The following is a 72,089-nucleotide window of genomic DNA, read 5'->3' as shown; positions in this document are numbered from 1 at the left end:
AAACTTTATGAAATAAATCAAAACTTTGAATCAAAACACCAAACCTTTTGTTCTTGGCAAGAACATATCAAGAACAATGAAGAACATCCATGAAAACCCATAAGAGCTCCATGAACATTCTTCACCCAAAAACATACCAAAACCACTCAAACTTAAGGGAAATAACATACAACCATACTAGGGTACATAGGGGTTCCAAAAGTCACTTTAAAACACTTTTAACAAGTCAAACAAGAACCCAAAAATCCACCCTTTGGATTTGGCCGAATTTCCCCAAAAACATGGCACCAAATTTTAGCTCCAAAATTCATGCTCATATGAACTACATCTACAACATTTGAGATGGCAAATTTTCTAACAAAATTTACATTCAAAGAAGCAAGAATAAAGCTTGTAACAATTACAACATTCAAATCACAAACTATGAACTACAAAACCTAAAAGGATTCACCAACTATTAGACTTAGGCTCTGATACCACTTGAAGGAAGATTTTTGAAAAACAAGTTCATTTGAGCAACATCAACAACATGCAATTAACAATTAAAAGGCGGAATCATGTTTATATGCACTCAAAAACAAAACTTAACCCATGAACTTCAAAGCCTAGTAGATAGGTGAACCAAGACTCAACTCAAAACAAAGTGAGTTGAGAAATCAATACCTTTGTAGATTCCTCTTTGCATAAGCAAAGGCTAATCACCCAAAGAGAGGGCCTTCATTCCTTGCATCTTAGATCCATGGATTTGGATGGATGAAAAGGTTTCTCCAAGTTCCCAAAATTGAGAACCTCTAAGTCTCCACACCAAGGTAAGATTGGAGAAGAAATGAGTGACCTTGAGGAAGTAAGATTGCTAGATATTTTCCTCAAGGGTGGCCGGCCATTTTTGGAGAGAAAGGAGAGTTTGTGTTTCTCCAATTTCCCCAAAAACAACCCTCAATGAATTATGGTTATAAAGTCACACTTATACCTTAATTCATTTGAGTGGCAAACTTGTAAATAAGTCCAAAACCCACTCTTTCTCTAAATGGCCGGCCTTAGGGTATTCATTGGGCTATTTGGGCCTTTGTGAATCATTATTCATTAAGTTGTCACACAACTTAAGTCAATGGACTTGACGTTCGAAGCCCATTGGGCCTTAAGGTCCAAAACTATCCCGAGGTCTTTTAACGAACTTATTCGTTTGATTAATAATCATATTAATTAATCCTTGCCATAAATAATTAAACCATTTAATTATTCTTACTCATCTCCGTTGAATCTTCAATCTCTACCTTACACGGTGTACGATCCATTAGGTTCCTTTTAGCGAGGCAGTGGGCGATTCAAACTCTTTCAAATCGATTGTGAATTGAAACTTACTTTCAATTCTCCCGTTAGTGATAATACACTTTTAGGGCTTCCACAAACCATGGTTGACGCCTAGCAGCATGTCATGGTTACCCAAGCTAATTAGAAGAGGTGGAGAACCTATTCAGTTTTAGGATTACAAATGCAATACGGTCTTTCTCTAATACAATACTCTTGACCACATTGTTTGGTTTGATAGTTTATTCATGTCTACTATCCAATGTGAGTCTTGTGCTTATATGATTACCTTGAATGTGATTTGGAACACATTTCTAAATCTCATTCATACTTTGGCCAAAGATTCTTAATCATATCATAGAGTATTCTCCCTCAAACAGTTTGAAGGTTAGAGATCCCTTGTTGCACATTCACTTGCCTCCATGGCTAAGTGGCTTAACCCCAACGATGTCGTGGACACCCTCCTGATGGAGTGACTTTGACATAATCAAAGATTAAGGACCTAACCACAAGACAACTGTGATGCCTCAGGTCAAAAGACTAATTTGCATTATCCCAACCATGAGTTCTCATGTGACATGAATATGAGAACTCTTCGTTGATCGTGTTCAGTGAACTCATTCTCTATTGAGCACCTACGTACTTGTCTTGATGTCTGATGCGAACTAAATAAGCACACAAATTAAAACCCTCTTGTGACAATTGTAGTACAAGTATAAGTAGGGATCGTTCTTAACCGGGGATTAGGAGGGATTGCAAAATCACTTGGAAACTGACTCAAAAACGTAAAACAAAGGTTAAAACACTAAACTAGACTCAAAGAATGCAAAACTAAACAATAAAAACACTAAAACAAATCAAAAGACTCAAAACAACACCAAAACATTCAAAACTGCCTTAAAAACACTTTCTGGGCAGTTTTGAGCACTTTGGTGAATTTGGACGAATTTGGGTAATAACTTGAATCAAAACACTTAAAAACACAAACTTAGACACTTTCTAACTAAATTGAACACTAAAGTAAAGGGGGATTGAGGTTTTGACGAAATTAAACTAAATGCACAGATTGTAATTTAAAGGCAGAATATAAATATGAATGTGATGAAAATATGGATGAATGCTAGCTAGAAGGTTCTTCTCCACACATGTCACACTTGCATACAATTTGATTTTCAGTTGGTCTTTCGATGAATTATGAACCTCGACACTCCAAGTTAATTAGGTCCGCTTAAATTAACCTTCAGATTTCCCTAGAATCATTGAATTGGATGAATATGCATCGCAACCAAATTATTCCTAACAAGTTCTCTATATGAACAGCATGATAAAGATACAAGTTAGAATCATTACGTTCTTTGGAAATCATAAGCATCGACAAGGCATTTGTAACTATGAAAAGCATGATACTCTTGCCAGGAATTCATTTAACGCGATTGTTTATAAGCAACCTCCACTACTTGTGAATATAAGTTCATAACTATTAGGTGAAACTCACTTATATTCTAGCGTCATATTCATGCATGAAAATTAAGCGTGCACTCTCAATAAACATACACAAATAAGTTATCAATCAAGCAGTTAAACAAATTGAATCCACAATACATGAAATTCCAACCAAAGGTAATCAAATCATATTACAAGCATAAACATAGTTTCGAATCACCCCCTAGCTAATTAGGGATTTAGCCTCTCATGTTCACAGAAAGAGAAATAAAATTGAGTTTAAACATAACAAACAAAAGATTGATTACACCTAGAATGCACAACGAATCCACTTGAATTTCTGCGCGTCTAAGTCCCTCGTTCTTCTTCTCCTTGTTGCGGCAGTGAGGTTAAATGATGCTTTTTGGATGGTATTTTGGGTTTAGGATGGATTTAGGGAAGAAAGGTGGTGCGGCAAGGTTGTAGGAAGGTGGGTAATGGTTGGAATGAATGGTTTCTGGGTGATAGTGGCTGCGGCACAAAAGGAGAGAATGGAATGATGCTGCGGTTGTTAAGAATTATGGGAGAATTTTGGGAGAATTTTGAGGGGAGTGACGGCTAGCTAGAGTTAGGGTGAATAATCAGGAGTTTATTATGGTGAATGGCTGAAATCTCTAGGATGAAAATTAGGTGCGGCTTAGATTCCTTTTTGGTTTATTAGGGTCCATTATTAATGGGAGGCCACGGCTAGAAAAGCAAAATAGCTTTTGTGGCTGAATGATGTGAGAAAAAAAATGGGATTTGCGGCTGCTAGGTTTTGTGAATGAATGCAATATATCATCCCCCTAGGGTGCAGCTAAGGTGGTAAGACTTAGGGTTTTCTGAAATTTAAAACCTAGTTTATTTTTATTAACTAAAATTCACCTAAAGGCTGCTAGAATTTAGGAAATAAAATCAGAAATTAAAGAGGGAACAATTAAAGGGTGCGGCTAGGGTTAGGTTAGGAGAGGGAAATAGGGTTTAATTGCACAACATTGGACAAAAGTGCCCCCCCTTGCACGGCAAGGGAAGGGAATTAGGGTTAAGGCACGGCAAGTTTGTGTAATTGGGCTAGGGCCTTGGTTTTGTGTCCTAAAGTGCCTACAAGGCCTTCAAAGTGGCTAGAAAATATGGACGTTTAAGTTTAGGAAAGGTTACCAAAACGGGAAACCTAGGGTTAACTTTCCTACTTCAAGTAGGAAACCTTGTTTGAGTAGGAATTCATCGTTGGAGTAGGAATTCATCGTTTCTTCAAGTCTTCAACTCATTCATTCCTCTTTCGCTCCAAAAGACTCCAATTTGCATCTTCTTGCACACTTTGGCCTTATAATCTGAAAATACACAAAAGTGGCCTTAAACACTAAAATAACTAAGTAAACACAACATAAATGCACGAGAACAAGCTAATTAAGTCGCATGAATATGCTCCTATCAAATTCCCCCACACTTAACTTTTGCTAGTCCTCGAGCAAAACAAAACAACTAAAATAAACAAAACGAAACAAAACATAACCTAAACCTTCCAACGTTTGCCTCAGGGATTTCTAATGAAACATGATATGTCAAAGATCATTACTCACATAGCTTTTAGTCTTCCTTCCCCTCGAGCACATACTTAATCATAGTCACCATTCACTAGTTCGCATTTAATCAATTAAAACACATTTTGAATGCAGTAGCATGCCTTAGAGAATTCCCTCAATTCCTCACTAGTTATGCACTCAATTTTCACTCAGATTTTCTGACTACATACCCTACACTAGTTATATGTGAGAAGATTGATGTAAACATGAAAGACTAGTACTCACATACGTTATAACAAAGAAAGCAATTTCTGGAGTAATTAACCGTGTTTAGATATGATCTCATGAATGGAATGCTACTACTTAAATGCGAGAACCAGTGACACCATATGCTCATACCAAATTCAAACTCCACAATTGAAATGCACAACACTCAAGATAGAAGTCAAAGGTTATAACAGGGCTTAGGTATTGGCTAACAAGGAAAGGTAGGGATAAACAAAAGTTCTTTAAGCAATAGTAAGTATAGTAATGAAATTAAGACCTAGAATTCCCTTCGGATGCAGAAATCAACTTTTAGACAAATAGGGAAGATTCAAACAACTCTTAGGGCCTAATTCATTGTTTTGGGCCCTTACGTCAACAAACCATACTTTGGAACTCTTTTTCATCTCTTTTCAACTCTTTTTTTTTTTTTCATTTTTTTTTTTTTTTTCTTTTCTTCTTGCCGTGCCTATGGCACATAACTCACATCAATAATCCTTCCCCCACACTTATTTTCTGCAACACATTAATCAAAAGGAATTCATTCATGCTTACTATGCTTCAAGAACAAGGGTACGGATGATCCTAATCTAGGCTAGGTGAGGATGATATGGGTTAACAAAGAACATGGCTAACACGGCTCAATGGGGTTAAACTTAAACACAAAATGAGTGAAGGGCACATGGCTGTTTGGCTTTGATGGTGGTCACTACACAACTTCATCTTGAATATGTGTTATGCAAATCAATGACATGCTTTGAATGAAATGGGCATGAGTTCTAGCATTTGGAACTAAGTGATGAAACGCCTTCTAAGTAGTAACCAAGCAAAGAATAATGAGATCATGCAACGACTTTAGAAAACAATGATGCCTAGATTATTACTCTCCAAATAAACGTTTAGGCTCAAGTCTCACCGGGATGTAGCGTTTGTTTAAGTTCCTTCCTTCAAGCATGTTACAAAAACTAATTTTTTTTCTTTGTGATTACATGTGAATTCGTAAACTATAACTACAAACAAGCATAAACCAAAGAGTATATCAAACGTCCATCCATGTTTGTAACTTTCTTTAACCATCATGCAATTAAAAACCAAATCCTCATCATTGCGTTGGAAGGTGACCTACGACACAAACAAACACACAAAACAACTCTTTTTGGGTTTTTCAAAAACAATTTTTTCAAATTTTTAGGGAATTTTCGGATTTTTAAGTCAACACACTCTAAAACACTCTAAAATAGCTTAAAAACACTTAAAACAGTGGGAAACAAGTTTAGACATGTTAGGTGGTAATACCCTACGAATTTCATGCAAAAATATCTCCAAACAGAATGTTAACCCCCCACACTTAAACTAAACATTGTCCTCAATGTTTTAGACACAATTGAACACAATACACATAACATAAAGTAAGCAACAAAGGAAAGGGTTTAGGGACGCAAATCTGAGTGTGGAGCGATTCCCAAGTTTTTCCTTTGTTGATTGCATGGGTTGCCTCCCAAGTAGCGCTTGCTTTAACGTCTTCCAACCGGACGAGTCCTTCTTTTCTCACTTAGGACCCACGGCATGCCATGGGATCTCCTCCACAACATGCTCCTTGAATTTCTCGTAGTATGGCTCGATGAATGGGAGGGGATAGTGATCCTCCCTGATTTTGGTGGTTGGGTTCCTAAAATCCATATAAATGCTCCCACCACCTTGAAATTGATTGGGTACCTGCACCAAAGAAGGTAACAACCTATTAGTTGAAATGGGAATTGGAATTGGGCTTGGTGACTTACAAACATATTGTATTGAAGGCTCAAAATCGGCAGCCCTATCAACAATGTCCCCATTTGAAGTTTCGGCCATATTGGGTGGTTGTAGTGTTGGAAATGTGCCCTAAAACCAATCATATGATGATACTTTACGGACATTTCACAAAGTTAAACTAATGTAGTTTAAATGTAAAGGGCAAAGATTATTGTTTGAGCCATCTCATATAAATGTTATATGCTTAAACGATAAGTCCAAGGAATATGTGATTGGAAGAATGCGATCTAAAGAAGTTAGATTCATGAGACCATTCTTTCGTTAACACATCCTAAACGTTCCTGATCATAGAATTGTCAATTGGGCATTGACAGTCCGTTAAGATCAGTACATGCTATGTCTTCTCTCAGGGAGAGTGACTAGTCTCGAGTCATTGGTGTGTGTGACATCAAGACAAGTACGTAGGTGCTCAATAGAGAATGAGTTCACTGAACACGATCAACGAAGAGTTCTCATATTCATGTCACATGAGAACTCATGGTTGGGATAATGCAAATTAGTCTTTTGACCTGAGGCATCACAGTTGTCTTGTGGTTAGGTCCTTAATCTTTGATTATGTCAAAGTCACTCCATCAGGAGGGTGTCCACGGCATCGTTGGGGTTAAGCCACTTAGCCATGGAGGCAAGTGAATGCGCAACAAGGGATCTCTAATCTTCAAACTGTTTGAGGGAGAATACTCTATGATATGATTAAGAATCTTTGGCCAAAGTATGAATGAGATTTAGGAATGTGTTCCAAATCACATTCAAGGTAATCATATAAAGCACAAGACTCACATTGGATAGTAGACATGAATAAACTATCAAACCAAACAATGTGGTCAAGAGTATTGTATTAGAGAAAGACCGTATTGCATTTGTAATCCTAAAACTGAATAGGTTCTCCACCTCTTCTGATTAGCTTGGGTAACCATGACATGCTGCTAGGCGTCTACCATGGTTTGTGGAAGCCCTAAAAGTGTATTATCACTAACGGGAGAATTGAAAGTAAGTTTCAATTCACAATCGATTAGAAAGAGTTTTAATCGCCCACTGCCTCGCTAAAAGGAACCTAATGGATCGTTCACCGAGTAAGGTAGAGTTTGAAGAAACAACGGAGATGAGTAAGAATAATTAAATGGTTTAATTATTTATCTAAGGCTAGGATTAATTAATATGTTAATTAATCAAACGAATAAGTTCGTTAAAGACCTCGGTTAGTTTTGGGCCGCAAGGCCCAATAGGATTTGAATGTCAAGCCCATTAACTCAAGTTGTATGACAACTTGAATAAACAAAGGGCTTGAAAGCCCAATAAACCCTATAGGCCGGCCATGTTAGAAGAATAGGGCTTTTGGTCCATTAGGTCATTTGAAGGGACTATATAAAGGACTTTATAGCCTAAAATTCATTAAGGGGTTGTTTTTGGGGAAAGGATGAGAACACAAGCTTTCCTTTCTCTCTAAAATTTCGGCCACCTTGGAGGGATCATCTAGCAATCAAACTCCTCCAAGGTCACTCATTTCTTCTTCATTATGCCTTGGTGATGAATCATTAGAGGTTCTCAATTTTGGGAACTTTGGAGAAACCTTTTTCATCCATCCAAATCCATAGATCTAAGATGCAAGGAATGAAGGCCCTCTCTTTGGGTGATTAGCCTTTGTTTAAATACAAAGAGGAATCTACAAAGGTATATATTTCAACTCACTTTGTTTTGAGTTGATTATTGGTTCACCATTTTACTAGGCTTTGAACATTCATGGGTAATGTTTTGTTTTTTAAGTGCATGCTAGCATGATTCCGCCTTTAATTTGTTAATTGCATGCTAATGATGTTGCTTAAATGAACATGTCATCTTCCAAAATAATCCTTCAAGTGGTATCAGAGCCTAGGCCTAGTTTATGGTGGATCCTTTTGGGTTTTGTGATTTTTCATATTTTGTGATTTAAGTGTTGTAAATGTTACAAGCTTTGTTCTTGCTTTGAATATAAATTTTGCTTGAAAATTTAGCATCTCAAATGTTGTAGATGTATTTCATTAAAGCATGAATATTGGAACTAAAAGTTGGTGCCAAGTGTTTTGGGATTTTCGGCCAAATCCAAAGGGTGATTTTTTGGGTTCTTGTTAGTCTTGTTAAAATGGTTTTAAAGTGCTTTTTGGAACCCCTAAGTACCCTAGGATATTAACCCTCTTTTGAGTTGTGAAAATTTGAGTTTTTGGTGAAAGAAAACATCCATGGAGCTATTATGAGTTTTCATCTATGTTCTTCATATTTCTTGAAGTTCTAGCCAAGAACAAAAAGGTTTTGAAGTTTTGATTCAAAACTTTTATGTTTTTCATAAAGTTTTGTTTTTCAAATGGTGGGTGATAGTTATTGGTGAGATGTGACTAAAAGAATTTTAAAGTTTTATAAAAACATTTTCTTACAAACCATCAAAGTCACCTTTGTCTCACCTACCAAAAACCACTTTCAAAACTTTAGATTTTTTCAAATTTTCAACAATATGGCCGGCCACCTTTGGAAAAGGTGTTGGAGGGACTTTTGTGCAATTATATAAAGTTTTGATACTTTTGTGTATTTGCATTTTGACCCCAAAAGTTTTTTTTTTTGTTTTAACAAAGTGACCCAAATTGTTGTGGTCATTGTTTTTGGCCCAAAACAAAATGAGAACAAAATGGTTTTGTCTCTTTAATGAGAATTTGATTTTCATTATATTTAGTTCCATTTAAATCAATTCTATGGATCCAAAAACCAAATGATAATTGTTGCATTCAATTTAATTAGTTAAAGTGTTAATTAATTAAAGGGTGATTATGAACCTTAGCCTACGATAATTGAGCTATGTGAATGGCCGTTTCAAATTTGTTTGAACCATGGGAATGAGTAGATTAGATTTTGGTTGTAATTTGATTTGATCAAATGTTGTAAAAGGGCATAAGCTCTTCTTTACTTTAAAGTAATTAGTTATATTCAATTGTTGTAAAGAGCATAAGCTCATATTTACTTTGAAGTACTTCTTTCTTGCTTTATTTGATATGCATGAAATGAAGTAGTTGGGTCCAACGCCCTAAGACAACACGCCTTAATGTGATTAAACGCGTAAATAAAATCAATCTCCATCCCTAGTCCGAGATTCAACACAAGGCTCGTGTTGGATCTAATCAAAGGTTCATAGTCATCCTAAGGCCCTAAGGCAACTATATAGTCCATCAATGAATGCAAACCTTATGTTAGTAGTATCATATACTCTTGCTTTAAAAACCGTTTTAAAAGCTTAGTGGGAGTATTATATACAACTAAATCAATCATATGGACCAAAAGTTGTAATAGGACCAAAATTGTTTTAATTATGATTAAAATGAATATATATATGTGATGAGACCTCAAACCCTCAACAAACCATTATTAAGTTGATAAGCGAGAGATGCTTTGAACGTTTCTTCGTAGGCCTTCCACCATGGTGGGCTCCAATCGTTTGTGACTTGTACACCGGCTTCACCCTATCATGGGGGAGTACAAAGTGCATGCTTACACTCAGGAGGAGTCCATAAACATATGATGAGGTAAGTGTAGGCAACGAGGATGGCCGATATCATATCATTGTGAGGCTATTCTTGAACCCCTTCATGAACTAAGCATGGTGGGAATAACTTAACTAAGTGCAATGGTGCCGATATCGTATCATCGTGAGGCCACATTCTCTAGAGGCCAAACTAGATGGGTAATTACAAGAGTTGTAAATGAGTAAAGTGTTATTCTCTCATCATTATTTTTGCTAACCGATATCGTATCATCGTGAGGTGGGCTTGGTAATGGTGAGTCTCCCATACCCCGCTAAGAGTTCAACAAAACTCTCGAATTCCGATGAGGGATATGGAATTTGCCAAAAAATAGTGGGTGGTGCTATTTGATTTAAAGAACCGAATCAAATGGCTTAAAATCAATCAATTTATATTCGTTATGTATTTGTTTACAAATATATTTGCAAACGCTATCCAAAACTTGACAAAGAAAAGCCGAATGCTTTAATTTCCGGACTTAGTTCTACAATCCCATAGATTGTCTTTAATGGCTTGTAGATGTAACTAAGTAGTCTCATCCTCACAATCTTCCTATTGATAATGTATCATTGGAAGAATATGTTAGATAAGTCTAACATGAGAAGGACAACACTTTTAATGTCATAATTCTTCAAATACAAATTGTTGTATGAAGAAATAAGAGTTGCTTTGAACAACCCTTAATCAACACAAACTTTAGTGCTTGTTTCTTTGTTACATAAACAAGGAACTTTTGAAGTAAGCACAAGGGCATGGACGCTTTATGTGCCATGATTCTTCACTTACAAATTGTTGTATGAAGAAATGAGAGTTGCCTTGAACAACTCTTGAAAGTTTGTAATTATGTTTAGAACATAATGGTTGGTTGACAAAAATAGTCCATCAACATGGACTTATGATGATTTTGAATCATTGAGTGTTGAAGTGTTAAACCACTTAACGAGACGGAAATTAGGCAAGGACTTCACCTTTGTGTCCCTATCCTAATGGTTCACTAAGTTTATTGTAAACTATATAGTGAACAATAACCACACACTCACCAAATTGTTTGATGTGTATAACACAATTGAAATAAGTTTCAAGAGAGATAGTGGGAGTTTAGGGACCATGACTATTGTAGTCAAAGGAGAAGTCAAATGAAGAAGGCAAAATAACTCCAAGGGAACAAACTTTCTTTATGAAAGGATGTGAAGGAAGATTTGTGAAAAACATGTTCATTTAAGCAACATCAATAGCATGCAATTAACAATTAAAGGCGGAATCATGCTTGTATGCACTTAAAACAAAACATTTACCCATGAAATTCAAAGCCTAGTAGATAGGTGAACCAAGACTCAACTCAAAACAAAGTGAGTTGAGAAATCAATACCTTTGTAGATTCCTCTTTGCATAAGCAAAGGCTAATCACCCAAAGAGAGGGCCTTCATTCCTTGCATCTTAGATCCATGGATTTGGATGGATGAAAAGGTTTCTCCAAGTTCCCAAAATTGAGAACCTCTAATGATTCATCACCAAGGCATAATGAAGAAGAAATGAGTGACCTTGGAGGAGTTTGATTGGTAGATGATCCCTCCAAGGTGGCCTAAATTTTAGAGAGAAAGGAGAGCTTGTGTTCTCATCCTTTCCCCAAAAATTACCATATGTAAATTTTAGGCTATAAAGTCCTTTATATAGTCCTTTCAAATAAGTGACCTAATGGACCAAAAGCCCTATTCTTCTAACATGGCAAGCCTATAGGGTTTATTGGGCTTTCAAGCCCTTTGTTTATTCAAGTTGTCATACAACTTGAGTTAATGGGCTTGACATTCAAATCCCATTGGGCCTTGCGGCCCAAAACTAACCCGAGGTCTTTAACGAACTTATTCGTTTGATTAATTAACATATTAATTAATCCTAGCCTTAGATAAATAATTAAACCATTTAATTATTCTTACTCATCTCCGTTGTTTCTTCAAACTCTACCTTACTCGGTGAACGATCCATTAGGTTCCTTTTAGCGAGGCAGTGGGCGATTAAAACTCTTTCTAATCGATTGTGAATTGAAACTTACTTTCAATTCTCCCGTTAGTGATAATACACTTTTAGGGCTTCCACAAACCATGGTTGACGCCTAGCAGCATGTCATGGTTACCCAAGCTAATCAGAAGAGGTGGAGAACCTATTCAGTTTTAGGATTACAAATGCAATACGGTCTTTCTCTAATACAATACTCTTGACCACATTGTTTGGTTTGATAGTTTATTCATGTCTACTATCCAATGTGAGTCTTGTGCTTATATGATTACCTTGAATGTGATTTAGAACACATTCCTAAATCTCATTCATACTTTGGCCAAAGATTCTTAATCATATCATAGAGTATTCTCCCTCAAACAGTTTGAAGGTTAGAGATCCCTTGTTGCGCATTCACTTGCCTCCATGGCTAAGTGGCTTAACCCCAACGATGCCATGGACACCCTCCTGATGGAGTGACTTTGACATAATCAAAGATTAAGGACCTAACCACAAGACAACTGTGATGCCTCAGGTCAAAAGACTAATTTGCATTATCCCAACCATGAGTTCTCATGTGACATGAATATGAGAACTCTTCGTTGATCGTGTTCAGTGAACTCATTCTCTATTGAGCACCTACGTACTTGTCTTGATGTCACACACACCAATGACTCGAGACTAGTCACTCTCCCTGAGAGAAGACATAGCACGTACTGATCTTAACGGACTGTCAACGCCCAATTGACAATCCTATGATCAGGAACGTTTAGGATGTGTCAACGAAAGAATGGTCTCATGAATCTAACTTCTTTAGATCGCATTCTTCCAATCACATATTCCTTGGACTTATCGTTTAAGCATATAACATTTATATGAGACGGCTCAAACAATAATCTTTGCCCTTTACATTTAAACTACATTAGTTTAACTTTCTGAAATGTCCGTAAAGTATCATCATATGATTGGTTTTAGGGCACATTTCCAACAATCTCCCACTTGCACTAGAGCCAATCAGCTTAGTCATCAGTGATGATACCTCTTCTGTAGTCATTTCATAAATGGCTGAGTAGTAGGCCTAGACAATGGATATCTATATGTTATCCATAGAAACAACCTTGAGAATAACGACGTCACCATTATACATGATTCTCAATCATGTGGTTCAGTCTCTCATTTGAGTTCGGACCTTGATGAGACCTTGATTCCCTGGCTTGAGCTATCGCCCCATTAGTGTCATACACTTTCTGGTTGGAACCGAATGGAGAGTTCATGAATGAACTTTCCCATCCAAACAACAATGTTGTAAGCTTCTATATGGCAATATATTTTGCATACATGATGGAACACATTAAAGTCATTTACTTTTAACGTTTCCACCCAAATATCTCTTTAGTCATAATAAATAGATATCTCATTATCACTTCATTCATAATGAAGAAATATTCTATGATGGATTAGATTCATAATCTAATACATTTACGCTTCCATAACGTTACTCTAATTCTTCCTCATTCTTGAGGAATCCATCCTTAGTATTTCTTAAATACCTAAGGATTCACTTGACAGTTGCCATGGTTCTGATCCTGGGCTTGCACTGATATCATCTTGTACCGTTCTAGGTACAACTTATATCAATGTTTTCATACAATATGAAATACATAAATCACCTTTCTGCGTATGCATAAAGGATTCTATTTACGCATTATTTCTTTGGGAGTCAAAGGGTACATTCCCTTTGAGAAGAACAACTTCCTAGTCTCACTAGAATTGTCATTCTAATTGAAGTTTATCATCATATGAGAAACTTCCTAGCATCTCTTGTCTATTTTAGGGATTGATATAATCCAATTATATCTTGAAATCTATCATTATAGATTTCCATCCCATGTATATAGACTATGTCTCCCATATACATTCTATCATTATAGAATGTTTAAAGTCATAACTTTAACGATGAAGAATTCCTTTTATTTTCAAAATTAATATATATCATGTATATATATTCAAATTTAGGAATATGATCAACTCCCACTAATCTTTTGTAAACCTAGTAAACAAAAGATTCATTTACATCTTTATGAGAAATCAAACAATTGATCTTTTCTCATAAGACGCTTATAGCTCCCACTAGCTTGCTAAGATCCATGATGGATGGATCTCTACAACTAACCTGTCTTGTGATTTATAGTTTTAGACATATATTATCAAGACTATCTTAATAATGGTTTCGGAAACCCATATTATGTCCAAACATTAAATCACCATTTAGTTGTAGCTAGCAATCTTCGAATTAATTGAAACCAAGACTACGTCAAAGATGGTTTCTTCAAAGTCAACCATTCTCTTTGAGTGTAGTCACCTTAAGCTACCAATTAGCTGTGAAGGTTTCATTATTTCGGGTCAAATGGTACTTTACCATTTCCTTGAGTATATATCGTATATACACTCAATGTAGTCATAAGGATTTTCATTCTTTATTTCTTTCGAATTAAGAGGTGCAACTCTATGACATAGTCATAAAGTTTAAACCATTCAACTGAGACGGTTTATAAATCCTTCTGGACTACCTTGGAGCTTGTGGTATAGGAACTAGGTTGTCTTAGAAGTATATATCATATATATATGGGTAATTGATAATGTCCAACGAACTAAATCTTATTCATGTTTGTTCTTCTCCTAATGGAGAAATACATTATCTTATGATGCTATTTTCCTTGATATCTTTCAAGGAAACTCATCTAAAGTGTTACTTTTCCTTGGATCAAATCTAAGGAGGTAAATTCTTTAGACGTCTTACTCATCAACTTACATTTCTTGAATTCTTTGAAACCTTTTGCAAAGTATTCGGACTTGTGTTTATTCAAAGTAAACTATAGTCCAACCGAGAGCGATCTTCGGTGAATGTCATACAACATGAGTAGTATTATGTTGTGGACAAGTGCCACTAACATCTAAGTGAATTAATCTCAACAACTTTGTGATTCTTTCTTCTTTCCAAAAGAATAAAGATTCGAACATTTCGCCTCTATACAATTTTAACAAGAAGGTATTGGATCCGGATCTAACGATCCATAGCATCCATCTATGACCAACTCGTAACTTATGTTTTAGAGGTATCACAACTCAGTTGGGATTAGTCACTACCTTGCAACCTTTTGGGTTTTATGCATCATCGTATTCTAAACAGTTAAACTACCACATCATCTCTACTATAGAGACAACCAATTAAATTACAATAATCTAATTATTGATTAATAAAGAACAATGTTTTGTCAAACAAAACATTCATCCATCTCTACTATAGTGACGGATTTAAGTTCCTTAAAATTGGAATGTAAAGACAATCTTTAGTATTTTCCAATTTCTTTGGTAGTTCACATGAGGAAGTAAGTACAATCCGCTTTCGCAGAGATCTATATTCGATTCACGTTTGGAATGTGAAGTACTTTCTCTTCTCTCATTTATCTTCTACTTCTTATTAGCCACACTTTTACAACGATTGTAAAACATAGTTGCTAATACAGAATCATGTATTCAAGTAGAAGAACCAACTGTTTTGAATTGTTCAAGAACATTTTACAACACCTTCGAAAGGTGTGTTCTTGACACTTGCAAGACATTTCTTGCAAATACCCCTTCCAATGTCCATCCTTTCATAAAGAAAGTTTGTTCCCTTGGAGTTATTTTGCCTTCTTCATTTGACTTCCCTTTTGATTACAATAGTCATGGTCCCTAAACTCCCACTATCTCTCTTGAAACTCATTTCAAATGTGTTATACACATCAAACGATTTGGAGAGCGTGCGGTTATTGTTCACTATATAGTTTACAATAAACTTAGTGAACCATTAGGATAGGGACACTAAGGTGAAGTCCTTGCCTAGTTTCCGTCTCGTTAAGCGGTTTAACACTTCAACACTCAATGATTCAAAATCATCATAAGTCCATATAAATGGACTATTTTTGTCAACCAACCATTATGTTCTAAACATAATAACAAACTTTCAAGAGTTGTTCAAGGCAACTCTCATTTCTTCATACAACAATTTGTAAGTGAAGAATCATGGCACATAAAGTGTCCATGCCCTTGTGCTTACTTCTCAAGTTCCTTGTTTGTGTAACAAAGAGACAAGCACTAAAGTTTGTGTTGATTAAGGGTTGTTCAAAGCAACTCTTATTTCTTCATACAACAATTTGTATTTGAAGAATTATGACATTAAAAGTGTTGTCCTTCTCATGTTAGACTTATATAACATATTCTTCCAATGATACATTATCAATAGGAAGATTGTGAGGATGAGACTACTTAGTTACATCTACAAGCCATTAAAGACAATCTTTTGGGATTGTAGAACTAAGTCCGGAAATTAAAGCATTCGGCTTTTCTTTGTCAAGTTTTGGATAGCGTTTGCAAATATATTGGTAAACAAATACATAACGAATATAAATTGATTGATTTTAAGCCATTTGATTCGGGTCTTTAAATCAAATAGCACCACCCACTATTTTTGGCAAATTCCATATCCCTCATCGGAATTCGAGAGTTTTGTTGAACTCTTAGCAGGGTATGGGAGACTCACCATTACCAAGCCCACCTCAGAATTATATCATGTTGGTTAGCAAAAATAATGATGAGAGAATAACACTTTAGTCATTTACAACTCTTGTAATTACCCATCTAGTTTGGCCTCTAGAGAATGAATGCCTCAGAATTATATCATGTTGGCACCATTGCACTTAGTTAAGTTATTCCCACCATGCTTAGTTTATGTAGAGGTTCAAGCACAACCTCAGAATTATATCATGTTGGTCATACTCGTTGTCTACACTCACCTCATCATATGTTTATGGACTCCTCCTGGATGTAAGCACATACTTTGTACTTCCCCATTATAGGGTGAAGCCGGTGCATGAGTCACAAACGATTGGAGCCCACCACGGTGGAAGGCCTACGAAGAGATATTCAAAACATCTCTCGCTTATCAACTTAATAATCATTTGGTTGAGGGTTTTTAGGTCTCATCACATATAAACATACATTTTAATCCAATTAAAACATTTTGGTCCTATTACAACTATTGGTCCATATGATTGATTTAGTAGTATATAATACTCCCACTATGCTTTTAAAACGGTTTTTAAAGCAAGACTATATGGTACTACTAACATAAGATTTGCATTCATTGATGGACTATATAGTTGCCTTAGGGCCTTAGGATGACTATGAACCTTTGATTCGATTCAACACGAGCCTAGTGTTGAATCTCGGTCTAGGGATGGTGATTGATTTTAGTTACGCGTTTAATCACATTAAGGCGTGTTGTCTTATTGGGCGTTGGACCCAACTACTCCAATTTCATGCATATCGAATAAAACAAGAAAGGAGTACTTCAAAGTAAATAAGAGCTTATGCTCTTTTACAATAATTGATCAAATCAAATTACTTTAAAGTAAAGAAGAGCTTATGCTCTTTTACAATAATTGATCATATCAAATTACAACCAAAATTTAATCTACACATTCCCATGGTTCAAACAAATTTGAAACGGCCTTTCACATAGCTCAATTATCGTAGGCTAGGGTTCATAATCACCCTTTCTTTAATTAATTAACGCTTTAACTAATTAAACTTGAATGCAACATTTTCATTTGGTTTTTGTATCCATAGAATTGATTTAGATGGAGCTAAATGAAATGAAAATCCAATTCTCATTTAAAGAGACAAAACAATTTTTGTTCTCTACCTAATTTGGGCCAAAATGCTATGAACTCAACTTGTTTGGGCCATAGTGCAATTAACCTCAACTTTTGGGCTATTTTGCAAAAACTTAAACTTTTGGGGTCACTTTGTAAAAAAACACAAAAGTCCACTACTTCATGTAATTACAACTAGAACCCAAAAATTTCCACAAAAAATAAAACTTCATTAAAGGAGCAAAACAATTTGTCCTTTTAGTGATTTTGGACCTTTACGTAAAAACGTAAACTTTTGGGTCAAAATGCAAATACACAAAAGTATCAAAACTTTATATAATTGCATAAAAGCCCCACAAGGACCCTAATTGAGTAGGGTGGCCACTTTGAAACAAAGTGTATAAAAATTTCAAAGTTTTTTGTAAGTGGGTGTGTGTAATGGAATAAATCATTACACACCAACCCACTAAAATTTCTTTAATTTTTCAAAATAAATATCTAATATATTTAAACATAAGAAATATTTCAAAACAAAAACTTTATGAAATAAATCAAAACTTTGAATCAAAACACCAAACCTTTTGTTCTTGGCAAGAACATATCAAGAACAATGAAGAACATCCATGAAAACCCATAAGAGCTCCATGAACATTCTTCACCCAAAAACATACCAAAACCACTCAAACTTAAGGGAAATAACATACAACCATACTAGGGTACATAGGGGTTCCAAAAGTCACTTTAAAACACTTTTAACAAGTCAAACAAGAACCCAAAAAATCCACCCTTTGGATTTGGCCGAATTTCCCCAAAAACATGGCACCAAATTTTAGCTCCAAAATTCATGCTCATATGAACTACATCTACAACATTTGAGATGGCAAATTTTCTAACAAAATTTACATTCAAAGAAGCAAGAATAAAGCTTGTAACAATTACAACATTCAAATCACAAACTATGAACTACAAAACCCAAAAGGATTCACCAACTACTAGACTTAGGCTCTGATACCACTTGAAGGAAGATTTGTGAAAAACATGTTCATTTAAGCAACATCAATAGCATGCAATTAACAATTAAAGGCGGAATCATGCTTGTATGCACTTAAAACAAAACATTTACCCATGAAATTCAAAGCCTAGTAGATAGGTGAACCAAGACTCAACTCAAAACAAAGTGAGTTGAGAAATCAATACCTTTGTAGATTCCTCTTTGCATAAGCAAAGGCTAATCACCCAAAGAGAGGGCCTTCATTCCTTGCATCTTAGATCCATGGATTTGGATGGATGAAAAGGTTTCTCCAAGTTCCCAAAATTGAGAACCTCTAATGATTCATCACCAAGGCATAATGAAGAAGAAATGAGTGACCTTGGAGGAGTTTGATTGCTAGATGATCCCTCCAAGGTGGCCTAAATTTTAGAGAGAAAGGAGAGCTTGTGTTCTCATCCTTTCCCCAAAAATTACCATATGTAAATTTTAGGCTATAAAGTCCTTTATATAGTCCTTTCAAATAAGTGACCTAATGGACCAAAAGCCCTATTCTTCTAGCATGGCAAGCCTATAGGGTTTATTGGGCTTTCAAGCCCTTTGTTTATTCAAGTTGTCATACAACTTGAGTTAATGGGCTTGACATTCAAATCCCATTGGGCCTTGCGGCCCAAAACTAACCCGAGGTCTTTAACGAACTTATTCGTTTGATTAATTAACATATTAATTAATCCTAGCCTTAGATAAATAATTAAACCATTTAATTATTCTTACTCATCTCCGTTGTTTCTTCAAACTCTACCTTACTCGGTGAACGATCCATTAGGTTCCTTTTAGCGAGGCAGTGGGCGATTAAAACTCTTTCTAATCGATTGTGAATTGAAACTTACTTTCAATTCTCCCGTTAGTGATAATACACTTTTAGGGCTTCCACAAACCATGGTTGACGCCTAGCAGCATGTCATGGTTACCCAAGCTAATCAGAAGAGGTGGAGAACCTATTCAGTTTTAGGATTACAAATGCAATACGGTCTTTCTCTAATACAATACTCTTGACCACATTGTTTGGTTTGATAGTTTATTCATGTCTACTATCCAATGTGAGTCTTGTGCTTATATGATTACCTTGAATGTGATTTGGAACACATTCCTAAATCTCATTCATACTTTGGCCAAAGATTCTTAATCATATCATAGAGTATTCTCCCTCAAACAGTTTGAAGGTTAGAGATCCCTTGTTGCGCATTCACTTGCCTCCATGGCTAAGTGGCTTAACCCCAACGATGCCATGGACACCCTCCTGATGGAGTGACTTTGACATAATCAAAGATTAAGGACCTAACCACAAGACAACTGTGATGCCTCAGGTCAAAAGACTAATTTGCATTATCCCAACCATGAGTTCTCATGTGACATGAATATGAGAACTCTTCGTTGATCGTGTTCAGTGAACTCATTCTCTATTGAGCACCTACGTACTTGTCTTGATGTCACACACACCAATGACTCGAGACTAGTCACTCTCCCTGAGAGAAGACATAGCACGTACTGATCTTAACGGACTGTCAACGCCCAATTGACAATCCTATGATCAGGAACGTTTAGGATGTGTCAACGAAAGAATGGTCTCATGAATCTAACTTCTTTAGATCGCATTCTTCCAATCACATATTCCTTGGACTTATCGTTTAAGAATATAACATTTATATGAGACGGCTCAAACAATAATCTTTGCCCTTTACATTTAAACTACATTAGTTTAACTTTCTGAAATGTCCGTAAAGTATCATCATATGATTGGTTTTAGGGCACATTTCCAACAGGATGGACATTGGAAGGGGTATTTGCAAGAAATGTCTTGCAAGTGTCAAGAACACACCTTTCGAAGGTGTTGTAATATGTTCTTGAAATAGTTCAAAACAGTTGGTTCTTCTACTTGAATGCTTGATTCCGTATTAGTAACTATGTTTTACAATTGTTGTAAAAGTGTGCTAATAAAAAGTAGAAGATTAATGAGAGAAGAGAAAGTACTTCACATTCGGAAAGTGAATAAAATATAGATCTCTGCGAAAGCGGATTGTACTTACTTCCTCATATGAACTACCAAAGAAATTGGAAAATACTAAAGATTGTCTTTACATTCCAATTTTAAGGAACTTAAATCCGTCACTATAGTAGAGATGGATAAATGTTTTGTTTGACAAAAGATTGTTCTTTATTAATCAATAATTAGATTATTGTAATTTAATTGGTTGTCTCTATAGTAGAGATGATGTGGTAGTTTAACTGTTTAGAATAGGTTGATGCTTAAAACCCAAAAGGTTGCAAGGTAGTGACTAATCCCAACTGAGTTGTGATACCTCTAAAACATAAGTTACGAGTTGGTCATAGATGGATGCTTTGGATCGTTAGATCCGGATCCAATACTTTCTTGTTAAAATTGTATAGAGGCGAAATGTTCGAATCTTTATTCTTTTGGAAAGAAGAAAGAATCACAAAGTTGTTGAGGTTAATTCACTTAGATGTTAGTGGCACTTGTCCACAACATAATACTACTCATGTTGTATGACATTCACCGAAGATCACTCTCGGTTGGACTATAGTTTATTTTGAATAAACACAAGTCCGAATACTTTGCAAAAGGTTTCAAAGAATTCAATAAATGTAAGTAGATGAGTAAGACGTCTAAAGTATTTACCTCCTTAGATTTGATCCAAGGAAAAAGTAACACTTTAGATTAATTTCCTTGAAAAATATCAAGGAAAGTAGCATCGTAAGATAATGAATTTCTCCATTAGGAGAAGAATGAACATGAATAAGATTTAGTTCGTTGGACATTATCAATTACCCATATATATATGATATATACTTCTAAGACAACCTAGTTCCTATACCACAAGCTCCAAGGTAGTCCAGAAGGATTTATAAACCGTCTCAGTTGAATGGTTTGAACTTTATGACTATGTCATAGAGTTGCACCTCTTAATTCGAAAGAAATAAGAATGAAAATCCTTATGACTACATTGAGTGTATATACGATATATACTCAAGGAAATGGTAAAGTACCATTTGACCCAAAATAATGAAACCTTCACAGCTAATTGGTAGCTTAAGGTGACTACACTCAAAGAGAATGGTTGACTTTGAAGAAACCATCTTTGACGTAGTCTTGGTTTCAATTAATTCGAAGATTGCTAGCTACAACTAAATGGTGATTTAATGTTTGGACATAATATGGGTTTCCGAAACCATTATTAAGATAGTCTTGATAATATATGTCTAAAACTATAAATCACAAGACAGGTTAGTTGTAGAGATCCATCCATCATGGATCTTAGCAAGCTAGTGGGAGCTATAAGCGTCTTATGAGAAAAGATCAATTGATTGATTTCTCATAAAGATGTAAATGAATCTTTTGTTTACTAGGTTTACAAAAGATTAGTGGGAGTTAATCGTATTCCTAAATTTAAATATATATATATATGATATATTAATTTTTGGAAATGAAAAGAGTACTTCTTCGTTAAAGTTATTCTATAACGATAGAATGTATATGGGAGATATAGTCTATATAATGGAATGGAAATCTATAATGATATATTTCAAGATATAATTGGATTATATCAATCCCTAAAATAGACAAAAGATGCTAGGAAGTTTCTCATTTGATGATAAACTTCAATTAGAATGACAATTCTAGTGAGACTAGGAAGTTGTTCTTCTCAAAGGGAATGTACCCTTTGACTCCCAAAGAAATAATGCGTAAATAGAATCCTTTATGCATAAACAGAAAGGTGATTTATGTATTTCATATTGTATGAAAAACATTGATATAAGATGTACCTAGAAAGGTACAAGACAATATCAGTGCAAGCCCAGGATCAGAACCATGGCAACTGTCAAGTGAGTCCTTAAGTATTTGAGAAATACTAAGGGATATATTTCTCAATAATTGAGAAAGAATTAGAGTAATGTAATGGAAGCGTAAATGTATTAGATTATGAATCTAATCCATCATTGGATATTTCTTCATTATGAATGAAGAGATAAACAAATATCTCTTTATTATGACTAAAAAGATATTTGGATGGAAACATTAAAGTAATGACTTTAGTGTGTTCCATTATGAATGCAAAATATATTGCCATATAGAAGTTTACAACAATGTTGTTTGGATGGGAAAGTTCATTTATGAACTCTCTATTCGGTTCCAACCAGAAAGTGTATGACACTAATGGGGCGATAGATCAAGCCAGGGAATCAAGGTCTCATCAAGGTCCGAACTCAAACGAGAGACTGAACCACATGATTAGGAATCATGAATAATGGTGACGTCGTTATTCTCAAGGTTGCTTCTATGGATAACATATAGATATCCATCTTGTTTAGGCCTACTACTCAGCCATTTATGAAATGAATTACAGAAGAGGTATCATCACTGATAACCAAGCTGATTGGCTCTAGTGCAAGTGGGAGATTGTTGGAAATGTGCCCTAAAACCAATCATATGATGATACTTTACGGACATTTCACAAAGTTAAACTAATGTAGTTTAAATGTAAAGGGCAAAAATTATTGTTTGAGCCGTCTCATATAAATGTTATATGCTTAAACGATAAGTCCAAGGAATATGTGATTGGAAGAATGCGATCTAAAGAAGTTAGATTCATGAGACCATTCTTTCGTTGACACATCCTAAACCTTCCTGATCATAGGATTGTCAATTGGGCATTGACAGTCCGTTAAGATCAGTACGTGCTATGTCTTCTCTCAGGGAGAGTGACTAGTCTCGAGTCATTGGTGTGTGTGACATCAAGACAAGTACGTAGGTGCTCAATAGAGAATGAGTTCACTGAACACGATCAACGAAGAGTTCTCATATTCATGTCACATGAGAACTCATGGTTGGGATAATGCAAATTAGTCTTTTGACCTGAGGCATCACAGTTGTCTTGTGGTTAGGTCCTTAATCTTTGATTATGTCAAAGTCACTCCATCAGGAGGGTGTCCACGGCATCGTTGGGGTTAAGCCACTTAGCCATGGAGGCAAGTGAATGCGCAACAAGGGATCTCTAACCTTCAAACTGTTTGAGGGAGAATACTCTATGATATGATTAAGAATCCTTGGCCAAAGTATGAATGAGATTTAGGAATGTGTTCCAAATCACATTCAAGGTAATCATATAAAGCACAAGACTCACATTGGATAGTAGACATGAATAAACTATCAAACCAAACAATGTGGTCAAGAGTATTGTATTAGAGAAAGACCGTATTGCATTTGTAATCCTAAAACTGAATAGGTTCTCCACCTCTTCTGATTAGCTTGGGTAACCATGACATGCTGCTAGGCGTCAACCATGGTTTGTGGAAGCCCTAAAAGTGTATTATCACTAACGGGAGAATTGAAAGTAAGTTTCAATTCACAATCGATTAGAAAGAGTTTTAATCGCCCACTGCCTCGCTAAAAGGAACCTAATGGATCGTTCACCGAGTAAGGTAGAGTTTGAAGAAACAACGGAGATGAGTAAGAATAATTAAATGGTTTAATTATTTATCTAAGGCTAGGATTAATTAATATGTTAATTAATCAACCGAATAAGTTCGTTAAAGACCTCGGGTTAGTTTTGGGCCGCAAGGCCCAATGGGATTTGAATGTCAAGCCCATTAACTCAAGTTGTATGACAACTTGAATAAACAAAGGGCTTGAAAGCCCAATAAACCCTATAGGCTGGCCATGTTAGAAGAATAGGGCTTTTGGTCCATTAGGTCACTTATTTGAAGGGACTATATAAAGGACTTTATAGCCTAAAATTCATTAAGGGGTTGTTTTTGGGGAAAGGATGAGAACACAAGCTCTCATTTCTCTCTAAAATTTCGGCCACCTTGGAGGGATCATCTAGCAATCAAACTCCTCCAAGGTCACTCATTTCTTCTTCATTATGCCTTGGTGATGAATCATTAGAGGTTCTCAATTTTGGGAACTTTGGAGAAACCTTTTTCATCCATCCAAATCCATAGATCTAAGATGCAAGGAATGAAGGCCCTCTCTTTGGGTGATTAGCCTTTGTTTAAATACAAAGAGGAATCTACAAAGGTATATATTTCAACTCACTTTGTTTTGAGTTGATTATTGGTTCACCATTTTACTAGGCTTTGAACATTCATGGGTAATGTTTTGTTTTTTAAGTGCATGCTAGCATGATTCCGCCTTTAATTTGTTAATTGCATGCTAATGATGTTGCTTAAATGAACATGTCATCTTCCAAAATAATCCTTCATGTAGGGCAATCACTCCAAGTTCTTTTCCCATGGTGGTGCTTGACACATCCTTCGTGGTAAGTGTGGATCCTTTCGGCCCTTTATCCTTATGCACATCTACGACAAAACAAGAATGACTATCGTTAGGATTCTTAACAAAGTCATAAACATTGAATTTAATTACGTCACCACCAAACTCCATTGTTAGTGCTCCTTTGGCCACATCAATCTTGGTTTGGGCCGTTTTCATGAACGGACGGCCTAGCAAGAGTGGCAATGATGGAGCATCGCTCGAATCCTCCATTTCTAGGACATAAAAATCTGCAGGAAAGATGGGATGATTGACCTGCACTAAAACATCCTCAAGGACTCCCTTGGGATAAACATTAGAACGATCGGCCAATTGAATTATAACGCCATCTTGTTTTAACTCACCCAGGTTCATAGATGCATAAATGGAATATGGCATGACATTAATAGAAGCACCTAAATCTAACATGCATTGTTTAAATCTAGTGTTTCCAATTGTGCATGGGATGGTAAAGCTCCCTGGATCCTTACATTTTGGAGGCAACTTTCGTTGCAAAACCGCCGATACATTTTCACTCACTTTCACAACTTCTTTGTTTGGAATTCTTTTCCTAGTTGTGCATAACTCTTTTAAAAACTTTGCATACCTTGGGACTTGCTTTATGGCATCAAGTAAAGGAATGTTTACTTGGACCTTCCTAAACGTCTCAAGAATGTCCTTCTCGGCTTCCTCTTTCTTTGTTTGCATGAACCTACTAGGAAAAGGCACATTCAAAGGAAAAACATTAGTAGGAACCGAATTTGACACATTCTTACCCTTTTTGGACAACTTGGACAAGTTGGGATCTTTAGAAGCTTGCGGCAAAGATATGTCCACCTTTACCGTGGGTTGTCTTGCTTCCTCCTCTTCAATTCTCCGTTTTTCATCCTCTTCGGGGCTTGATGGTGATGGTTTGGATGTAATGCCAACTTCTTTTCCACTTCTCAAGGTGATTGCATTGGCCGTTTCGAACCCTCCCTTTGGGTTTGGAATGGTTGAGCTTGGGAGTTGGCCTTGCTCACGAAACTTTCCTACAAAATCTGCAATCTGCCCAATTTGTTTCTCCAATTGATCCACCCTTTTTTCTTGATTTTGCATCGCCTTGGCTTGATTCTCTTGCCCCTGAGACAAATTAGTTAGTAACTTAAGAAGTGTATCATTGTCTAGGGTGTTACCTGAACTTGTTTGGGCAGATTGTTGTGGAGCATGTGTGGGTGCGAATGGCTTAATGAAGAAACTCGGGGGTTGTTGTCTAAAGCCTCCTTGTTGTGGTGGTTGTTGGGGCTCCCTCCATTTGAAGTTCGGGTGGTCTCTCCAACCGGGATTGTAGGTGTTGGAATATGGATCGTTCCTCGGGTTGTTTTGGCCTTGAAACCCAATTGCATTTGCGCTTTCTCATCCACCATTTTCAATGAGTTGTGGGCACTTCTCAGAAGCATGTCCTTGGATAGAACACACTCCGCATACAATCGGTCCTTGCACCCTCATTCCTTCGGCCATCTGAGACACAATGGAAGTAAGATTAGCTAATTGTGAATGAATGTCGGGTGTGGAACTTACCTCATGTACTTGCTGCCGTGGGGGTCCTCTTTGGCCTACTCCTTCATATTGTTGAGCGTTCAACGCTCGGTTAACAATCAAAACCTTGGCATCCCTAGGTGTTTTGTCCACCAATGCTCCACCCGCTGAGGCATCGAGCATTTGACGTTCGATTGGTAGGAGCCCCTCGTAGAAGTATTGTAGAAGCAACTCCTCCTTCATCTGATGCTGTGGACACGAAGCAACAAGAGATTTAAAACGTTCATAATACGTAGGAAAGGACTCACCTTCTTCTTGTTGGATTCCACTTATCCTTTTTCGTAAAAGGATGATTCGAGAAGTTGGGAAAAACTTCTCCAGAAATGCCCTCTTCATGCTCTCCCATGATGTGACGGTTCCGGGAGCTAAATCGTACAACCAATCCTTGGCTTTGTCCATTAAAGAGAATGGAAAAGCCTTCATCTTCAAGATACTTCCGTCGACGTTGACGGGAGTCATGCTTGAACACACCACCTCAAATTCCTTCAGGTGCTTGTTCGGATCCTCCATGGACAACCCATGGTACTTCGGAATATGGTGAAGCAAGCTTGACTTCAACTCGAACTCATCGGTCTTCCCTTCAGCAGGTGGGGGATATTGGATACACAAGGGTGCGGCATTATCCAATCCCGAGGCCGAAAGCTCCTTGAGTGTCCGGGTGTCCACGGCCATGATTTGTGGTTCTTCAAAGATCCTTGCCGTGGGTTCCTCCTCCTCTTCTAGGACTTGTTCCTCGAGGTCAGATTCCGGGCTTTGTGGATTTGGTTCGTGTTGCTTCCTCTTCCGTCTCAAAGTCCTCTCAAAATCGCTGTCAAAGTCCGAGATATGCTCATGAATCGGTTGAGAACTCCGAGTCATACACTAGTACCTAAAACAAGAAAAAGAACACAAGGTCAGAATCTTTAACAAAATAACTAAATAAACAGAACGTAAACAATCCAAGGGATTAGCAAAGTTGCTAATCCCCGGCAACGGCGCCAAAAATTTGATGCGAACTAAATAAGCACACAAATTAAAACCCTCTTGTGACAATTGTAGTATATGTATAAGTAGGGATTGTTCTTAACCGGGGATTAGGAGGGATTGCAAAATCACTTGGAAACTGACTCAAAAACGTAAAATAAAGTTTAAAACACTAAACTAGACTCAAAGTATGCAAAACTAAACAATAAAACACTAAAACAAATCAAAAGACTCAAAGAATGCAAAACACTTATAAACACAAACTAAGATGCTGTCTAACTAAATTGGACACTAAAGTAAAGGGGGATTGAGGTTTTGACAAAATTAAAATAAATGCACAAATTGTAATTAAGGGCAGAATGTAAATATGAATGTGATGAAAATATGGATGAATGCTAGCTAGAAGGTTCTTCTCCACACATGTCACACTTGCATACAATTTGATTTTCAGTTGGTCTTTCGATAAATTATGAAACTCAACACCCCTGGTTAATTAGGTCTGCTTAAATTAACCGTCAAGTTTTCCTTAAGTTAATGAATTGGATGGGTTAGCGCAACGCAATTCAAAACATTCTCCAAAAGTCCTTTACGTGAAAAGCACAATAAAGATACAATCAAAGATCATTAAGCAACATGAAAACTATAAGTATTGACGAGGCATTCGTTACTATGATGAGCATGAAACTAGTGCCAAGAATTCATTTAACGCGATTGTTTATAAGCAACCTCCACTACTTGTGAAAATAAGTTCACAACTATTAGGTGAAACTCACTTATATTCTAGCGTCATATTCATGCATGAAAATTAAGCGTGCACTCTCAATCAACATACACAAATAAGTTATCGATCAAGCAGTTAAACAAATTGAATTCACCATTCATGAAATTCCAACCAAAAGTAATCAATTCATATTGCAAGCATAAACATGGTTTCGAATCACCCCCTAGCTAAATAGGGGTTTAGCCTCTCATGTTCACAAAAAGAGAAATACAATTGAATTTAAACATAAAGCACAAAGGATTGATTACACCTAGAACGCACAACGAATCCACTTGAATTTCTGCGCGTCTAAGTCCCTCGTTCTTCTTCTCCTTGCTGCGGCAGTGAGGTTAAATGATGCTTTTTGGATGGTATTTTGGGTTTAGGATGGATTTAGGGAAGAAAGGTGGTGCAGCAAGGTTGTAGGAAGGTGGGTAATGGTTGGAATGAATGGTTTCTGGGTGATAGTGGCTGCGGCACAAAAGGAGAGAATGGAATGGTGCTGCGGCTGTTAAGAATTATGGGAGAATTTTGGGAGAATTTTGAGGGGAGTGACGGCTGGCTAGAGTTAGGGTGAATAATCAGGAGTTTATTATGGTGAATGGCTGAAATCTCTAGGATGAAAATTAGGTGCGGCTTAGATTCCTTTTTGGTTTATTAGGGTCCATTATTAATGGGAGGCCACGGCTAGAAAAGCAAAATAGCTTTTGTGGCTGAATGATGTGAGAAAAAAAATGGGATTTGCAGCTGCTAGGTTTTGTGAATGAATGCAATATATCATGCCCCTAGGGTGCGGCTAAGGTGGTAAGACTTAGGGTTTTCTGAAATTTAAAACCTAATTTATTTTTATTAACTAAAATTCACCTAAAGGCTGCTAGAATTTAGGAAATAAAATCAGAAATTAAAGAGGGAACAATTAAAGGGTGCGGCTAGGGTTAGGTTAGGAGAGGGAAATAGGGTTTAATTGCACAACATTGGACAAAAGTGCCCCCCCTTGCACGGCAAGGGAAGGGAATTAGGGTTAAGGCACGGCAAGGTTGTGTAATTGGGCTAGGGCCTTGGTTTTGTGTCCTAAAATGCCTACAAGGCCTTCAAAGTGGCTAGAAAATATGGACGTTTAAGTTTAGGAAAGGTTACCAAAACGGGAAACCTAGGGTTAACTTTCCTACTTCAAGTAGGAAACCTTGTTTGAGTAGGAATTCATCGTTGGAGTAGGAATTCATCGTTTCTTCAAGTCTTCAACTCATTCATTCCTCTTTCGCTCCAAAAGACTCCAATTTGCATCTTCTTGCACACTTTGGCCTTATAATCTGAAAATACACAAAAGTGGCCTTAAACACTAAAATAACTAAGTAAACACAACATAAATGCACGAGAACAAGCTAATTAAGTCGCATGAATATGCTCCTATCAATGTCACACACACCAATGACTCGAGACTAGTCACTCTCCCTGAAAGAAGACATGGCACGTACTGATCTTAACGGACTGTCAATGCCCAATTGACAATCCTATGATCAGGAACGTTTAGGATGTGTCAACGAAAGAATGGTCTCATGAATCTAACTTCTTTAGATCGCATTCTTCCAATCACATATTCCTTGGACTTATCGTTTAAGCATATAACATTTATATGAGACGGCTCAAACAATAATGTTTGCCCTTAATATTAAACTAGATTAGTTTAACATGTGAAATGTCCATAAAGTATCATCATATGATTGGTTTTAGGGCACATTTCCAACATATTCTCCTTCTTCTTCGGTGAGCTTCGCCGGTCGTCGTCGTCAGCGCCGCCGTCTGCAACTCGAATTCTCGCGCGGAAACTGGAAAAACTTCAAACCTTAATATCTTCTTTATTTCTTAACCAAAATGAAGCTTACAATGAGTAGAACAAAACCTTACCACTTTGGGGACCTAAAACCAACAGAATCTCGCTGGAGAAACCTCGATAATCTGGCCAAACCTGCAACTCGACAAACTCGAGCTTCCCGACGTCCAAAACACTTCAAAATTACTCCCCAAGTTTCGTGAAGACGTCCTAAAGCTCCCTAGAACCTTAAAAACTTCTAAAAACCTCACGATCACGTGTGCATGAACAGTGCACCAAAGCTGGGTTCTCGGGTTTTCGAAGGTCTCACGTCCTAAAATGGTATGGATGAGTTCCTGGGCTTGCAAGGAGTCCAAAACTAACCTTCAAACCTTCGATCCGTGCGTCGAAAGTTAGTTTGAAGTTCGTCCGTATAATGAGGAAGAAAATAGAAGGAGTCCGAGAGAGAAGGGAGAGAAGGAAGGTCCACAGGTGTGTGTGTGGGTGTGGTCCAGATGGCAGCCCCCCAACCAAAAACAAAACAAACCAAACACTCTACAACACAAATTGTCATTTCACTCCTACGGTACAAATAATTCGGGACGGGCTGTCACAGATATAGCCCATTTAAGAGCTCTGAGGAATCTTTGGAGCTTTATAAAAGAATCTCTCCCAATGAGGGGCTATATCTTTCGGGCTTTATATGGGGCTATATATATTTATTTATGTAGTAATTTGATTAAGCAATGATTTTTTTTTTTGTGTGTGTTTGCTTTTCTTAAGTTGATTTTTGGACGTGATATCTTAAATATTTTTTTTATTATTATTTTTTTATGAACCTTTCAACCTAAAAAGTTCAAATTGTGACAAAGTTAGATTTCATTATTTATGAATCATTCGTTGGATTAGATTCTCTTATCTCAATCTCATCTGTTGAAAGAAACAAACCCCCACTTCGCCCTCTGAAATAATTTGATTTTCACGTATAACACAACAATTTATGTGACAGCCCGTTCTGAAAATTTTAAAACGTACGCGTGAAAAGACGATTTTGCCCCTAGTGTGATTTTTACGTTGTGTGGTTGTTTTGAGCTTGGTGTGGCTGGTTTTGCACCACACATTTCCCCCCACACCTTCCCTTCACCCTTTCCCCTATCCCTGCACCCATCCCGTGCCATTTCCCTTCCCATTTTCATACCCATGTGTACGGACACACTCCAAAACCACCCAAATCTTCACAGATGGAAGAAACAAAGTACATATCCATGCTCGTGAAGTCCATTAGAGTCTAACCATACCCATTTCAGGTAAGGATACCTTCGTTTTCACGTCGAACTCGGGATACCCGATTTTTGGCACTGTTCATGCACACGTAAATTCTTATGTTTTTGGGAATTTCAAGCTTGTAGGAAGCTTAGTGAGGTCCTTAGGAGGCTCGGGGTGGTTCGTTTGAAGGTTTTGGACGTCGGGATCGTGAGTTTCGAGGTTGGCCGGAGTTGGGGGTATTTTCCCAGTGAGATTTCGTAGATTTTAGCACTTGAAAGTGGTATGATTTTGTTCCTCTCGTCGTAAGCTTCATTTTGGTACCAATTTTGTGCAATTTGGTTGAAAAACGAAGAAGATATCATGATTTGAAATTTTCCCGATTTTCCGGCGCCGGCAACGGCGCCGAAGCCTCGCCGGAGAAGACGACGGAATATTCCGTCAGTTTGGACGAAATATTCCTAACACCGTTGACGGAATCCGTTAAAGTTAACGGAATATTCCTGACGGCGTTAACTGACGCCGTAAGCGTGCCAGGCACGTGCCTGCGCGTGGCCGGCGCGTGGGGGCGCGTGCGACGGTGAAAAATTATTTTAAAAATATGGGGATGTTCCTGAGGTTGAGTAGATCACGTTGGTGTATTCATACACCCCATTTGAGCATTGTATGAGAAGTTATTTCTTAAGATTGGTTATGTGCTTTAAAATTAACGTTTTTATAGTTGTTTCGCATATAGGTGATACCTATCACTCGAGGCAGGGAGTTACGACCCTTCCACATACCAGTGAGTGGGCTTTTGGTTTTCCGTATATACCTATATACTTATATTTTTCCCAGAAATTGAATTGGAACGTTTAATTGTTTATATGCCATGCCTATAGTTGCCGTTGTTTATGCATTGTTAATTGTGTATATATATATATATGTATGTATGTTTGATGCTACGGGCGCACAGGTAAGTGCCAGGTGAGTTGTGATTTATGTTTACATTCAGTAGTGATTTGAGATGCATAGAGAGCTCATAACCTGCACCCCCAGTGTTAGTGCTCCCACCCAGAGTTGGGCACAATCCTTCACGTGATGTTCACCTCCCGCACCACACGCTCAGCTTGGATCCAAGTTAGGTGCACAGTCCTGTCGTACAGACCACTCTAGGTGGTTCCGACTCGTAGGTGACCCGCGATTATTCGCCCAGCCTTCACGTGATCGTAGCACTTGAGCGTATATATATATATATATATATTACACCCAGGCTTGTCGTACAGACCACTTTAGGTGGTTCCGACTCGTGTGCAGGTCTAGTTAGTGAGATTGAGATTTGAGCTCTAGATTCAGCCGTACAGGTCACATTAGGTGACTCCGGCTGACAGAATATGTGTTGTTGATGTGGTATTACCTGAGCACTTGCATTTTACTTTGAGGTTTTGGCATAGCATTTTCCTGAGCATGACTTATATATATATATATATATATATATATATATTCTATTTTCTGGGAAGTATACAGGTTTGACGGCGAGGGGTTAGAACTTATTCATTAAATGGTTTTCGAAAAACTTTGTTTTTGCCCACTCACGCTTTTGCTTTACGTCCCTCCAGGTTCTAGTTGGCTAGCACGTTTGGTGGCTTCCCTGAGGATTTCCCTGGCATATCTGACAGACCACCACCAGTGTAGGACCACCTGCGGGTGTGCTTTTGTTGTGTCGTCTTCTCCCGGACTGCATTAGGCTTTTATGCTCTGAACTTAGTGTTCACGCTTGCACTTGTTTGTTATTACTTTGTGTAAAGCTAGTTTTTATTTATTCGTACTATTTATATTACTATTTTATTAGCTTCCGCACTGTGCACATGGTTACGTCACTTCCACGTGACGGCCAGCATGCCCTGATCTCTATTGGGGTGTGTCAATTTACCTAGCACTAATTGATAAATTAGTATAATATAATTTTGAAAAAAAATTATTTGAAAATTTCACCCACCAATGCCCATGAACGTTAAATCAATTTGAAATTTTAATTCTTATGGAATTTAAAACGATCATTAGTTAGCCAAATTGCAAGAAAAAAATGTAAGAAAAAAGAATTTAAAAAAAAATAATAAAGGAAAGTATAAGTGTATTTGCAAGTGGAGAGAGAGTGATAGAATTTTGTTCACATGAGTTGCTACTTTTTTTATGGGACTCATTGTTTTTTGGGGCTAGATGTAGCCTGATTTTATGCTACCTAAGAAAGGAAGTTGCTAGCCCCAATGGCGGATCTAGCCCCATTTTCGGTTGATTAGGGATGAAATTTCTCGCTAAGGCTTAAAATGTAGTAGCCTCATGAAGGATAGAGCCCCCATTAGGATACTCTAAAAACTAATTTATTCTATTCATTCAACTTCCCAGACAAATTACTCAACTTAGACACAAAGTCCAAATCAGAATCATTCCACTCCTGATCAACAACCTGCTTAAAATTATCATGCTTACATGTTATGCAAAGCAGTAAAGGAGACGTAAAGTTAGACAAGTGTCCAAGGGAAGCTAGATAATACTTGTATTTGGAAAAAGGTGCTTCCAAGGTGAGCCAGACGAGAGTTTGTACATGATTGTATGGGCTTTGGATGTACTCGAGGCTTTTGCATTTAATAAAGTTATTTTTCTAGAAGAAAAAAAATGTAATAGATGGCTTTTCCTCCCACGTATATATACACATCTCCAGAATTGGAGATGCATTGATATGTCACCGACAAAATTTCCTTGGATATTACCGACAAAATAAATGCTATTTCCATAATATTCTTCTTATGCCATTCTCATTTAGATTCTATTATTTGTTTAAGTTCTATCACACTACAAAAAAAGAAAAACACCATTTCCCAATGAAAGGATATTGTCGGGCCAAATAGGATTTCGTCGTCTAATATTTTGATCGATGTAAGTATGTCAGGCAATAATAGTCGAGCAAAAGTTGTCACCCAATAGTTTGTTAGACGAATATTAAAACTTCGTTGTGCAAATACTGTTTGTCGAACAAAATTATCGACGATATTTTTGTCAAGCCAAGTGCGTTGACCACCTTGGCCCGACAATCTAACTTGCCCAACGACAATATTTCGTCAATAAAACCCAATGCTGATCTGGAATAGTATACTAAATGATAGAGATTTTACCACACTTGCAAACGGGTTAAAAACTCCTATATTACTTGTAAGAATGCCAAGGTTATTGTACTATAAAATGGTTCTTGCAAGGTCGTTCTCCGCAGGGATTATTAAATAATTCGAAACAAACCAAATTCCAATTAATTAGTGTAAAGCAGAAAATTGAGATGATTGGTTTTATAACCTACTTAAATTAAAATGAATTTAATTAATAAAAATAAACTAATCTGCAATATTAAAGATGAAAGGGAAAGAAAACTATTTTGGAAAAATCAAATTAAGAAAGCACTAGGGTTCCACCATCACCTAGCAATCCTATGTATTTTTACCATTTACTTATGATCTACACATGCGACTTTGAAAGTTAGGTTTTCCTAATTTATATTCAACTTGGAACCTCCAACATAGAACGTATATCTAACATGCAATCCGTCCGGACGTTCGGATCAAATCTGAACATGAAAGACTCATTATGCTTTATGAAAACCCTTTGAAAAACCATGCAACCCTTAAGACGTGGTGTTCATCTTAAGTGAAATTACAATTATTAATCACAAGAAGCCAACGTCAATTTCAGAGAACCTTCTGACCAAAATTGCATTAAATTATTTTTCTAAAAATCCTAATGGTGATCAGGCATTAAGACAATCAGATAGTTTTAATCACGGTGATCAATAATTCAAAGTATGCATGCAATCAATCACAAGCAATTAAATAAAAATTACATATTCATGCTAAGGCTCAAGGCTTCGCCCTAGCAAAAAGGAATTAGTTATGCATATTCATAATTATTCATAATTGAAATTATAGAAAATATTATTAAGAATAAAAGGAATGAAAACACCTTAAAGTAGAAAATCTCCAAGAACCCTAGCCAAGTTCTCTATCTCCCCAAAGTTGCATAAAAGAAAGCCTCCCCCCTAAACCTAGAACCGGCCAAAGCCTTTTAATATCTCTCTAAAAACCAGCGCACAAACCCTAACAATCAAGTATTTTATTCCCACTAAGAAACTAAATAATAATAAAATAAAATAGAAAATAAAGTCCTAATTAAACTGGGAAAAGCTGCACAAAAACTGTTTAGCCACGTTTTAGCCTCAAATCTCCTCCAAATCCGGCCCAAGATAGCTTGTTTTAAAGATAAGAACATTCTGAACACATCTCCAGAAGGCCACGAACCCATCCGAGGTCATCTTGGCTCCAAAAACGCAAGTTAATCCCGAAACGTCACTATTCCAGTATTGCGCATTGCTCCTTTATTTCATTGCCAAAAAATCATCGCTTGGTAGAAAAATCTGCTATTTTGATACGATTAAGCCAGGTGACTCACGAACGTCCTCCAATTGGAATTACTCCAAAATTCGTCCATTTGGCCATGTTTTGCTCCAGAAGAAGTCGAAAGTCCTATATTAGAAATACAATTCAAAGTATCAAATTTCTTCTAAAATATTAACCAAAGTATACTAAGAATAGGGTAAAATATATAATATGAAATTGACTCATCACTAAACAATGAAAATTGTACATTTTGCCCGACAAGTTTTCCACTATTTCGTCGAGCAAAGTTGTATTTCTCGGAAATAAAAAAATATTTTTCTCACAAAAATTGGCGTCAGGAAAGGAATTTAAAGAAAAAATACACAATACTTGCTCAACAAAAGTATTCATCGGGCAAAATTTTTAACGTTATTTAAAAAAAAATTGTAATTTAAATAAAATAATTAGTTTCAATTATATTAAAACTAAAATATTCGTACAAATGTATGTAAAATATCCAACTTAACTACCTACTCTCCTGTGGTGGCTAGTGGGATTGCGGCTGAAAGTCACTCGAAAGAGTGGGGAGGCGAATGTTAGCAGTTACTGTGGAGCCAAAAATAATCCCAAAAATTATAGAGCTGACACGTGAATTATTTCCCAAGAAAGACAAGGCTGCCCCTATTAAATAAGCAAGAAGCAGTCTCATTCACCACGCGCACTTGAGGTAGAGCAAGCAAAGATCAACAACCGCTTATGACACCCCTGCCCATAGGAAAAGTCAAAGGTACTTATGATAGAATAATCCCTTATTCTTATCATAAATAAATTCCTAATCAGAGAAAACCTCTTTCAAGCAAGTTATCCTAATTTTATTTATTTAGGATATTTACCTAATTATTCCAAGATATATTATTTACACAAATATCTTGGAATATTCTCACTCAAAATACCACATAGAGCCGGCCACCCCTAAACCCTAGAAGGCTGGCCCATCTCTCCTATAAATACTCAATTTATCTCCAAAATTCAATAAGCTTTAGCTACCCCTAAAGAGGCTTTTTGCAACCCACAAACACTCAAATACATTATTCACAGAATTCTAACTTTAGTATTGGAGATTCTTCGGCCAAAGCCCTCTATTCATCGTGGGCGTGTGAGGCTTTTGCCCTTAATCTTAGGTGTTATTATTTTGCAGGTGCAAATTCGTCAATCAAAGGAAGGCTGAAATTTGCATCCACAAATTGGTGCTTTCATTGCAAGCTCTGATCCGAAGACTCGAAGAAGACTCTCGCTTTCAATTTCCTTCGTTCGTAAATTTACAACTACGATGCCAGGAAATTCAGAAACTACAACCAATGGGACCCCCTACATTGAAGGACATGGACCAACTGATGGAGATCGCAATGTGGCTCCACACCGTCATGTTGGAAATATGCCCTAAAGCCAATCATATGATGATACATTACGGACATTTCACATGTTAAACTAATCTCGTTTAATATATAAAGGGCAAGGATTATTGTTTGAACCCGTCTCATATAAATGTTATATGTTTAAACGATAATTCCAAGGAATATGTAATTGGAAGAATGTGATCTAAGGAAGTTAGATTCATGAGACCATTTTCTTTCGTATACATATCCTAAGAGTTCCTGATCACAGGATTGCCAATTGGGCATTGACATTTCGTTAAGATCAGTATGTGCTATGTCTTCTCTTAAAGAGAGTGACTGGTCTCGAGTCATTGGTGTGACCGACACTAAGACAAGCATGTAGGTGCTCAATGGAGAATGAGTCCACTGAACACGACCAACAAGGAGTTCTCATACTCATGTCACATGAAAAGTCATGGTTAGGATAATGCAAAGTAGTCATTTGACCTAAGGCATCATAGTTGTTTTGTGGTTAGGTCCTTGATCTTTGACTATGTCAAAGTCACTCCGCTAGAGGGTGTCCACAACATAGTTGGGGTTAAGCCACTTAGCCACGGAGGCAAGTGAATGCGCAACAAGGGATCTCTAGCCTTCAAACCGTTTAAGGGAGAATACTCTATGGTATGATTAAGAATCTCTTGGCAGAGTATGAATGAGATTTAGAAAGTCGTTACAAATCACATTCAAGGTAATCATATAAGTAAAAGAATCACATTGGATTGTAGACATGAATAAACTATCAATCCAAACAATGTGGTCAAGAGTATTGTGCTAGAGAAAGACCGTATTGCATTGTAATCCTAAGCTGAATAGGTTCTCCACCTCTTCTGATTAGCTTAGGTAGCCATGATATATTGCTAGGTGTCACTCATGGTTTGTGGAAGCCCTAAAGGTGTATAATCACTAAAGGGAAGTATGTTTCAATTCACAATTGATTTGAAAAGTTATAATCGCCCACTACCTCGCTAAAAGGAACCTAATGGATCGTACACCATGTAAGGTAGAGATTGAAGAAACAACAGAGATGAGTAAGGATAATTAAATGGTTTCATTATTTGTGGCTAGGATTAATTAATATGTTAATTAATCAAACGAATATGTTTGTTATAGACCTTGACTTGGTTTTGGGCCGTAAGCCCTAATGGGATTTGAATGTCAAGTCCAATAACTCAAGTTGTATGACAACTTGAAACACAAAGGGCCTTAAAGTCCTTTGAAGAGATTACTAGCATCTATCTCTTCCTAGGTCACTTATCTCTTCATCAATGCTCTCCTTGGTGTGGAGTCTTAGAGATTCTCTATTTTGGGAACTTGGAGAATCCATTCATCCATCCTCCTCCAAGAAATCCATGGAGCTAAGAAGTAAGGAATGAAGGCCCTCTATCTTGGGTGATTAGCCTTTGCTTATGCAAAGAGGAATCAACAAAGGTATAAGATTTCTCAACTCACTTTATTTTTGAGTTGAGTCTTGGTTCACCATGACTACTAGGCTTTGAATTTCATGGGTTAAGTTTTGTTTTTGAGTGCATACAAGCATGGTTATGCATTTTAATTGTTAATAGCATGCATAGATGTTGCTCAAATGAACTAGTTTTCACAAATATATCCTTCAAGTGGTATCAGAGCATAGGTCTAGTAGTTGGTGAATCCTTTTGGGTTTTGTATTTTCATAGTTTATGATTTGAATGTTGTAATGATGCGAGAATTATACGCGCACAAATTAAACCCTATTTGTGACAATTGTAGTAATGATGTAAGTAGGGATCGTTCTAACCGGGGATTAACTAGGGGTGCTAATCTATTTTGAATTGACTTGCAAACACAAAAACTAAATGTAAATACTCTTAACCAGACTACTATGACTCAGAATGGCTTTGAAAAACTCAAACTGCCTAAAACAATCAAACTGACTCAAATAGAAACTAGAACTTGATTTAGACGAATTTGAAACTGTTTATGACTCCAAAAGCTTAAAGATATAAAAATAAAACAAATACGAATGATTAAGACTCAACGAAATATGGGGGAAATGTGTTTGGACGATATTAAATTAAATGGACAGAATATAATTAAAGGCAAAATGTAAATATGAATGTGATGAAAATATGGATGATGGAATAGCCAAGGGGTTCTTCTCCACACATGTTACACTTGCATACAAAATTTGATTCTCAGTTGGTCTTTCGATAAGTTGTGAAACTCAATGCTCCAAGTTAATTAGGTCCGCTTAAATTAACTTTCAGATTTCCCTAGATTCGTTGGATTGAATGGAATACGCATTACAACCAAATTATTCTTAATCAAAGTCCCTAACTATGGAATACGCATGATAGAGACATTCAACAAAGATCATTAAGTTTAACGGAAATCATAAACATTGACGAGGCATTCGTTACTATGGAATACGCATGAAACTTATGCCAAGAATTCGTTTAACGCGATTGTTTATAAGCAACCTCCACTACTTGTGAATATAAGTTCGTAACTATTAGGTGAAACTCACTTATATTCTAGCGTCATATTCATTCAAACGGTTAAACAAATTGAATCCACAATTTATGAAATTCCAACCAAAAGTAATCAATTCATATGCAAGCATAAACATGTATTTTGAATCACCCCCTAGCTAAAGGGGGGTTTAGTTCCTCATAACTTTGAAATCAAAGAAACACCTAAACATTCCAACAACTCAAACTTGAATTGTATGAACGTTTAGGCACTCTTCTCTTCCATTACAAAACAAAGAAAATTGAATTTAAACATTGAAATCAAAGAAACACCCAAACATTCCAACAACTCAAACTTGAATTGTATGAACGTTTAGGCCCTCTTCTCTTCCTCTTTATTATGGCACAAGGTCTAAGGGATGTTGTTGGTGTGTTGAATGGATTGGGGAATTATGGAAATGGATGAGGAAAGATAGAAAATGGAAAGAAACTCACGGCTAGGGAAGGGAGAATGTGTTTGTAATGTGTTGTGTATGAAATGAGATGAGATGAGATGAGATGTCCCTAGGTGATGGGAATGCAAGGGTATTTATAGGAGGAGTAGAGATGTATATGGCTGTTTGTTTAAGGTGTTTGTGGCTGCAATGATGAAGAGTTAGAGCTGGAAATGAAAAGGGAAAGCTGGAATGTGGAATGGTGCCCACGGCAAAGTGTTTTGGTGCATGTGTTGGCTGTTTTGTTTGTTGGTTAAAGCTTGTGTTTGCATGTGAATGTTGTTTGTGTGAAGTGTGTGTGAATGCATGTGGATTAAAGAGTGAATGGTGGCTGAAATAATGATGGAAAACAGCTAGGAGAAGTATGGAATGCATGTGAAATGTAAAGGGAAAAGCTGGAAATGGCTAGGAAGGTCACGGCATAGACTTGTTTGTTTGATGATGATGCATGTGATGGGTGGGAACAAAAGGGGGAAACATGGCACAAGGGTGCTTGAGTGAATGATTGAATGTGCATGTGGATTAAAGAATGAGTGGTGGTGTAATGATGAAGTGAATGCATGTGTTGATGACTAGGTTAGTGGGTGGAAATCTGAAAATGGCATAAGGGAATGGGAGCTCACGGTTTTGGCTAGTGTTTGAATGTGTAAAGTGTGTGTGAATGCATGTGAAGATGCTAATAAATAATGCATGTAGGGTTAGGAAATAAAATCATAACTTAAAGGGGGATGATTAAAGGGTGTTGAAAGGTTTTGCATGGCTTTGAAGTGATTGTGGATTGGGCTAGAGTTTAAGTACATAGAATGGACCCAAATTGCTCATCCTTGCATGGCAAGGAATGGTGTTTTTGTTAAGCCCATGGCAAGGTGTTATGTGATTGGGTTAGGGCCATTGTTTTGTGTCTTCAAGTGCATACAAGGCCTTCAATTTCATCCAACACTTGGGCTCCAAGTATAAGCTATCCATCCTTAGCCCAATAGTGCTCCAAAACACTCCACAATGCATCCTTTCGTCAAACATGTCTTATTATCCTGAAAACACACAAAAGAAGCATAAAGGACTAAAATAACTAAAGAAACACAACGTAAATGCACGAGAACAAGCAAAGTAAGTCGCCTAAATATGCTCCTATCAAATACCCCCACACTTATCTTTTGCTAGTCCTCGAGCAAAACAAAACAACAAAAGAACACGAAACTAGACAAAACGAACAAAACACCACCTACACCTTCCAACAATCGTCTCACGGATTTCCAATGCACATAACAAGTTAAAAAAAATTATTCCCACAGATTTTAGCCATCTCTACACTTAAGTACATTTTTAATCATAGTCACCACATACTAGTTCACAATTAAGCATTTAAAACACATTTCGAAAGTAGTAACATGCCTTACAGAATTTGCTCAAATCCTTACAAGATATACTCTCGTTTTTCACACAGATTTTCTGACTACACACCCTACACTAGGTATATGTGAGAAGATTGATGTAAACATAAAAATGAACACTCACATATATGTATTTCAAAGGAAGCAATTTCTGGAGTTAATAAGCATGTTTAGGTATGATCTCATGAATGGAATGCTACTACTTAGATGCAAGAACCAGTGACACCATATGCTCATACCAAGTTCAAACTCCACAAATTGAAATACACAACACTCAAGATAGAAGTCAAGGGTTGTAACGGGGCTTGGGGTATGTGGATAATAAAGAAGGGATATGGAAAACAAAGGTTCTTAAAGAAATAGTGAGCAAAGCATTTGAATCAACTTAGAATTCACTTTTGAATGAAAACTCAACTTTTGAACAAAAAGGGAGAATTTAGACAATTTACGCCCAGAATTGGTGTTTTGGAACCTTTCTTCAATCACTTATTCTTTCATTTTTTTTTTTTTTTTTTCAAGCTCTTTTTTTTTTTCTTTCTTTCTTTTCTCTTTTTTTTTTTTTTTTTTTTTTTTTTTCTTTTGAATCTCAAAACATAAACACTTAAACATTCTCTCCCCCACACTTATTTTCTTTCATAATGTAACTCAAAAGGAATTCAATTAAGTCATGCTCACTATCTTTTAAGAACAAGGGTGGGGATTGTCCTAAACTAGGCTAGGTGAGGAAAATGTGGGTAAACAAAGAATAAAGGCTAAACAAGGCTCAACGGGGTTAAAACTTACAACATATACGAAGTATGGGAAGTAAGGCTATTTGGCTATGGTGGTGGTCACTACACAACTTCTTCTTGAATATGTGTTATGCAAATCAATAACATGCTTTGAATGAAATGGGCATGAGTTCTAGCATTTGGAACTATATGATGAAACGCCCTCTAAGTAGTAACCAAGCAAAGAATAATGAGATCATGCAACGACTTTAGAAAACAAGAAATCACAGATTATACTCTCCAAAGAACGTTATAGGCTCAAGTCTCTCAGGGTTGTAGCGTTTATTTTAGTTCCTTCCTTCAAGCATGTTACAAAAACGAATTTTTTTCTTTTATGATTGCATGTGAAGTCATACATTATAACCATAACCAAGCATATACCAAGAGTAAATCAAACTTTTCTCTATGTTTATAACTCTTTCTAACCGTCATGCAATTATAAACCAAATCCTTATCATTGTGTTGGAAGGTACCCTAAGACACAAACACACAAAAACGACTCAAAACACTCTTTTTAGGCTTTTCAAAACAATTTTTTCAAATTTTTATGGTATTTTCGGAGTTATAAAAACAAAACATACTAAAACACTCTAAAACAACTTAAAAACACCTTAAAACAGTAAGGAACAACATTTGAAGTTATGGGCGATAAAATCCCACGAAATTGCATTAACAACATTAGTTACCCCCCCACACTTAAATCAAACATTGTCCTCAATGTTTTAAGCTTAAAATCATACAAAGCATAAGTAAACACACAAAAAGCATTTAAACATACTAAGCATGGCAGAATGTAAATAACAAAGAGAAGAGTTTAGAGACGCAAATCTGGTTGTGGAATGTAAATTCCATCTTCTCCTTGTTGATTTCATTGAGGCTTGATGTTGTTGATTCCACAGGGGTTCCTCCCATCGTTGATTTTCCTTTGTGCTACTCTTGAACTGGGCAGCAGGATTCTTTTGGTCTCCCCCGAAGGTCTGAGCCTACTCCTTTGGTCTGTTTCTTTGTTCAATCTTTCCAATTCGTATTGAAAAGGGTTGGAGGATAACTCAGCCTATGTTTGTCTCCACATGCTTCAATGTATCATTTTCCCTTGCCTTGCTTGCTCCCCTTGCAGAAGTGGTCTCTTCTCTGGAAGTGTATCAACCGTTGAAGATGACTACTCGAGAGCAACGCTAGGTAAGCAATCAGGAATGGATTCCAGGCAGTCGGTTCCAGAATAGAAGACTAACTCCAAGTGCCTCTGATTGCTTTCGTTTACTTTGCCATGCGAGTAATAACAAGGACAAAGGAAAGGACAGGGAAAGAGCATGATATGAGATACTTTTGCTTTAGACCTTGATGATATGAGATACCTTTGCTTTGAAGAAGCGGTGAATGAATCAGCACATGCTTCAATCCGCCGTTTCCTCCTGGGTCATATGTACTCCAGTCATCTGGTATCATCTTTGGGGAAGAAGAAAGAATTGAGTATTTCGAAAGGCTTTGCGGCCTCAGAGGTGAGGAAGAGCTGGGCATTTTCTTCAGGTCTGCCTTGCCAAAAAAAAATGAAGGTCGACATATATAGAGATAATAGCAAGTGGTGGTACTGTTCTTTTACCCTTGTCGACAAACGTTTTGATCCCGCAAATCCGGCTTTTTGAAATAGTGGCGCCTCTTCGATCTTTGAAAACGCCTCTTCGATTTCTGAGCAGGCACCCCTTCGCTTTGTGAACGACACGTAGTAGTGCGGATGCGGCTCCTTTTGACAAAGCTGCACGCGTTTTCTGAAAAGCAGAGAAAGCGTCGCCTAACTTACGCCGGAAAATCCGGCTCTTTGAATCGGTGGACGCGTCGCTTTGGCTTTTTATAGAGCTATCGATCACCGCCAACAACACACTCTGAAGATTTCCCATTCTTGAAAATCGACTCCGGCCCTTGGAAATTTAACTCCAACCCTTCTCTTTGAACACTTTTGAAAAATGGCAAACTCATCGAACCTTAGCTTAGATTTGAGTCTCAGCAGCGATCCGGTTGCACCCCGTCAAGGTAATGTATGGCGCCCTTCTTTTTTATCTTCTAACGGTCCCCTTACAGGTGAGGACTCCATGATGACGGATGCAACAATAGCTACGATAGTAGCTAGGAACCTCCTCACTCCTAAGGATAGTAGGCTGCTTTCAGGACGGTCCGATGAGTTGGCCGTTCAAGAGTCCCTCGCTCTCAGCGTTCAGTGTGCAGGCTCTGTGTCCAACATGGGCCAACGCCTACTTGCTCGCTCCCGTCAGGTTGAATCGTTGATGGCAGAAGTGGAAAGTCTCAAGCAGGAGATCAAACTGCTTAAGCATGAGAATAGAAGTTTGCACGTGCTTGCCAACAACTATTCGACGGGCATGAAGAGGAAGCTTGATGAACTGCAAGAGTCTGAAGGTCGGATTCAAAATGACCGTCAAAGGTTTTCGGCTTTCCTCCAGAGGCACATTTTTCCTGGCTCATCCAGCGTTTGGCCAAGTATTGGGGCCTGGAATGCTCTAGCTCCGATGCCTCCCGTTTCTATGCCTCCCGCATCTATGCCTTCCGCTTCGACGCCTTCCGCTCCGATGCCTCCTACTTCTAGAATTTTGCCCAGTAGTGGGGCTTCAAGTAAACGCCCTTTGTGAAGGCTCCATCTTTCCTTGTTTAGCAGTGCCTATCAATAAACCAAACATTTTCTCAATGTTACAATCATAGACTCACACAATTAATAAACAAACAAACAATAACAACTAAACAACCTAATAAGGCAGAAACGAAATAGCAACAAAGAGAAGAGTTTTTAGGAATCTGGAATTGGAGTGCTTTCTAAGTCTTCCTTTGTTGAATGCATGGGTTGCCTCCCAAGTAGCGCTTTCTTTTACGTCTTGCAGCCGGACGGTACCTCCGTTTAAGCTTGACTAGGTTCCACGGCATGGAGGGGTACCTCCTCCACGACATGTTCCTCAAACGTCTCGTAATAGGGCTTCAATCGATGCCCATTCACTTTGAATTCTTGTTGCGTCCTTGAACTTTTGATTTGTACTGCACCATGAGGGAAAACATTAGTGACAATAAAAGGACCAACCCATTTGGAACGCAACTTACCCGGAAACAACCGAAGGCGAGAATTGAACAACAACACTTTCTGCCCAATAGAGAACGTCTTGGCACGAATCATCTTGTCATGGAATGCCTTCGTTTTCTCCTTGTAAATCCGGGCATTCTCATATGCTTCATTTCGGATTTCATCAAGCTCACACAATTGAAGCTTCCTATGTAAACCTGCGGCATCAAGGTCCATATTGAATGTTTTGACGGCCCAATGTGCACGATGCTCTAGTTCGACGGGAAGATGGCATGGCTTCCCATAGATGAGCTGAAAAGGTGACATCCCAATGGGAGTTTTGTAGGCAGTGCGATACGCCCACAATGCATCGTTTAAGCGCAAACTCCAATCCTTCCTTGTAAGCCGCACGGTCTTCTCAAGAATTTGCTTGATTTCCCTATTCGAAACGTCGGCTTGCCCGCTCATTTGAGGATGATAAGGTGTGGCCACCTTATGCGTGACATTGTATTTCTTGAGCAACGCCTCGATGGTTCGATTACAAAAATGGGAACCTCCATCACTGATTAGCACTCGTGGCATTCCAAACCTTGCAAAAATGTTAGTTTTCACAAAATCTGCAACCACTCGAGAATCATTAGTTCGGGTGGCTTTTGCTTCCACCCATTTCGATACATAGTCCACAGCAAGCAATATATACAGAAACCCATGTGATGAAGGAAAGGGACCCATAAAATCAATACCCCAAACATCAAAGATTTCAACACTAAAAATGGGGGTTTGCGGCATTTGTTGTTTAGGACCAATATTGCCCGTTCTTTGGCATCTATCACAAGACATGCAAAATGTTCTAGCATCCCTAAAGATGGTAGGCCAATAGAAACCACATTCTAACACCTTAAGTGCTGTTCTTTGAGTGCCAAAGTGTCCCCCACAAGCATAAGTGTGACAAAAGGTTAGAATAGCATTAAACTCAGAATCGTGCACACACCTACGTATAACTTGGTCAGGGCAATATTTCCATAAATACGGGTCATCCCACACATAAAAACGTGCATCATTTTTAAGCTTATCACGTTGGTGCTTGTTTAGTTCATTTGGAAATTGTTTAGCCACCAAGTAATTCACTAAATCTGCATACCATGGTTCACTTACCTCAATGGATAGCAGCTGCTCATCGGGAAAAGTTTCAGGGATAGGTACGGCATGTTCATGCTCCTCGTGGATCATTCGGCTTAAATGGTCAGCCACTACATTCTCGCTTCCTTTCTTATCCCGGATTTCAATATCAAATTCTTGAAGAAGAAGAATCCAACGGATAAGCCTCGGCTTTGCTTCCTTTTTCGTGATCAAGTACCTCAAAGCTGCATGATCAGAATAAACGATTACTTTAGTACCAATTAAATATGAACGGAATTTATCTAAAGCAAAAACCACAGCTAGAAGTTCTTTTTCCGTCGTGGAGTAGTTCAATTGGGCATCATTGAGAGTCCGAGAGGCATAGTATATGACATGTGGCCGCTTGTCTCTTCTTTGTCCTAGAACAGCTCCTAATGCATAGTCGGATGCATCGCACATGAGCTCGAACGGAAGGCTCCAATCTGGAGGTACAATAATGGGGGCCGAGACTAGCTTCTCCTTGAGTTGGTTAAATGCCGAATTACACTCTTCATCAAACTTGAATGGCACATCTTTTTGAAGCAATCGGCAAAGAGGGTTGGACATCTTGGAGAAGTCCTTGATAAAACGCCTATAGAACCCTGCATGGCCAAGAAACGAACGTACCTCTCTAACCGAAGTAGGAGAGGGTAAGTGACGTACAAGGTCTATTTTCGATTTATCTACTTCAATTCCTTTTTCTGAAACAATATGTCCTAAAACTATACCTTGTTTCACCATAAAGTGACATTTCTCCCAATTCAAGACAAGGTTAGTTTCAACACATCGTTTCAAAATTAAGGTCAGATTATCCAAGCAATTATCAAATGAACTCCCAAATACACTGAAATCATCCATGAAAACCTCAATGATCTTTTCAACAAAATCGGAAAATATACTTACCATACACCTTTGGAAAGTGGCCGGTGCGTTGCATAAGCCAAATGGCATGCGACGATAAGCAAATGTTCCAAAGGGACATGTGAATGTGGTCTTCTCTTGATCATCCGGGGCTATCACAATTTGGTTATATCCAGAGTATCCATCAAGAAAACAGTAAAAAGCATGACCGGCTAACCTTTCGAGCATCTGGTCGATGAATGGCAAAGGAAAGTGATCTTTCCTAGTCATGGCATTTAGCTTCCGGTAATCGATACATACTCGCCATCCAGTCTGAATGCGTGTAGGCACGAGCTCATTCTCATCATTCTTGATAACAGTTACTCCGGACTTCTTGGGAACGACTTGAACTGGAGAGACCCAACGGCTATCGGAGATAGGGTAGATCACTCCGCAATCCAAAAGCTTGATTATTTCCTTCTTCACCACTTCCATCATCGGAGGGTTGAGACGGCGTTGAGCTTCTCGGGATGGCTTAGTCCCCTCCTCAAGAAGTATACGGTGCATGCATGTGGTAGGGCTTATTCCTTTAATGTCGGCCAAAGTCCACCCTATGGCCGTTTTGTGCTCTCGCAGCACCCTCACAAGCTTCTCCTCCTCCATTGCCGTGAGACTTGATGAAATGATGACGGGCAATGTTTCGCCTTCTCCCAAAAACACATACTTCAAATGGTCCGGCAATGGCTTAAGTTCAAGCGATGGTGCCTGAACAACAGAAGGTAGCATCTTAGTGGAAACTGAATTTGAAAGTGAGAGTGGAACCTTACCATATTGTTGTGGCAATGACTCAAGGGCTGCCACAACCTCAATTATTTCTTCACTAGAACCCATTGCAAAGAATTCCTCCTCCTTGTCGTGGCCTTGCATTGGCCCAAATCCTTCATTTTTGCGCTCTATGGCCTTAGTGATGGTTGTTTCCAGGGCGTCCTCGTTCAATTCTTCAAGGTATACCTGCGCCAAAGAATCGATAACATCAATGGAAAAACAAGAATGGTCATCAACGGGATATCTCATAGTTTCAGAAATATTAAAATCAATCACTTCCCCATCGAATTCCATTGTCAAGGTGCCTTTGTATACATCAATCTTCGTTCGGGCCGTCTTCATGAATGGCCTACCAAGGAGAATCGGCAAAGATGTAGAATGGGCTGAATCCTCCATGTCTAGGACGTAGAAATCAGCCGGAAAAATTAAATGGTTCACCTGCACAAGCACATCTTCCAAAACTCCTTTTGGATACGCGTTAGAACGATCGGCCAATTGTATAATTACACCATCTTGTTTTAATTCACCCAAATCCATAAATAGAATAAGGCATGACATTTATGGATGCACCTAAATCAAGCATGGCATGTTCAAAACGATTATGTCCAATCACACAAGGAATCGTGAAACTACCGGGGTCTTTGCACTTGGTGGGCAGTTTACGTTGCAAAACAGCGGACACATTCTCGCTTACCTTCACTACCTCTTTGTTTGCCCTTCTTCTCTTTGTATTGCATAGGTCCTTGAGGAATTTAGCATACTTTGGAACCTGTTTGATTGCATCGAGAAGCGGTATGTTCACTTGCACCTTCCGGAACGTTTCAAGAATGTCCTTCTCGCTTTCTTCCTTTTTTTCTTGCATGAACCTGCGAGGAAAAGGTACATTGGGCAGATTAGGACGTGAAGTACATGAATTTGAACTTAAATTACCTGATTTGGCCGAGTTAGGGTGATTGGGGGCCTGCGGCATTGGGTTTTTCACCCTTGCCGTGGGTGAACTAGACACTGCCTCAGGTTGTGTCGTCTCTTCATCTACTTTCTGGGCAGATTTGGGATTGTTTGGCTCGGTCCCAACTTCTTTTCCACCCCTTAGGGTGATAGCTTTTGCAGATTCGAAGCCATCCTTTGGATTGACCACCGTAGTGCTTGGTAACTTACCATTCTCACGAAATTGTCCCAAAAATTCGGCCATTTGTCCCATTTGTTTCTTTAGTTCATTCACCTCCTTTGCTTGGTTCTGCATTCCCTGCGCCATTGTGGTTAATAATTGATATGTTTTATCATCATTCATAGACGTACCTGAGTTGGTTTGGGATGATTGTGCTTGAGGAGGTGGTTGTGGTGCCATTGGCCTTGGAAAGAAACCCGGAGGTTGTCGGAATCCACTTTGTTGGGCAGGTTGTTGTGCATCTCTCCATCTGAAATTTGGGTGATCTCTCCAACCTGGATTATATGTGTTAGAATATGGGTCGTTCCTTGGTTGGTTTTGATTTCCATAGCCCATGGCATTGGCAGATTCCCACCCTCCGTTCTCAATTAATTGAGGGCATGTCTCGGATGGATGCCCTTGAATGGAGCATACACCACAGATTGTAGTTCCTTGCGCTTTGGGGCCCTCCACAAACTGCGACAACATAGATGTAAGGTTAGCCATTTGGGATTGTAATTCGGAAATAGAACTTACCTCATTTACATGATGTGGCCGTGGGGCGTCTCTCTGCCCAACACCTTCATATTGTTGTGCATTTAGAGCACGGTTTGCAATTAGTGTCTTGGCTGCCATAGGTGTTTTGTCCACCAATGCACCTCCCGCCGAAGCATCGAGCATTTGCCTTTCAATGGGAAGAAGGCCCTCATAGAAGTATTGAAGGAGAAGCTCCTCCTTCATTTGATGTTGAGGACATGATGCAACAAGGGCTTTAAAACGCTCGTAGTATGCCGGAAAAGATTCTCCTTGACTTTGTTGGATTCCGCTAATTTTCTTCCTTAAGAGAATGACTTTTGAAGTAGGGAAGAACTTCTCCAAGAACGCTCTCTTCATGCTCTCCCAAGAAGTAACGGTCCCGGGTGCCAATTCATAAAGCCAATCCTTAGCCTTTTCCACAAGAGAGAATGGAAAAGCCTTTATCATCAGAATGTTCCCATCAACATTTATGGGTGTCATGCTCGAACAAACAACCTCGAACTCCTTGAGATGCTTGTTGGGATCTTCCATGGAAAGCCCATGGTATTTCGGAATGTGGTGCAACAAGCTTGACTTCAACTCGAATTCATCAGTCTTGCCTTGGGCAGCCTCAGGGTATTGAATGTAAAGAGGGGCTGCATTGGCCAAACCCGAGGCAGAAAGCTCTTTGATGGTTCGATTGTCCATGGCCATGGTTGGTACTTCTTCTTTAACCCAATCTGGGGCTTCCTCTTCTACTTCAGGTTCGGGACTAGGAGGATTAGACTCTTGCAATTTCTTGTTCCTTCTCAAAGTCCTCTCGAAATCACCGTCAAAGTCGGAGATATGCTCACGAACAGGTTGTGAGCTACGGGTCATAAACTAGTACCTACACACAAAAGTAAACAAGATAAATAACCAACTTAATAGACATGGCACAAAAACAAAACACATACACACGGTGCAAAAAAAAAAAAAAAATTAAAACAAAACAGAAACTAAACAATTTAAACAAGACTCAAGACAAGGGATTAGCAATTTTTTTGCCAATCCCCGGCAACGGCGCCAAAATTTGATGCGAGAATTATACGCGCACAAATTAAACCCTATTTGTGACAATTGTAGTAATGATGTAAGTAGGGATCGTTCTAACCGGGGATTAACTAGGGGTGCTAATCTATTTTGAATTGACTTGCAAACACAAAAACTAAATGTAAATACTCTTAACCAGACTACTATGACTCAGAATGGCTTTGAAAAACTCAAACTGCCTAAAACAATCAAACTGACTCAAATAGAAACTAGAACTTGATTTAGACGAATTTGAAACTGTTTATGACTCCAAAAGCTTAAAGATATAAAAATAAAACAAATACGAATGATTAAGACTCAACGAAATATGGGGGAAATGTGTTTGGACGATATTAAATTAAATGGACAGAATATAATTAAAGGCAAAATGTAAATATGAATGTGATGAAAATATGGATGATGGAATAGCCAAGGGGTTCTTCTCCACACATGTTACACTTGCATACAAAATTTGATTCTCAGTTGGTCTTTCGATAAGTTGTGAAACTCAATGCTCCAAGTTAATTAGGTCCGCTTAAATTAACTTTCAGATTTCCCTAGATTCGTTGGATTGAATGGAATACGCATTACAACCAAATTATTCTTAATCAAAGTCCCTAACTATGGAATACGCATGATAAAGACATTCAACAAAGATCATTAAGTTCAACGGAAATCATAAACATTGACGAGACATTCGTTACTATGGAATACGCATGAAACTTATGCCAAGAATTCGTTTAACGCGATTGTTTATAAGCAACCTCCACTACTTGTGAATATAAGTTCGTAACTATTAGGTGAAACTCACTTATATTCTAGCGTCATATTCATTCAAACGGTTAAACAAATTGAATCCACAATTTATGAAATTCCAACCAAAAGTAATCAATTCATATGCAAGCATAAACATGTATTTTGAATCACCCCCTAGCTAAAGGGGGGTTTAGTTCCTCATAACTTTGAAATCAAAGAAACACCTAAACATTCCAACAACTCAAACTTGAATTGTATGAACGTTTAGGCACTCTTCTCTTCCATTACAAAACAAAGAAAATTGAATTTAAACATTGAAATCAAAGAAACACCCAAACATTCCAACAACTCAAACTTGAATTGTATGAACGTTTAGGCCCTCTTCTCTTCCTCTTTATTATGGCACAAGGTCTAAGGGATGTTGTTGGTGTGTTGAATGGATTGGGGAATTATGGAAATGGATGAGGAAAGATAGAAAATGGAAAGAAACTCATGGCTAGGGAAGGGAGAATGTGTTTGTAATGTGTTGTGTATGAAATGAGATGAGATGAGATGAGATGTCCCTAGGTGATGGGAATGCAAGGGTATTTATAGGAGGAGTGGAGATGTATATGGCTGTTTGTTTAAGGTGTTTGTGGCTGCAATGATGAAGAGTTAGAGCTGGAAATGAAAAGGGAAAGCTGGAATGTGGAATGGTGCCCACGGCAAAGTGTTTTGGTGCATGTGTTGGCTGTTTTGTTTGTTGGTTAAAGCTTGTGTTTGCATGTGAATGTTGTTTGTGTGAAGTGCGTGTGAATGCATGTGGATTAAAGAGTGAATGGTGGCTGAAATAATGATGGAAAACAGCTAGGAGAAGTATGGAATGCATGTGAAATGTAAAGGGAAAAGCTGGAAATGGCTAGGAAGGTCACGACATAGACTTGTTTGTTTGATGATGATGCATGTGATGGGTGGGAACAAAAGGGGGAAACATGGCACAAGGGTGCTTGAGTGAATGATTGAATGTGCATGTGGATTAAAGAATGAGTGGTGGTGTAATGATGAAGTGAATGCATGTGTTGATGACTAGGTTAGTGGGTGGAAATCTGAAAATGGCATAAGGGAATGGGAGCTCACGGTTTTGGCTAGTGTTTGAATGTGTAAAGTGTGTGTGAATGCATGTGAAGATGCTAATAAATAATGCATGTAGGGTTAGGAAATAAAATCATAACTTAAAGGGGGATGATTAAAGGGTGTTGAAAGGTTTTGCATGGCTTTGAAGTGATTGTGGATTGGGCTAGAGTTTAAGTACATGGAATGGACCCAAATTGCTCATCCTTGCATGGCAAGGAATGGTGTTTGTGTTAAGCCCATGGCAAGGTGTTATGTGATTGGGTTAGGGCCATTGTTTTATGTCTTCAAGTGCATACAAGGCCTTCAATTTCATCCAACACTTGGGCTCCAAGTATAAGCTATCCATCCTTAGCCCAATAGTGCTCCAAAACACTCCACAATGCATCCTTTCGTCAAACATGTCTTATTATCCTGAAAACACACAAAAGAAGCATAAAGGACTAAAATAACTAAAGAAACACAACGTAAATGCACAAGAACAAGCAAAGTAAGTCGCCTAAATATGCTCCTATCATGTAATTGTTACAAGTTGTAGGCTAAATAACCAAAATGGTCCCTGAGATTTGCATAATCAATAAAAATGGTCCCTGAGATTGAAAATCAATAGAAATGGTCCCTGAGATTGTCCAGCATCCATGATTTTGGTCATTCCGTTAAAAACTCTTTGGGTAATTTTCAAAGCTTTGTAACTTAATCGATTCTTAACCAAATTCGACCCATAATATATAAAAATGAACATAGGAAAGTGTAGAACAAGATTATACCTATTTGGAAGCCCAATGGTTGCCGGAGATGGCCAGAAAATAGCCTGAAAGGAGATTGGTCTGTGGGAAAACTAGAAAACTAGCCGAAAATTGGGTAAACTTTAAACGTTCATAACTTCTTCAATACTCAATGCAATGAGTGATTCAAAAATGAAAATTATATTTCTCGACGAGATGAAGAGAATGGTACCTTTCTCGATAGCACCGTGGTTTGGTCGGAAAACAGCTCGAAAGTGGCTAACTCGAAAATGGTTGGCCACTTTGAGCCGTTTTCCGGCAAAACCATGGCGAGTTAGCATTGTGAAAGGTACCATTATCTTCCTCTCATTAAGAAGTATGATTTTAGCTTTCGAATCACTCGATTTTGTTGAGTTTTGAAGAAGTTATGAACTTTTAAAGTTTACCTAGTTTCCAGCGAGTTTTCCAGTTTTCCTGCGGACCAGTCACCTTTCAGGCTATTTTCCGGCCATCTCCAGCAACCATTGGGATTCCAAATAGGTAAAATCTTGTTCAACACTTTCCTATCTTCATTTTGATATATTATGGGTCAAATTTGGTTAAGAAACGATTGAGTTACGAAGCTTTGAAAATTGCCCAAAGAGTTTTTAATGGAAGGACCAAAATCATTGGTGGAGGACAATCTCAGGGACCATTTCTATTGATTATTAATCTCAGGGACCATTTTGGCTATTTAGCCCAAGCTTTATTCTTGCTTCGTTGAATGTAAATTTTGTTAGAAAATTTGCCATCTCAAATGTTGTAGATGTAGTTCATATGAGCATGAATTTTGGAGCTAAAATTTGGTGACATGTTTGTGGGGAAATTCGGCCAAATCCAAAGGGTGGATTTTTGGGTTCATGTTTGTCTTGTTAAAAGTGTTTTAAAGTGACATTAGGGACCCCTAAGTACCCCAGTATGGTAATATGTTATTTCCCTTAAGTTTGAGAGTTTTTGGGGTGTCTTTGGTTGAAAAATGTTCATGAAGCTTTTATGGGTTTTCATGGATGTTCTTCATTGTTCTTGTTATGTTCTTGGCAAGAATAAAAAAGTTGGGAATTTTGATTCAAAAATTTTGGTTGCTTGATAGGAGCATATTTATGCCAATTAGTTATGTTGCTTCCTTGCATTTAGTTAGCTAATTACTACTTATTATAGTGTTTTAAGCTATTTTCGTGTGTTTGTACGCCCTAATGGTAAAGTTGGCAAGAAAGTGCATTTTGGAGCCATTTGGAGCGGTTTTGGGCATCAATTGGATAGCTTATGAGTGGAGCAAGATGGATGGACGAATTTGAAGACCAAAGGTGTCTAGGAATGTGCTTAAGAGTTGGAGAAGCAAAATTGGAAGTTTTGAAGATAAGGAATCAGCTACAAAGAAGGAACCTTATCCTATCTTATCCAAAACATTATCCAAACAAACCTTACCTTCTCCTACCCTAACCAACCTTATCCTTTCCTAAATCTAGCATTATCCTATCTTAATGATGAATGCCTTGTCAATGCTTATCCAAACAATCTAGCATTATCCAAACAAACCTTATCTCATGCGTTTCCTAGTGATGAATGCCTTGTCAATGCTTATGATTTTCATAGAACTTAATGACTTTTGATATGTATCTCTATCATGCATTTTATATAGGGAACTTGAGAAAGATAATTTGGTTGTAATGCGTACTCATTCAATTCAATGAAATAAGGAAAATCTGATGGTTGGTTGTGCGATGCAATTAACTTGGGGTGTTGTCATTCATAGTCTAAAGGAATAATAACTGGAAATTGGTTTATATGCATATGTCATGTGTGGAGATGGACCCTCTAACTAGCCTTTCACCCTTATCAATTCACAAATTCGTTTTTACAAAGTGTTTTATGCAAAGTTTTTGTTTTAAGTTTTAAACTCATAAAAAACAATCCCCCTTTCATTTAGTCTTGTTATTTGAGTCAAAATCTGTTTTCTTTTAGCCTTTTGAGTCACGTTAAGTCTTATTTTCGTCAACATCACTTGTTAGGTCTAAAATAGAGTCTTTTTGATTGTTTGTTGTTGTTTTGAGTGTTTTAAGTTTGTTTTGAGTCTATAGAGTCTAGTTTAGTGTTTTTAAGTCTTATTTGTGTTGATTAGCATCCCTAGTTAATCCCCGGTCTAGAACGATCCCTACTTACATAAATACTACAATTGCCAACTATAGGGTTTAATTTGTGTGTCAAGTTCCGTTGCCGGGGATCTTTTGTTTGTGTCGTGTCAAAGTGAGTCTTAAGGTCAAGTGTGTCGTGTGTTCTTTGTGTCTGTTTGTGTTTGTCGTTCCCTTTAAAGTGCTTGCTGATTTGTTTTGGTTCTTTGTTTCCGGTACTAGTTTATGACTCGTAGTTCTTAACCTATTCGTGCAAACATCTTGGAGTTTGACGACGATTTTGAACAAACTTTGAGAAGAAAAAGGAAGCAACCAGAACCTAATCCACCTAGTTCAAGTTCAGTGTCCGAATCTGAATTTGAAGAAAAAGAAAGCATGGATGCGGACAATCAAACAATCACAGAACATTCAGCCTTGGGATTAGACAATGTCGTGCCTTTATGCATTCAATATCCTATGGCAGCTCAAGGCAAGACCGATGAGTTCGAATTGAAGTCTAGCTTGTTGCATCACATTCCCAAATACCATAGGCTGTCCATGGAAGATCCAAACAAGCATCTTAAGGAGTTTGAAGTGGTATGTTCAAGCATGACACCCATCAATGTCGATGGGAACATTTTGAAGATGAAAGCCTTTCCATTCTCTCTTTTGGAAAAAGCTAAGGATTGGCTATACGAATTGGCGCCCGGAACCGTTACTTCTTGGGAAAGTATGAAATGAGCGTTCTTGGAGAAATTCTTCCTAACTTCAAGAGTAATTCTTTTGAGGAAGAAGATTAGCGGAATCCAACAAAACCAAGGATAATCCTTTCCAGCGTATTATGTGCGGTTCAAGACTCTAGTTGCATCATGCCCTCAACATCAAATGAAGGAAGAACTTTTAATTCAATATTTCTACGAGGGACTTATTCCAATTGAAAGATAAATGCTAGATGCATCAGCAGGGGGTGCTTTGGTTGACAAAACACAGGTAGCTGCCAAGGTCTTAATTGCAAATCGAGCCTTGAATGCACAACAATATGAAGGTGTTGGACAAAGAGACACCCCACGGTAGCAAGTCCATGAGGTAAGTTCAATATCGGAAATTCAATCTCAATTAGCTAACCTCACTATGCTTATATCTCAGGTTGCCGAAGGATACAAAGTGCAAGGAATTACACCAAGTGTGTGGCATGTGCTCTATGCAAGGGCACCTCAATGATCAATGTCCTCAATTGATAGAGAATGGAGGATGGGAAAGTGCCAATGCCATAGGTTATCAAGGCCAAAATCAGCAAATGAATGATCCATACTCAAATACATACAATTCGGGATGGAAAGATCACCCAAATTTCAAATGGAGGGAGCCTCAACAACCTCAACAACAAGGAGGAATTCGATAGCCACCCCCTGGTATATATCAAAGGCCATTCGCACAATCTCAACCTCAATCACAAATTGCCCAACAAAACTCAGGTTCGCTAATAAATAATGATAATGTTCTTCAATTACTAACTACTTTGTCGTAGGGATTACAAAATCAAGCCAAAGAGATGGGCGAAGTGAAGAAGCAAATTGGGCAGATGGCCGAGTTCATGGGGTAGTTTCGAGAAAAAGGCAAACTACCTAGCTCAACCATTGTCAATCCAAAGGGAAGTTTTGAAACCGCTAAGGCTATCACCTTGAGAAGTGGCAAGGAAGTTGGAACCAACCCCAAACCAACCAAAGCAAGTCAAAAAGAGGATGAAAGGCTGCTGCTCGAAGATGAAGAAGTAGACAAAGCCACGACAAGGGTAGAACAACCATTGCCGCAACCCCCCTAATGCACCGAAGCCATCCCAAACCACCAAGGTAAGTCCAAATTCGAATGTTTCTAGTTCTATTCCACTAAATGTGCCCTTCCCTAGCAGGTTTAGGCAATTAAAGAAAGAAGAGAATGAGAAAGACATTCTGGAAACCTTTAGGAAAGTTCAAGTCAATATTCTGCTCCTTGATGCAATCAAGCAAGTGCCTAAGTATGCCAAATTCTTGAAGGAGCTTTGCACAACAAGGAAGAGGATTTCGAACAAGGAGGTTGTCCAGGTAACTGAGAATGTTTTTGCGATATTACAAAGGAAACTACCACCTAAATGCAAATATCCGGGTAGTTTTACAATTCCTTGTGTTATTGGCAATACTAAGTTTGAACATGCTATGCTAGACTTAGGAGCTTCAATTAATGTCATGCCTTACTCCATTTATGCATCTATGAACTTAGGAGAGCTTAAAAACGATGGTGTGATTATTCAATTGGCTGATTGTTCTAATGCATATCCAAAATGAGTTTTGGAAGATGTTTTGGTGCAGGTTAACAATTTGATCTTTCCAGTGGACTTTTACGTGCTTGACATGGAAGATTCAGCCCATTCTACACCATTGCCGATCCTACTTGAGAGACCTTTCATGAAAACAGCCCGCACCAAGATCGATGTGTTCAAAGGGACTTTAACGATGGAATTTGATGGGGAAGTTATTGATTTCAATCTTTCTGAAACTATTAAATATCCAAAAGATGATCATTCTTGTTTTTCTATTGATATATTTGAATCATTGGTGCAGGACTATCTTGATTCGTTGGACAAAGATTCTCTTGAAACAACAATTGCCGAAGGATTGGGCTTAAAACCCAATCTGGCCGTGCCTAGTGAAGAAGAGGCCGAGATGGTTGCTGCCCTTGAGTCATTGCCACAACACCTTAGTAAGCCTCCAAACCCAATTCTAATTCCCGTTTCTACTAACAAGTTGTTACCTTCGATGATTTAGGCACCCATTCTGGAGCTTAAACCATTGCCGGACCATTTGAAGTATGTCTATTTGGGAGAAACAGAGACGTTGCCTGTCATTGTTTCTTCATCCCTCACAGCAATGGAGGAGGAGAAATTGATTCGGGTGTTGAAAGAGCACAAAATAGCCATTGGATGAACTTTGGTCGACATTAAGGGAATTAGCCCTACAACATGCATGCATCGCATACTTCTAGAGGAGGGGGCTAAACCAACTCGAGAGGCTCAATGCCAACTCAACCCTCCAATGATGGAAGTTGTGAAGAAAGAGATTATCAATCTACTTGATTGTAGAGTGATCTATCTTATCTCAGATAGCCGTTGGGTTTCATCGGTTCAAGTAGTGCCAAAGAAATCTGGAGTGACTGTAGTGAAGAATGCTGAGAATGCGCTTGTGCCAACCCGTATCCAAACAGGTTGGAGAGTTTGCATTGATTATAGAAAGCTCAACGCCACCACAAGGAATGATCACTTCCCTTTGCCGTTCATTGATCAAATGCTTGAAAGGTTAGCCAGTCATTCTTTTTATTGTTTTCTTGATGGTTATTCGGGATATAATCAAATTGTCATAGCTTCAGATGATTAAGAAAAAACTACTTTCACGTGTCTCTTTGGTACTTTTGCCTATCATCACACGCCATTTGGTTTATGCAATGCACTTGCCACATTTCAAAGATGCATGGTAAGTATATTTTCAGATATTGTAGAGAAGATTATTGAAGTTTTCATGGATGATTTTAGCGTGTTTGGTGATTCGTTTGATGATTGTTTACATAATCTCACTTTAATCTTGAAATGATGCATTGAAACTAACCTTGTTTTAAATTGGGAAAAATGTCATTTCATGGTCAAACAAGGCATAGTTTTAGGGCACATAGTTTTGGCCAAGGGTATTGAGGTTGATCTTTCCTACTTCGGTTAGAGAGGTTTGTTCTTTTCTTGGACATGCAGGATTCTATAGGCGATTCATCAAAGATTTTTCAAAGATTTCCAAACCCCTATGCCGACTTCTCCAAAAGGATTTCCCAACCCCTTTCAAGTTTGATGAAGCATGTGAGAAGGCCTTCAAACACCTCAAAGAGATGCTCACTTTGGCCCTGATCATTGTTCAACCAGATTGGAGCCTTCCTGTTGAGCTTATGTGCAATGCCTTAGATTATGCATTAGGAGCAGTTTTAGGACAAAGGAAGAATAAGCAGCCACATGTCATCTATTATGCATCCTGGACCTTGAATGATACTCAATTGAACTACTCCACAATGGAAAAAGAACTTCTTGCTGTTGTTTTTGCTTTAGATAAGTTTCGTTCTTATTTACTTGGTACTAAAGTTATCATTTACACTGATCATGCAGTGTTGAAATACTTACTTACGAAGAAGGAGGCCAAACCAAGGCTTATTCGTTGGATGCTGCTCCTTCAAGAGTTCGATATCAAAATTTGGGATAAGAAAGGAAGTGAAAATGTGGTGGCTGACCACTTGAGCCGTATAATGCATGAAGAGGATGCCGTGCCTATCCCAAAGACATTCCCAGATGAGCAACTGTTGTGCATTGAGGTAAGTGAGCCATGGTATGCCGATTTAGTGAATTATTTGGTGTCTAAACAAGTTCCAAACAACCTAAATAAGCACCAACGTGATAAACTTAAAAAGGAGGCTCGTTTTTATGTGTGGGATAATCCTTATTTGTGATAGGAGCATATTTATGCTACTTAGTTATGTTGTTTCCTTGCATTTAGTGAGTTAATTACTATTTATTTTAGTCTTTTAAGCTATTTTCGTATGTTTTTAGGTCCTAATGGCAAAAGGAGCAAGAAAGGGCATTTTGAAGCTAAATGGAGCAGTTTTGGGCATGGATTGGATAGCTTAACTATGGAGCTAAGAGGATGGACGAAATTGAAGTCAAGAAGGGTTAGGAAAGGCTACAAATCTGGTGGATGAAGTCTTAATGCAAAGAATATAAGGAAATAGCAAGAAATAAGGAACCTTATCCAACCTTATCTTATCCTATCCTAACCAACCTTATCCTTTCCTAACTCTAACATTATCCTATCCTCTCCTATCCAAATCAGGTTAGGACTTAAATCTAGCTAATTAGAGGGGATTAATTACACATTTAAACACCCATTTCAGTTTCTAGAAGCCTTATCCATTTGTTTGCCGCATGTGGACCATTCCTTGTAGGTTTAGGAGTTGCAATCCTTCATGTACACCTATATCATGAGTCCTTATCCATTTAGGTCCAGAAATCTACCCTTTATCCCTTCTAGAAGTCTAAATTTTGCCAAAAAATACCTAGTTTCTAGAAGCCCTTAATTTCTGGCGAAAATTGCCTATCCCTTTCCCTTCTGGTTTCTACAAAGACTTAACCCTTTTCCCATTGGATTGTGCAATCCTTTTCCTTCATAAATTGTGCATAAAGTAGCCTATAAATACAACCCTATGTTGCACCATTCAATCCATCCATTCACTCATTCATTCATTCATACTTTCAGCCATCAAACACCACAATTCACCCTACACCACCCCAGTGCCGCAAGCAAGGAAGGAAGGAGAAGAAGATTTGTGCAATCTGCCATCCAAGGAGGGTTCGAAATCTTCCATTGGAGTGTGGAGCGTTTCTAGGTGTATTCTATCCTTAGTTTTAGTTCAATGTTTATATTAATTTGGTTTTCAATTATGATGAACATGTGGAACTAACTTCTTTTTAGTTAGAGGTGAATTCGAAGCATGATTATATGTTTTATATGAATTGATTACGTCCAGTTATTGTTTCTTAAGGCATGAATGTGATTTGCTTATCTAAGTTATTAAAACTTGTTTATGTATGTGGGTTGGGGGTCGACACTTAATTTGCATGCATGAATTTGATGCTAGAGTATAAGGGGGTTTCACATAATAGTTATTCACTTATATTCACAAGTAGTGGAGGTTGCTAGTCACAATCGTACTAAGTAAATCCTTGGTATGAGTCTCATGCGTTTCATAGTGATGAATGCCTTGTCAATGCTTATGATTTTCACAAAACTTAATGACTTTTGACATGTATCTTTATTATGCGTTTCATATAAGGAACTTGAGAAAGATAATGTGGTTTAGATGCGTATTCCATCTAACTCAATGAAATAAGGAAAATCTGATGGTTAGTTGTGCGATGCAACTAACTTGGGGCATTGTCATTCATAGTCTAAAGGGATAATAACTAGAGATTGGTTTATATGCATATATCATGTGTGGAGAATGACCCTCTATCCAGCCTTTCACCCATTTATTTCACTTAAATTCGTTTTTCCAAAGTGTTTTCTATAAAGTTTTTGTTTTAAGTTTAAAATTCGTCAAAATAATCCCCCTTTCATTTAGTCTTCATATTTGAGTCAAAACCTATTTTCCTTGAGTCTTTTGAGTCAAGTTGAGTTCTATTTTCGTCCAAAACACTTGTTGAGTTTAAAATTGAGTCTTTTTGATTGTTAGTTGCTGTTATAAGTGTCTAAAGTTAGTTTAGAGTCTATAGAGTCTAGTTTAGTGTTTTGAAGTCTTATTTGTATTGATTAGCATCCCTAGTTAATCCCCTGTCTAGAACGATCCCTACTTACATATCTACTACAATTGTCACAAATAGGGTTTAATTTGTATGTCAAGTTAATTTTCACACCAATTTGTGGAAATATTACGCTGATCAAATCATTCGTAGGTGTTTGCATGGATCGAAGTTTAATTCAATTTTAACTTTTTGTCACACTTATGCATGTGAAGGTCATTTTGGCACTCAAAGGACTGCACGTAAAGTACTTAAATGTGGTTTCTATTGGCCTACTATCTTTAAGGATGCTAGAACTTTTCCCATAACATGTGACCGTTGTCAAAGAACCGGAAATATAGGTCCAAAACACCAAATGCCGCAGACATCTATTTATGGTGTCGAAATTTTTGATGTTTGGGGCATTGATTTTATGGGTCATTTTCCTTCATCTCATGGTTTCCTTTATATTTTACTTGCGGTTGATTATTTGTCAAAATGGGTGGAAGCAAAAGCCACCCGTACTAATGATTCCAAAGTGGTTGCAGATTTTGTCAAAACTAACATATTTGCTATATTTGGAATGCCAAGAGTTCTAATAAGTGATGCGGTTCCCATTTTTGCAATCGAACCGTTGAAACATTGCTCAAGAAATACAACGTCACACATAAGGTGGCAACACCTTATCATCCTCAAACAAGTGGGCAAGCCGAGGTTTCTAATTGGGAAATCAAGCAGATTTTGAAGAAAACCGTTGGGCCAAACCGGAAAGATTGGAGCTTGCGTTTGAATGATGCATTGTGGGCGTATCGTACGGCTAACAAAACACCAATTGGAATGTCCCCATTTGGGCTCATCTATGGGAAACCATGTCATCTTCCTGTTGAATTGGAGCACAAAACACATTGGGCTGTCAAAACTTTCAATATGGATATTGATGCCGCTGGAATCCATAGGAAGCTTCAATTGAATGAGCTTGAAGAGATAAGGCATGAAGCTTACGAGAACACTTTTATTTACAAGGAGAAGTCAAGGGCATTCCATGACAAGATGATTCGTAGAAAGACGTTTGTTCTAGGGCAGAAAGTGCTACTATTCAATTCTCGCCTTCGCTTGTTTCCAGGTAAGTTACATTCTAAATGGATTGGCCTGTTTGTTGTTACTAATGTATTTCCCTATGGTGTAGTCCAAATTCAAAGTTTAAAGACCGGGCAAGAGTTCAAAGTAAACGGACATCGTTTGAAGCCATACTATGAGAACTTTGAGGAGCATGTCATGGATGGTGCAACCTTCCATGTCGTGGGCTCCAATGAAGCTTAAGTGGAAGTATCGTCCAGCTGGAAGGCGTTAAAGCAAGCGCTTCTTGGGAGGCAACCCAAGCAAATAAAGAAGACCTAGGAATCTCCAACACTCCACAACCAGATTTGCGTTCCTAAACCCTACTCTTTATTGCTTTTACTTTGCCATGATTGTCATGTTTGTTAGTTGTGTTATTTGTTTCTTTGTTTGTTAGTCTATGCTTAAAACATTGAGGACAATGTTTGGTTTAAGTGTGGGGGGGGGGGGGGGGGGAACAAGTTGTTTTTGCATGATTTTCGTGGGATTTTATCACCTATCACTTCTAATGTTGTTATTCACTGTTTTTAAGTGTTTTGAAGTGTTTTTATGTGTCTTAAACAAAAAATCCGAATATTTGAAAGAAAAAAAAAATCGAAAAAAGAGTGTTTAAAAAACCCAAAAAAAGCCGTTTTTGTTTTTATGTTTGTTTGTGTCTTAGAATACCTTCCAACACAATGATGAGGATTTGGTTTTTAATTGCATGACTATTGAAGAAAGTTACAAACATGGGTGGAAGTTTGATATGCTCTTTGGTTTATGCTTAGTTGTAGTTGACATTTACGAATTCTCATGTAATCACAAAGGAAAAAAAATCAGTTTTTGTAACACACTTGAAGGAAGAAACTCAAACTAATGCTACAACCCTGAGAGACTTGAGCCTAAACTTTGTTTGGAGAGTTATTAATCTTGATGTTTTTGTTTTCTAAAGTCGTTGCATGATCTCGCTATTTCTTTGCTTGGTTACTACTTAGAATGCGTTTCATCACTATAGTTCCAAATACTAGAACTCATGCCCATTTCATTCAAAGCATAAAATTGAGTGCATAACATAAAACAAGATGAAGTTGTTTAGTTAAACCAGAGCCAAAAAGCATTGCCCTTTGCATATGTGTTGTAGGTTTAACCCCTTTGAGCCTTAGTTAGCCTATTTTCTTTGTTAACCACATTATCCTTACCTAGCCTAGAATAGGACTATCCATACCCTTGTTCTTAAAGAATAGTGGAGCATGACTTAGAGGGAATTCCTTTTGATCCAGAATTTGCAGAAAAACAAGTGTGGGGGAGGGATTTTTGTCGGAATTCTATGAGGAGTACGTTTTGAGTGCCAAAGAAAAAGAAAAGGGCATGAAAGAAGAAAAAAAAAGTGAAAAAGAAAGAAAAAAAAGAAGAAAAAGTTGAAGAAAAGAAACAAAAAAGAGTTGAAAATAAGTGAAAATGAACTCACAAGTAGTGGTTGTTGAAGAAATGGTCCAAAAGTTTGAATCTGGCCCTAAATGATGTGTGAATCTTCCTTTCGTGTTTAAAGTTTATTTCTGCATTCAAAAGTGAATTCTAAGTGTTTATTTCATTGCTTTGCTTACTATTGCTTTAAGAACTTTTGTTTATCCTTACCTTTCTTTGCTAGCCAATACCTTAGCCCCATTACAACCCTTAGACTTCGATCTTGATTGTTATGTGTTTCTATATGTGGAGTTTAAAATTGGTACGAGCATATGGTATCCCTGGTTCTCGCGTCTAAGCAGTGGTATTCTATTCATGAAATCATATACATGTTAATAATTCCAGAAAGTGCCTTCTTTGATTATACATATGTGAGTGCTAGTCTACATGTTTACATCAATCTTCTCACATATACCTAGTGTAAGGAATGCTAGTCTACATATTTACATCACTTTGTTGAAAAATTTCAAAAGTTTTATGACACCACTGTCACCAAAATAGGCCACCCTACAAGTAGGGTACTTTTGGGGCTTTATGCAATTACATAAAGTTTTGATACTTTTGTGTGTTTGCACTTTGACCCGAAAGTTTACGTTTTTATGTAAAGGCCCAAAATCACTAAACGACAAATTGTTTTGCTCCTTTAATGAAGTTTTTGCATTTGTTGAAAATTTTGGGTTCTAGTTGTAATTACATGAAGTAGTGGACTTTTGTGTTTTAACAAAGTGATCTCAAAAGTTTGTGTTTTGCAATATAGCCCAATAGTTGAGGTTATTGCATTTTGGCCTAAATTAGTAGAGAACAAAATAGTTTTGTATCTTTAAATGAGAATTGGATTTTCATTTCATTTAGCTCCATCTAAATCAATTCTATGGATACAAAAACCCAATGACAATGTTGCATTCAAGTTTAATTAGTTAAAGCGTTAATTAATTAAAGAAATGGTGATTATGAACCTAAGCCTACGATAATTGAGCTACGTGAAAGGCCGTCTCTCAAATTTGTTTGAACCATGGGAATGTGCATATTGTTGGAAATGTGCCCTAAAACCAATCATATGATGATACTTTAGGGACATTTCACATGTTAAACTAATCTAGTTTAATATTAAGGGCAAACATTATTGTTTGAGCCGTCTCATATAAATGTTATATGCTTAAACGATAAGTCCAAGGAATATGTGATTGGAAGAATGCGATCTAAAGAAGTTAGATTCATGAGACCATTCTTTCATTGACACATCCTAAACGTTCCTGATCATAGGATTGTCAATTGGGCATTAAGAGTCCGTTAAGATCAGTACGTGCTATGTCTTCTCTCAGGGAGAGTGACTAGTCTCGAGTCATTGGTGTGTGTGACATCAAGACAAGTACGTAGGTGCTCAATAGAGAATGAGTTCACTGAACACGATTAACGAAGAGTTCTCATATTCATGTCACATGAGAACTCATGGTTGGGATAATGCAAATTAGTCTTTTGACCTGAGGCATCACAGTTGTCTTGTGGTTAGGTCCTTAATCTTTGATTATGTCAAAGTCACTCCATCAGGAGGGTGTCCACGGCATCGTTGGGGTTAAGCCACTTAGCCATGGAGGCAAGTGAATGCGCAACAAGGGATCTCTAACCTTCAAACTGTTTGAGGGAGAATACTCTATGATATGATTAAGAATCTTTGGCCAAAGTATGAATGAGATTTAGGAATGTGTTCCAAATCACATTCAAGGTAATCATATAAGCACAAGACTCACATTGGATAGTAGACATGAATAAACTATCAAACCAAACAATGTGGTCAAGAGTATTGTATTAGAGAAAGACCGTATTGCATTTGTAATCCTAAAATTGAATAGGTTCTCCACCTCTTCTGATTAGCTTGGGTAACCATGACATGCTGCTAGGCGTCAACCATGGTTTGTGGAAGCCCTAAAAGTGTATTATCACTAACGGGAGAATTGAAAGTAAGTTTCAATTCACAATCGATTTGAAAGAGTTTGAATCGCCCACTGCCTCGCTAAAAGGAACCTAATGGATCGTACACCGTGTAAGGTAGAGATTGAAGATTCAACGAAGATGAGTAAGAATAATTAAATGGTTTAATTATTTATGGCAAGGATTAATTAATATGATTATTAATCAAACGAATAAGTTCGTTAAAAGACCTCGGGATAGTTTTGGACCTTAAGGCCCAATGGGCTTCGAACGTCAAGTCCATTGACTTAAGTTGTGTGACAACTTAATGAATAATGATTCACAAAGGCCCAAATAGCCCAATAAATCCCATATGGCCGGCCATGTTAGAGAAGGAGTGGTTTTGGACTTATTTACAAGTTTGCCACTCAAATGAATTAAGGAATAAGTATGACTTTATAGCCAAAATTCAAAAAGGGTTTTTCTTAGGAGTAAACATGAGAACACAAACCTCCCTTTGCTCTCAAAGAGGCCGGCCACCTTGGAGGGATCATCTAGCAATGAAACTCCTCCAAGGTCACTCATTTCTTCTACAATATGCCTTTGTGTGGAGACTTAGAGGTTCTCAATTTTGGGAACTTGGAGAAACCTTTTCATCCATCCAAATCCATGGATCTAAGATGCAAGGAATGAAGGCCCTCTCTTTGGGTGATTAGCCTTTGCTTATGCAAAGAGGAATCTACAAAGGTATTGATTTCTCAACTCACTTTGTTTTGAGTTGAGTCATGGTTCACCTATCTACTAGGCTTTGAAGTTCATGGGTTAAGTTTTGTTTTTGAGTGCATATAAACATGATTCCGCCTTTTAATTGTTAATTGCATGTTGTTGATGTTGTTCAAATGAACTTGTTTTTCACAAATCTTCCTTCAAGTGGTATCAAGAGCCTAAGTCTAGTAGTTGGTGAATCCTTTTAGGTTTTGTAGTTCATAGTTTGTGATTTGAATGTTGTAATTGTTACAAGCTTTATTCTTGCTTCTTTGAATGTAAATTTTGTTAGAAAATTTGCCATCTCAAATGTTGTAGATGTAGTTCATATGAGCATGAATTTTGGAGCTAAAATTTGGTGCCATGTTTTTTGGGAAATTCGGCCAAATCCAAAGGGTGGATTTTTGGGTTCTTGTTTGACTTGTTAAAAGTGTTTTAAAGTGACTTTTGGAACCCCTATATACCCTAGTATGGTTGTATGTTATTTCCCTTAAGTTTGAGTGGTTTTGGTATGTTTTTGGGTGAAGAATGTTCATGGAGCTCTTATGGGTTTTCATGGATGTTCTTCATTGTTCTTGATATGTTCTTGCCAAGAACAAAAGGTTTGGTGTTTTGATTCAAAGTTTTGATTTATTTCATAAAGTTTTTGTTTTGAAATATTTCTTATGTTTAAATATCTTAGATATTTGTTTTGAAAAATTAAAGAAATTTTAGTGGGTAGGTGTGTAATGATTTATTCCATTTCACACACCCCACTTACAAAACTTTGAAATTTTTTATATACTTTGCTTCAATGGCCGGCCACCCTACTCAATTAGGGTCCTTGTGGGGCTTTTATGCAATTACATAAAGTTTTGATACTTTTGTGTATTTGTAGTTTGACCCAAAAGTTTACGTTTTTACGTAAAGGTCCAAAATCACTAAAAGGACAAATTGTTTTGCTCCTTTAATGAAGTTTTAGCTTTTGTGGAAATTTTTGGGTTCTAGTTGTAATTACATGAAGTAGTGGACTTTTGTGTTTTTACAAAGTGACCCCAAAAGTTTAAGTTTTGCAAAATGGCCCAAAAGTTGAGGTCATAGCATTTTGGCCCAAATTAGGTAGAGAACAAAATTGTTTTGTCTCTTTAATTGAGAATTGGATTTTCATTTCATTTAGCTCCATTTAAATCAATTCTATGGATACAAAAACCAAATGAAAATGTTGCATTCAAGTTTAATTAGTTAAAGCGTTAATTAATTAAAGAAAGGGTGATTATGAACCTAAGCCTACTATAATTGAGCTATGTGAAAGGCCGTTTCAAATTTGTTTGAACCATGGGAATGTGTAGATTAAATTTTGGTTGTAATTTGATATGATCAATTGTTGTAAAAGAGCATAAGCTCTTCTTTACTTTAAAGTAATTTGATTTGATCAATTGTTGTAAAAGAGCATAAGCTCTTATTTACTTTGAAGTACTCCTTTCTTGTTTTATTCGATATGCATGAAATTGGAGTAGTTGGGTCCAACGCCCAATAAGACAACACGCCTTAATGTGATTAAACGCGTAACTAAAATCAATCACCATCCCTAGACCGAGATTCAACACTAGGCTCGTGTTGAATCGAATCAAAGGTTCATAGTCATCCTAAGGCCCTAAGGCAACTATATAGTCCATCAATGAATGCAAATCTTATGTTAGTAGTACCATATAGTCTTGCTTTAAAAACCGTTTTAAAAGCGTAGTGGGAGTATTATATACTACTAAATCAATCATATGGACCAATAGTTGTAATAGGACCAAAATGTTTTAATTGGATTAAAATGTATGTTTATGTGATAAGACCTAAAACCCTCAACCAAACCATTATTAAGTTGACAAGCGAGAGATGCTTTGAACATTTCTTCGTAGGCCTTCCACCGTGGTGGGCTCCAATCGTTTGTGACTTGTACACCGGCTTCACCCTATAATGGGGAAGTTCAAAGTATGTGCTTACATCCAGGAGGAGTCCATAAACATATGATGAGGTGAGTGTAGACAACGAGTATGACCAACATGATATAATTCTGAGGTTATGCTTGAACCTCTACATAAACTAAGCATGGTGGGAATAACTTAACTAAGTGCAATGGTGCCAACATGATATAATTCTAAGGCATTCATTCTCTAGAGGCCAAACTAGATGGGTAATTACAAGAGTTGTAAATGACTAAAGTGTTATTCTGTCATCATTATTTTTGCTAACCAACATGATATAATTCTGAGGTGGGCTTGGTAATGGTGAGTCTCCCATGCCCCGCTAAGAGTTCAATATAACTCTCGAATTCCGATGAGGGATATGGAATTTGCCAAAAATAGTGGGTGGTGCTATTTGATTTAAAGACCCGAATCAAATGGCTTAAAATCAATCAATTTATATTCGTTATGTATTTGTTTACCAATATATTTGCAAACGCTATCCAAAACTTGACAAAGAAAAGCCGAATGCTTTAATTTCCGGACTTAGTTCTACAATCCCATAGATTGTCTTTAATGGCTTGTAGATGTAACTAAGTAGTCTCATCCTCACAATCTTCCTATTGATAATGTATCATTGGAAGAATATGTTAGATAAGTCTAACATGAGAAGTACAACACTTTTAATGTCATAATTCTTCAAATACAAATTGTTGTATGAAGAAATGAGAGTTGCCTTGAACAACTCTTGAAAGTTTGTAATTATGTTTAGAACATAATGGTTGGTTGACAAAAATAGTCCATCAACATGGACTTATGATGATTTTGAATCATTGAGTGTTGAAGTGTTAAACCACTTAACGAGACGGAAATTAGGCAAGGACTTCACTTTTGTGTCCCTATCCTAATGGTTCACTAAGTTTATTGTAAACTATATAGTGAACAATAACCACACACTCTCCAAATTGTTTGATGTGTATAACACAATTGAAATAAGTTTCAAGAGAGATAGTGGGAGTTTAGGGACCATGACTATTGTAGTCAAAGGAGAAGTCAAATGAAGAAGGCAAAATAACTCCAAGGGAACAAACTTTCTTTATGAAAGGATGGACATTGGAAGGGGTATTTGCAAGAAATGTCTTGCAAGTGTCAAGAACACACCTTTCGAAGGTGTTGTAATATGTTCTTGAAATAGTTCAAAACAGTTGGTTCTTCTACTTGAATGCTTGATTCCGTATTAGTAACTATGTTTTACAATTGTTGTAAAAGTGTGCTAATAAAAAGTAGAAGATTAACGAGAGAAGAGAAAGTACTTCACATTCGGAAAGTGAATAAAATATAGATCTCTGTGAAAGCGGATTGTACTTACTTCCTCATATGAACTACCAAAGAAATTGGAAAATACTAAAGATTGTCTTTACATTCCAATTTTAAGGAACTTAAATCCGTCACTATAGTAGAGATGGATAAATGTTTTGTTTGACAAAACATTGTTCTTTATTAATCAATAATTAGATTATTGTAATTTAAATTGGTTGTCTCTATAGTAGAGATGATGTGGTAGTTTAACTGTTTAGAATACGATGATGCTTAAAACCCAAAAGGTTGCAAGGTAGTGACTAATCCCAACTGAGTTGTGATACCTCTAAAACATAAGTTACGAGTTGGTCATAGATGGATGCTTTGGATCGTTAGATCCGGATCCAATACCTTCTTGTTAAAATTGTATAGAGGCGAAATGTTCGAATCTTTATTCTTTTGGAAAGAAGAAAGAATCACAAAGTTGTTGAGGTTAATTCACTTAGATGTTAGTGGCACTTGTCCACAACATAATACTACTCATGTTGTATGACATTCACCGAAGATCACTCTCGGTTGGACTATAGTTTATTTTGAATAAACACAAGTCCGAATACTTTGCAAAAGGTTTCAAAGAATTCAAGAAATGTAAGTAGATGAGTAAGACGTCTAAAGTATTTACCTCCTTAGATTTGATCCAAGGAAAAAGTAACACTTTAGATTAATTTCCTTGAAAAATATCAAGGAAAGTAGCATCGTAAGATAATGAATTTCTCCATTAGGAGAAGAATGAACATGAATAAGATTTAGTTCGTTGGACATTATCAATTACCCATATATATATGATATATACTTCTAAGACAACCTAATTCCTATACCACAAGCTCCAAGGTAGTCCAGAAGGATTTATAAACCGTCTCAGTTGAATGGTTTGAACTTTATGACTATGCCATAGAGTTGCACCTCTTAATTCGAAAGAAATAAGAATGAAAATCCTTATGACTACAGTGAGTGTATCTACGATATATACTCAAGGAAATGGTAAAGTACCATTTGGCCCGAAATAATGAAACCTTCACAGCTAATTGGTAGCTTAAGGTGACTACACTCAAAGAGAATGGTTGACTTTGAAGAAACCATCTTTGACGTAGTCTTGGTTTCAATTAATTCGAAGATTGCTAGCTACAACTAAATGGTGATTTAATGTTTGGACATAATATGGGTTTCCGAAACCATTATTAAGATAGTCTTGATAATATATGTCTAACACTATAAATCACAAGACAGGTTAGTTGTAGAGATCCATCCATCATGGATCTTAGCAAGCTAGTGGGAGCTATAAGCGTCTTATGAGAAAAGATCAATTGTTTGATTTCTTATAAAGATGTAAATGAATCTTTTGTTTACTAGGTTTACAAAAGATTAGTGGGAGTTAATCGTATTCCTAAATTTAAATATATATATATATATATATATGATATATTAATTTTTGGAAATGAAAAGAGTACTTATTCGTTAAAGTTATTCTATAACGATAGAATGTATATGGGAGATATAGTCTATATAATGGAATGGAAATCTATAATGATATATTTCAAGATATAATTGGATTATATCAATCCCTAAAATAGACAAGAGATGCTAGGAAGTTTCTCATTTGATGATAAACTTCAATTAGAATGACAATTCTAGTGAGACTAGGAAGTTG

This window comes from Pyrus communis, chromosome 6, assembly GCF_963583255.1.
Source record: "Pyrus communis chromosome 6, drPyrComm1.1, whole genome shotgun sequence".
Taxonomy (NCBI): domain Eukaryota; kingdom Viridiplantae; phylum Streptophyta; class Magnoliopsida; order Rosales; family Rosaceae; genus Pyrus; species Pyrus communis.
This window is presented reverse-complemented; position numbering follows the sequence as displayed.